At 43.9% G+C, this 72,089-nt stretch overlaps 1 long non-coding RNA gene across 1 annotated transcript; it reads right to left on the bottom strand.

Annotated features, from left to right (window-relative positions):
• Positions 1-11,891: 11,891 nt before the first annotated feature.
• LOC106580926 (uncharacterized) lies at positions 11,892-71,142 on the bottom strand. The gene is made up of 6 exons (XR_006760982.2): positions 70,678-71,142; positions 70,127-70,384; positions 54,376-54,453; positions 25,469-25,530; positions 13,590-13,659; positions 11,892-13,061 (listed from the first exon to the last, which is right to left on the bottom strand). It is a non-coding gene; the product is annotated as an uncharacterized LOC106580926 (long non-coding RNA).
• Positions 71,143-72,089: the final 947 nt, after the last annotated feature.

The following is a 72,089-nucleotide window of genomic DNA, read 5'->3' as shown; positions in this document are numbered from 1 at the left end:
TTCAACTAAAACAGTTGGTAAGGCTTTACATGAAGGTATCCTATTTAAAGGGTTTATAATTCGTTTATAGAATGCTCAGTTTGCCAGAGTGCTTCGGCTAGCACATCACTGCTTGTCTCAGCTATACCATAAATCACGATTATACAAGTTCAACCAAGTTATAATGGTTTATTACTGATTCATAAACTCTCTTTAAAGAATTCCTTCACCATTAATAAACTATGAATAAACTTTACAAAACCTTTATAAACTCTTCATAAATAAAGTGAGACCAATACTAGGGCACTTTTTAAAGAAAACCTGGGTAACAAGAGGAAACTTCCAAACTTGTTGAATTGAGCACTCCTTCGCTCCCCCCCCCCCCCTTGTTGAATTGAGCACTCCTTCGCTCCCCCCCCCCCTTGTTGAATTGAGCACTCCTTCGCTCCCCCCCCCCTTGTTGAATTGAGCACTCCTTCGCTCCCCCCCCCCTTGTTGAATTGAGCACTCCTTCGCTCCCCCCCCCCCTTGTTGAATTGAGCACTCCTTCGCTCCCCCCCCCCTTGTTGAATTGAGCACTCCTTCGCTCCCCCCCCCCTTGTTGAATTGAGCACTCCTTCGCTCCCCCCCCCCTTGTTGAATTGAGCACTCCTTCGCTCCCCCCCCCCTTGTTGAATTGAGCACTCCTTCGCTCCCCCCCCCCCTTGTTGAATTGAGCACTCCTTCGCTCCCCCCCCCTTGTTGAATTGAGCACTCCTTCGCTCCCCCCCCCCCTTGTTGAATTGAGCACTCCTTCGCTCCCCCCCCCTTGTTGAATTGAGCACTCCTTCGCTCCCCCCCCCCTTGTTGAATTGAGCACTCCTTCGCTCCCCCCCCCCCTTGTTGAATTGAGCACTCCTTCGCTCCCCCCCCCTTGTTGAATTGAGCACTCCTTCGCTCCCCCCCCCCTTGTTGAATTGAGCACTCCTTCGCTCCCCCCCCCTTGTTGAATTGAGCACTCCTTCGCTCCCCCCCCCCCTTGTTGAATTGAGCACTCCTTCGCTCCCCCCCCCCCTTGTTGAATTGAGCACTCCTTCGCTCCCCCCCCCCTTGTTGAATTGAGCACTCCTTCGCTCCCCCCCCCCCCTTGTTGAATTGAGCACTCCTTCGCTCCCCCCCCCCCCTTGTTGAATTGAGCACTCCTTCGCTCTACCCCCCACCTCTTGTTGAATTGAGCACTCCTTCGCCCCCCCCCCCCTTGTTGAATTGAGCACTCCTTCGCTCCCCCCCCCCCACCTCTTGTTGAATTGAGCACTCCTTCGCTCCCCCCCCCCCCCTTGTTGAAATGAGCACTCCTTCGCTCCCCCCCCCACCTCTTGTTGAATTGAGCACTCCTTCGCTCCCCCCCCCCCACCTCTTGTTGAATTGAGCACTCCTTCGCTCCCCCCCCCCCCCTTGTTGAATTGAGCACTCCTTCGCTCCCCCCCCCACCTCTTGTTGAATTGAGCACTCCTTCGCTCCCCCCCCCCCTCTCTCTTTCTCTCAACCCGACCTCTCAGTTTGAGGTTTGGAGATGCAGAGTCATCAGGTAGTTGGCTCCTTGCAGTAGGCTGAGAGTTGTGCATACCACAGGGAAAGCTAGGAGGCTGTACAGTTATCTCCCGGGGTGTAATTCTCAACTATACAACCTACTACCTCAGCCTGGGAGCAAGCAGTACCGCAGTCCTGGGGTCACTGGGTAGCAAGGGTCTTTGGGACAGCGATGACAGTGAGTTGCAAATTGTGTTTCCAATGGATCAGTGGGTTAGAGCATGGTGCTGCTGGCAATGCCAGGGCTGTGGGTTCCATTCACGCACAGATCACAATATCATGTACTAAATGTAGCCTACTGGGTCACTGTCAACTGCTGCTTTGGATAAAAGCATCTGCAAACGAATCTGCTAAATTGCCAATATTTAAATTGAGTAGAGGAGAGACATTCCACCATACCTAATAGCCTTTTAGTGCCTGGAACGGTATAGTATTGAAGAACGATCTTTAGATACTATCTGACATACCTGTCTCATTACAAAGACATTAAAAACTATGCAGTCCTATTGGTTAACACTAATATCCATGGATTCAAGAGTGCAACAGTGGGGTGAAGGTCAGCTGCATGGGCCACACAGACAGAGACCTATAGAATCAAGCTTGTGAGGTCAGTTAGCACAAGTTCGGATCTACGGGTTTGTGGCTGTGGGCAGGTTTCTTCCATCCGTACGTTGGGTTCATCTACTGTAAGGAGTCAAGAGTATACAATACCTAATAACATGATGAAACCCCTTATTATATATTCTCACAGATAAGCTTGATATGGTGACTAATTGTATCCACAAGGAGTAAATCTAATCATATACCTTGAGGCAATAAGAATAATAACACAAGTTAACAGATTCATCTATTAATGGCAAAAGGTGATATGCAAATTGTTTTATCATCCAGTTTTTTATGTATTTAATGCTGATCAGTGCTCAGTGTATTCCCCCAAAATATGACAGATTTTTTTTATTAACTACTTTTTAACATAATCTTGCAGCGGTGTCATGGAAATTACAATAAATTATATTTGCAGTTGTTAGGAATGAGTGCTGAACTGAAAAGATATATGCACAGGAATTGACAGTACCCTTTTCTGCTATGAATAGATTATCAAAGCACTCCAAACCACTAATTCAGAAATAGATACTTTACGCAAAATGAAAAACATGACCGTTGTTCTAACTCAATCCGATAAAACATAATTCAGTTTTCTTCTTCAACTGCAAGCACGCAGATCAGTATTATCCCTAAATCTGATCCCAGATAGCACTAAGGCTTACAGTCATTGATTGTAAATCTGTTTTTATCACCTGTTTGGAAAAGTCCAACTCCTCAAAAATCCACTCCCTCTTTGCTGTAAACTGTTTTACTAGTTTATATTTCTAGCCATATATTCTAATTGTCTGTTTTCATACAACACTAAAACCTGAAGAGAACATGTACATAAGATAACTACAACTCAGACTAATTGTTCAAACAAGTATTTGGGCATAGATGTACTCTCAAATAATTGTTCAGTACAGTATCTTCCCAGAAAATCATGTCTAATCTAGCAATCAAAGTAACTCAATTAAATTGTATTGACTGCAATAAAACATATAAAACAACAGAGTAACACATCTCTCGTGAGCACTGAAGATTTACTACAAATACATTGCTTTTACTCCAAACAATAAAATATCTAATCAAACTGGACACTCCCAATCTAATATAAGCTATAAAATCTGCAGATTTGAGTTGTCCCCATCCTACATGGGCAGAGAATGAATGTAGTAAATCAACTAATTTGTAAAGAAAAAATATATTTTTTAAAGTTTTACTTGACAAGTTGTTGTGATTGTGAACAAGGTTGTGTTTCATAATAATTTCCATCATTTGGAGATAATTAATGTTACCTTCCTCGGTGTATAGTTGTTAACGGAACTAAGTGGAGGAAGACAAAAGATTATTGCTGCAATCGAAAAACACCTTTAAAGAGGTACTGCTGTTTGTGTTTTATTAACATTATACTTCAAAAAGACGGCTAAACTGCAGGCATCTCCAATATCCATATTTATGATATTTCATTGCTTGTTTTTTCGATCTTGAGTCCCACAAACCAGTCTGCTGTTTATTTTACTGGCCTGCTCACAACAGTGAGAGCACATCCCCAGGAAAGAGTTATTCATTAAATCACACGAACACTACAAAGCTTAAGACTAAAATGCCTCACCCCAGGTGTATCAGTGTGTTGACCAATGTGTCTACCTCCTACACAAATCACATTGAAGAAATATACTGTAAGCGTTGCTAGTATTTAGTTAACAAACCGAAAGAAAAATTCTTCAAGTTGCAATGTGGATTGAATAGACTTCAATGGATCGAATGGAATTGCATGCTTCATGTCATTCTTTGATTTCTACCGTTCTGAGGTTGTTAAGATAATTCATCCACCTCTTCATAGATACAAACATAATATGTAAAATAATTGTGATTGATCAAAATGAAGATGTATGATAGATATTTTAGCAGATAACCCTGTATGGGTTACTGTGAAGTGACAAGTGGCCTAAAAAAGAAGAAAACATAATCAAATTGAACTTTCAGAGCCCAAAGTTGGTTTCCTCCTTGTTTCCCTCAACTTGAGTTGAAATCAACAGATTTGACTTTGAAGCTGCTGCCTAGTTCCTCAAATTATGTTAGTGGGGCTGTGCCAAGAAGTTAAAAGACACCTTGAGAATAGTGGGACAAAAGGGGCAGCGGGGGCCAACCACACCCTAGAAGCCCTAGCATCAGACCCAGTGGAGCAGAGCCCCTCGCCCCTGCATGGGGGTGGAGAGGTTAAATGCACCAGGGTGCTACCGTGAACACACTCTCAGAGAGACAGAACAGAGCACAGAGCCAGAGATCACTACAGCCACCACCACCGCCACCACCGTCGCTCAACAGCAAGCAAACACAACAACACGGAGAAAATCTGAAATGCAGGGAGATTAAAAGAGAGGTAGGTACGCGACATGTCATTAGTGCCTCGTAATGCCTAGAAATGCAAACAAAACGCACAGCCAGGAACTGTAGGTACAGGTAGGCCCTATCGCTGCACTGAAAAGTGTAAACAGCACACAAAGAGAAAGTTATATCGACGGTTGAAACTGAGGTTGGAGAAACTATTAGAGAGAGAGCTGGAAGACGAGGAAGAAGCACCAGCGAGCTTGAAAGCAGGTTAATAATGACTTACCGATTGTCTTTTTATTGTTTCCAAATGTTTTCTCTCTCTACTCAGGGTGCCTACAGCACTTGGCAGAAGGTCCACTGTGGCCCACAAGGAAACAAAACACAAACATGCAACTAACGAACCCATCAAAAAGGCAATAGAAAAGAGAGAAACAGTGAGACAAAGAAAAATAGGCAGAGAGAGAGGAAGGAAGAGGAAGGAAAGGAAAGCTGACAGAGAGAACTAAAAGACAAAAAAAATAATGAAATAGAAAGACAGATTTCCGTGTTTATAAGAGTTCGATTTTCATCATGATAATGAAACGACAAATAAGAAATAACTAATATTTTCAGGCAGTAAAACTTCTGTACTCTACTAACCGGGTGCCTGCTTAACGGCCAAATGACAGGCAACATCTGTTTGTAAGAAAGCCAAGATCGACTCTTAAAAAAATTGTCTTGATTCTCTCTCTTTCACTCTCTCTCTATCTCTCTCTCTCTCGCTCTCTATTGCTCTCTTTCACTGACTCACTCTGTTGAATAAAAGCGAAAGAAAGAAGAGACTGTGGAAATTCGGCGAAAGGGAAAATGGAGTTGTGCACCAGCCCCTTCACCCCTTTAACCTCGCCCCTTCCGTTAACGCTTCTCTTCCCCAGCTGGAGAGAGAGAGTCCAGGTACACCACAGTCCTCCTACTGCTAGCTCTCTCCTCCCCACACATACACCTCTGCCGTTCCCCACACCTCCCAACAAACACACACACAAGCATGGACACTCACACAACCACACAAGCATAAGCATACACACACACACACACACACACACACACACACACACACACGTGTGCACACACACTTCTTGGAAGACTTCCTTGCACCAAAAATAAATACCCAATCTGCAGCTTGCCTAGGCCCTGGACTTATAGAAAATAAGAAGTCATTTTGGGAGCTTGGCACACACTACCGATAGCTATTGACCATGACGTGAATAAATATAGCACTGAGCAATGCACACGCATATAAATCACTAGCGACAAACCCAAAATAAGCCGTCAGGAAAAACAATGATGGCATAAAGTATTAGTTGCTCTGTACTGTTATAGAGGGCGGGCTATCACTATCAGTGTTCAGACAACACACACACACACACACACACACACACACACACACACACACACACACACACACACACACACACACACACACACACACACACACACACACACACACACACACACACACACACAGCAGTTAAGTGACTGGGGTAACATTTAACTGCCGGTATAATGCTTGTTAACTTGTTATTAGCATGTATGAGACTTTAACATGTTATAACAGGCTTATAATGTCTGTCTATGTATCCACATTTCTACAATGGCTGGTATTTAGTGAGGATCATTATGAGATGATAATAAGACACTAAGGGGGTCATGTATGCTTATAACAAGTCTTATAATGCATTACAACCATTACAACCACATCGTCATTTGTTATACCTGTAGGCGTAAAATAAAGTGTTACCAACTGTGGGAACTGACTTCTCTGAATCCTAGTCTCCACTTCCCCTTCAATAACCTGAGGCTGACACCCTGACATGGGCATAACCCCGGGCTGTCAGATAGAGGGGATTCCTGGAGGGGATTCACACACAGCCAGCAAATAGAGCACAACAACCACATAGATCCACAAACGACTCATTCCTAATTCTATGACAACAACAGAACACACTGAAGGATACCCATTAAAAACAAACGTGAACCAACGACCAGCATTCACAGTGCTCTGCATGCTTAATTCTAATGAAGGGTGGGGGGAAACGTTGTTACATGTGCATTGAAATAAATAAGCGCTGAGTGCATGCAGCCTATGAGTGTTCATTTACTGTAAGAAGACACTGTGTCTCACCCTTTACAAATTTTCTCACTCTCCCTCTTCTCCCCCTCTCTCTCTCTGATATTCCACTCACGCACTACTGCGGCAGCCCTCCACCAATGCCTTGCATTAATCCACACCTCAGCCAGCCCAGTCGCTCAGTCTCTACTCTTCCACAACGCACAGCAGTGGCAAAAGTTTTCCAAGCCACAATCGCTCACCCCAGAGACGTGAATTAGCATGAGTTGGTATTGATTAGTATAGTCTAAAATTCTTCTCATGAGTTTATGATTGTTATCTGGGATTGTGATAAACGTCTGAGGAATGTGTCCGTCTGGCATTGGGACAGGACACCACTAAGAGGATCATCGGACCCCAGCCAAGCTGGAGAGGGCCATATGAGCCAATGTATGGAAGGATGCATAGGGATGAAGAGTGCTTTTGTTCTCCAGTGACACTGTGAGATCTGTTTCATCTACATCTACACGGCTGTCTGTCTGTCCAGCCCTGTGACACACAGGCCCAAAGAGCCAGAGGCAGACCCACACCCAAACCCATAAATCCAGAACCAGACCCAGGATCCCAACCTCCCTTCCCTCTCCTGCCTTTTCTACAGGGAGTCAGTCAGTCAGTCAGCTTTCCCTCCCTCCCTCCCTCCCTCCCTCCCTCCCTCCCTCCCTCCCTCCCTCCCTCCCTCCCTCCCTCCCTCCCTCCCTCCCTCCCTCCCTCCCTCACCTCATCTGTCTCCTTACCGCTCCCACTTTTCTCCCTCCCTTCCTCGTTCTTCCCCACCCCTCCCTCTCTCTCCGTGTCCCTGGATGACCTGGCCCAAATGAGCGTCAGTGCCCAGTGGGAGAGGGCACAGCTGGTGTTGCGAGCGATTGCCACCGCCGACAGTCTGTCCTTTCACAGCCCTCCCTCTCTACTTAGCAAGCCCGGCATTAGCTGTAGTTGCTAGTCAGGGGAGAGAGAAAAAAACACTCACTGGCAACAGATGTTGTCGGCCATATTAGCTAGCTGCTAGGACCTATATCTAGGAGGAGGATGAGGAGGAGGAAGAAGGGAGGGGGAGGAGGAGACAGACAGTAATGTAAAGTGTCAGTTCTGTCCAATCACAGATGAGGTGCTTGATAACATCAGGAAGTGGGTTGACTGCTATAGTAACCCCAATATGGATTGACAGGTACAGTAGCAGTGGGCAACTGTAATGACTTTCAGGTGTGTGTGTACAGCAACACAACATAAATGCATCATGCCAATAAAGTGAACCTGCACATGAGTCAAGGGCCAAAATAAATATTTGAAGATGGTGAACATAAGCGGATAGCAAATTCCATTTATACGTGGCAATCGTCATCAGCTGTCACAAATAGTGTCGGCAATATAATGTATTAGCAACAGTTATTTGGAAAATTGGAAAAAAGGCTTTAATTGTCACACCGAAACTGTCAATACCAAAACAAAGTTGTATTTTGTTGTGGTAGTGACACCATTTTGGTAATGACACAAACTGCTGTCCCACATATTGCATGACAGCCCCTGATTGACACATCAACATGATGAAGAGATGCGTGAATTTACATTGAAATCAAACAGACTAATTCCATTCCGTTTTTTCAGAGAAAGCATCCATGCTTTTGGCAAGAGAGAAGGAAAATTGGAAAGGAAATCAATACTGGCAGACAAGGGAGGTTCCTTTCTTTCCTTACTGAACATCAGATTTTGTAGAAAAATAAAAATTCAGTATGCCCTAAAGAAACGAAAAGACAAACAGTTCAAGCTGTTGGGATTAGAGCACCAGAACACACACAACGTCTTACTGTAGTCTTTTTATTTCTCTCTAATTCATTCTTCATCGCTCCTGCATAACAACCCTCTCTACCCCGAACAGGCTTGATTTTAACTATGCACAGCCCTTTTCCCACCTCCTCCCTTTTTCTCTCTGCCCTTCTTCATTCCTCTCTCTCTCTCTCTCTCTCTCTCTCTCTCTCTCTCTCTCTCATTTACAAATCCTCTTGTGAAGGACAGCCCAAGTGAGCTCCATGGCAACCTGGCGCGCTGCCATCTCATTACACTGCCAATTGATTTTGGTCTACCGCCACACTGCTGTCCCCTGCCAGCACACTTCCCATCATGCACCTGATAGCCACTGTCTGGGTGCTAAGCAGGTTTGAAGACAAGAGAACATGAGAAACCGGAGCTCAATCAAATGTGCAATCAGAAACGATATGCAGTTGGTTCCTGAGCCACGGCAAAGTAAATGGTAAAATATATGTTAGATGGTGTGCGATGGTACATTGTAATATCTTACAATGATAAATGATCCTGACTAAATAACAGCTGTTAGTGGATGTTACAAAGTAGAACCACATTGACAAAAAAATGCAGTATTTTAATGCCATGGAAAGATATGATATGCTACATTCCCATTATTTTACTGTACATTATGGAATTATTGTATCTGTCCATGAGAATAACTTGCTGCTTGGCACATTTTTCATGTAAAAACCCTCATTATGAGCCCTTACCCTATCAAGTATTTCTCTTTCATCCCTCCAAAAACCTTTCTAATCAAGCACTGAAATTCATACTTGTCTATAGCCGTGCCAGAAATTCCTCTTCGAGGTCTGAATAGCAAAAAGAGTTTGCAAGATGTGGCTACAGTATAGCACAAGTCCATCATTACAAGACGGGAGGCCTTTGACAAACCAAACAATGAGGGAAAAAAAGTAACACATGGAGAACTCGTTTCATAATGGACTTCACATGCTCCGGGGTTGTTTCGGAACACAAAGACAGCACACATCTGGCGCACACGGGACAGGGGGGAAGCCAGCAGGGAAGATAGGGAGAATGGGACCAAAGAGGTTCCAGCTGAGCTAGATTATCATTCTCAGGGCAGCCAGGTGGCTCTGCAGCCACCACACTGGAACTCAATACCACACAGGAGGGCCCTGGGCCCCAACCCCAGCCCCCAACTCCGGCCCCTGATCAACGGAGCATCTTCCAAAAAGTAGCCAATTAGGTAAAAATGTGAAATGCAGGAACCCATCAGTGTGTGTGCGCACATGTGTGCCTCTGTGTGTGTGCTTGACCAAATACAAATAACTGCCCTAGAAATTTCTAGAAATGCTGTGGTCCAAGCCTTTGAGGACAGCTTGCAGGTGGGGATTTATTGATCAAACTATACTTACCATAACTTCCAGTTGTCACATGTGCTCCCTCTCTGGCCTCTAGGTCACCAGGCTGCTCGTTATGGCGCACACCTGTCACAATCGTTACGCACACCTGCGCGTCATCAGACTCACCTGGACTCCATCACCTCCCTGATTACCTTCCCTACATATGCCACTCCCTTTGGTTCCTTCCCCAGGTGTTATTGTTTCTGTTCCTGTGTCATGTCTGTGCATTGTTCGTGTTTCTTATTTTGTATTATGTTGTTTTTTTATTTTAAACACTGACTTCCTGAACTTGCTTCCCGACTCTCAGCGCAAATTCGTTACACCAGTAGACTACGGAAGAGAAAATGATGAGTAAAAGTGTCAAATTCTGATTATTGGAAGTAGAGCCCGACCGATATCGGACGACATTGACCTTCACCAATATTATCGGTCGATATTGGCCTTTTACCGCTATATCGATAACTCCACTGTTATTCAGTGAATAGAATGAAAAAAGGGAATCTCATGCTGATCTGAATATTTGAGGCCATTCTCATGATGTGTCATTAATGTCACAATGTATGAAATCAACATTTGAAGCATAGTTAGTGGACAATTGCTCTTTTGGATGGCAACTAGTGAAAATTCAGTGTGGAAAAGGCCACTTTTTAATTTCCGTGCTGTAAAACAGTATATTGGCAAATATATCGGTACGTTTTGTCCCACCCAAAAATCGTCATTGGTATCAAACCAAAATGAACATATCGGTCGGGGTCTAATTGGAAGGCCTTATAGTTTGTCAGCAAGTACTAAACCCAAAGGAAACTGGCTCTAGCCATTTTGGTTCCCGAAAAATCACTACAGAGCTTTCAACTATTTCTTGGAGCACATACTGTAGATGTTGTTGAAGACAATTTAGATTGTCTATAGAAAACACCCATCCACTGCTATTCTCTCTTCCGGGATGCCTACAAGCCCCTTCCGGGATGCCTACAAGTAGGTTGAGAGTGCAGACAGGCAAGGCGAAACAGGAATGGCATGCACTGATGTGCAAAGGAAGTGGAACTCAGGTATCAGGAAGAATGTAGGGCTGAGGAAGGCGAAACATATTCATTTTAAACACCACCGACCCCACCACACATATCCAGGCCCATCAACGTCATCACAGAATGATTCCACAACCTCCCCCTGACTTTTTAGGAACCATGCAGAGTTCACAAGCCACATCAACTCCTCGGTAATGGCCCCACTATTTCAGCTCCAGACAAATGGTCTTCTTCAGCTAAGTTACAGAGCAGATGTAGACAGCAGCAGTAAGGCAGGCCCAAGCAAATATGATTCAGCCTACACGAACACACTGTGTCACACTGAACACAGCACAACACTAACCTGTAGGAAGTGCACAATGTTTTATGAGGCCTACATCAAATGATCCCCCGTACAAGCAGCTACATTGATGGAAGAAACCAAAATCCAAAGTGCTTCACAGCTACGGCATGATGCTAGGAAGCTGCATCTAACAGCCAGCACAGCGAAACGAGTCCCCAAACGAAACACCAGAGATCCCAAAATGAGCATTTGTACCCAACCTTCACTAGCAAAACAACAACAAAGCACGGCAAAGAAAATGAGGTCAATGTCATCACACTCCTGGAGAGCAGAGGGCATGTTGTGGAGAACAGAGGCCTGGTGGTGCACCCTGACCATCCTTGGTTGGGAGCCAGCCCAGATGGTATCCTTGATGCAACACAGCTCATTGAGATCAAGTGCCCCTTTAAGAGTTCCACGTCTCTGACAGAATTTCTGAGTCGGCCAAATGGTGACATCAAAAGCTTGGATGATGGACAGTATCTAATTCGTCTCAATGGAAAAGATGGATACTACCTTCAGGTGGGTAAAAATGTTTTCAAGAAAATTGATTATTAGCTGTATTATTACAAGTATTGAACATTGTATTGTAAACTCAAACTAATCAGAATATTGTGGCAATGTGCTTTCTTATTCCTTCTTTCAGAAACAAGTGACCATGATGTGCCTGAGCCTACAGAGCTGCAAGCTGGTCATCTGGACACCAAGCGAGCACATAGAAGTGGACATTCCATTTGATAAAGACTACACAGATGCACATGTGCAACAGCTGAAGAAGTTGTGTCTATTTGCTAGAAATTAGCTCTCCTCTCAGATTTACAAGAGCTGTACACATTTGAAGTATGTTGTCAATTTTAGGGAACAAACTATTAGGCACAGTTTGTGAGATAATCTTGTACACATTAAGACGCCTTATTGCTCCTTCCACATGAATACAGACATTAGCAATGCGTCGTGTGCGAGTGACCTGCTCATTTGTCAACTGGCATTGCTTGAGTGTAAATGCTGGTAAGACCAAGCGTACATTCCGTTCCTCTAGCAAGTCCCTAATTGTGAATCCACGGTCCCCCATCACCTCATCTCCAGCACGCAAATGGTCGAGAAACCATGAGTTCTGTGTTATGAACCTATCGCTACATTTCCCACCATAAGCCTCTGAAATGAACACAACCATTCCTGATGGACCAGTTGCTACTAGATATTTTACAGTATTACTGGCATAGTAGTGACTGTGAGATTCAGTTCTTGAGTCCAGATTTTTAGTCTTTTGCAAAATACTTTCTGTGCAGTCAATAAAACAATTTGTGTTTGAAAAAGTCTCCCGAAAAACCTGTGGCATAGTAGCCTTAATCGTCTCACGAGGCAGCCATGGAATGAGATCCTTGGTGTGCTCAGCAATCTATCCAGGATTTCAGTGTTTTACTGACCTGTCCGGGTGACCTTTTGAAGCGTCTTGCTATATCAGCTATAACAAAGTTCTGTATAAGTTTCATTAGTGTCAACAGAATTTGGCCTACAACCGGCATTGTTGATGATGTGGGGGCAAAACCTTGTAAGCAAGACACAAGAGTGTTGAATCCTTGTAGTGGAATTCCTGTGTACAGCAGACAGTCTGCATCATCTTTCAATGTAACATCTGTAGTGGAATCCCTGTGTGCAGCAGACAGTCTGCATCATCTTTCAATGTAACATCTACAACAGACAGTGACCTCTCAGGGGCTGGTGCAGTTATCATGCCGCATGTGATGATAGGTTCTTTGGAATAGGTGTGGTCCTCCATTGCTGGGTCTGACCACTGTGTTTGGGCATCATGGAAGGTCTTTGAAATAGGACCTGGCTCCTCAGAAACCTCCACCACACCAGGCTCATCTGCAGGTGATGATTAGTTGAATATGAATATAGATGATTAGTTCATGAGATGATCTGGTAAGGATCTGGAAAAGCAAATACACTGATTAGGGATACTTTTAAAAACATTTTAAACTCCCTGTGCCTTACTTATAGCATTTACCAGACTATTATCTACTGCACTCTAAACCCAGTGGGATACATAGACTAGGTTTAATATTTTCCAAATAAATATTCTGTGTCTATTAACTAGAACAGTTAATGAAATTAACACCTGCCAAATACAGGGTAAATGTTGGCTGTGGCAGGTAAACATTTCAGGTCACCTGCCACCATGGCAGATAGGTTATTCTTCTATTAATATTATTATAAATTAAGAATAATCATGGATTATGGTTCCACAATATGTGTCATATTTCTAATGTCAGGTAGCCTACCACTGACTCAGTGTTTACAATTATAAAGCGTTTAACATAGATTTAATGAGTGGCAGATTTAAAAAAAAAAGTGGCTGGTAGAAATTAAAGAGATTAATTAGACTCGAAGCTATCGTAGTCAGATTCTAGTAACAAAAACTGAAGACAAACACGCGATATCAAAACTAGTCAACATACCTGTTCTTGTGACATGTCTGTCAACCCTCCTGCTGAGGCGACGTCTCTTCTCTGGTGGCCTCTCATAACCCTGAAAGAGCGTTGGGTATGGGTTATCCTGCGTTGGCGTCTTATCAACAAAGCGAAACGAGCAAGCATCCAACTTTTTTTGGAGACAATTTCGATTCGTCATCATTTGGGAAGCGATGGAAACTGTACAATCTCTGACAGGAACATTCTGATATAGTTTTAGGTTTATGGTCGAAGCAATCCAATTAAAGCCAATCATGAAGTTTTGTCTGGTTGTATGTACAACCACGAACAACACATGTTGTCCCTGAGCTCCGTAACATTTCAACATCTAGCGAGTGAACATCTTATTATTGCTTATCCCAGTTGGCTAGCTTCTAAAACCAAAAATACCGTCGGCCAACTCAGTACTTCGCTACTTCCGCCGGAAGTGCCACCCATAATCGTTTCCCCAGTAACCTCCCGAAGAAACTTGTGGACAGGCAGAAACTCAAACAGGACGTACACGTGCTAAGATCTATCCAACGCTGGTCTATTCAATCGCAATCCATGCTTCAAGATTGTTTTGATCATGCGGACTGGGATATGTTCCGGGTAGCCTCGGATAATAACATTGATGTATACACGGACATGGTGACTGAGTTCATCAGGAAGTGTATAGGGGATGTTGTTCCCACTGTGACTATTAAAGGTTACCCAAACCAGAAACCGTGGATATATGTCAGCATTCGCGCTAAACTGAAAGTGCGAACCACCACATTTAATCATGTTAAGGTGACTGGGAATATGGTCGAATTACAAACAGTGTAGTTATTCCCTCCTTAAGGTAACTTCTTAGGGATAGCCCCCTTTTTTTACATTTTCGCCTAAAATGACAGGATATGCATATTCTTGGCACCATTTGAAAGGACACACTTTGAAGTTTGTGGAGATGTGAATTGAATGTAGGAGAATATAACACAATATATCTGGTAGAAGAAAATACATTTTTTTCTACCACCGTCTTTCAAATGCAACAGAAAGGTCCCAGTTCTAGCCATCACTCTGGTTGTAATTCCGATGGTGTCCACAAGATGGCAGCAGTGTATGTGCAACGTCTCAGATGGATACCTTGAAATATGAGCGAACTACATTACATTTAGTGTGAAGTCACCCAGGTACATTTGGGCAAATTGTGAAGGAAACATTTGCATTCATATTACATTTGTCTGCAGGAATATCGTCAAATCTGTATACTTGGACTTTGATTTAGCTTCCAGTATTAGTAGCCATATTATAAGTTTGCAAAACAATCAGTTTTCATAACTTCATAACTCTGAATATTCTTATCATTTTTGTCCATAAATGAAAAGGCATGCTGTCGCACAAGGTTAGCACAGCAACATTTTACGACAGGTACAGGGTTTCCGGATACTCCCATAAAGCCCAGCTCATTGGCTATCTATTTAGCTTTGTTTGACCCCACTTGGTACTTATTTGACAAAGTTAGAGTCGATCAAGTTAAGACCGCCCGCGTCTTCGGCGTGCCATGAAGGCGTCGCTCTCTGACCGAATTTGGTGTCCTATAGGATATACTACACCCCTAATGATATAGTGAAGTCTGGTTACGTTCTAGGATCTCTGAGGAATACATATGAATGTGATTTGACTGGTTGAAACAACGTTTAGGGTTAGATTTTCACCGATTCCTTTCTTTGCAAATTGAATGAGTGGAAATACAAAATCGATCGTGCATGCTATATGGACCTTTTTAGGATATGAAAAAGGATTTTATCTAACAAAACGATACTTCATGTTATCTCTGGAACCCTTTGGATGATAAATCAGAGCAAGATTTCAGAGGTGAATTTATCAAACCTATCGCGGTGAAAAAAACTGAAAAAAGACTGAAAAACAGCTTCCATCTCAAGGCCATCAGACTGTTAAATAGACATCACTAGCCGGCTACCAACCGGTTACCCAACCCTGCACCTTAGAGGCTGCTGCCCTGTATACATAGACATGGAATCACTGGTCACTTTAATAACTGAACACTAGTCACTTGAATAATGTTTACATACTGCTTTACTCATCTCATATGCATATATTGTATTCTATTCTACTGTATTTTAGCCAATGCCACTCCGACATTGCTCATCATAATATTTATATTTTTCTTAATTCCATTATTTTACTTTTAGATGTGTGTGTATTGTTGTGAATTGTTAAATATTACTACACTGTTGGAGCTAGGAACACAAACATTTCACTACAACCTCAATAACATCTGCTAAATATGTGTACGTGACCAATAACGTTTAATTTGATTTAGTATAGCAAGGATTTTACAGCTTACTAATAGTGCATCTCACCACACTGTTCTGTACAAGATAAAGTGAGGTTAGCATAGTAACAGTTAATTCAAATCGGTTGATAACTGATATTGATCTCAATGATCCAGTCTAGCAATGGTGTAAACAGAAGAATTCTGTTAATCTGGAAGGGGTATTTGACAGGGGGAGGGGGAGAAAGCTGGCATATATAAACCATTGATGAATCGATGAATGCTGCTTCGGAGCTGGAAAATGGTTGCTGGCACTAGGAGTCGTAGCTGGTTGCCAATGTGGGGCCCCCTTTAGCACATGTCTGAATGTACATGGGTTGTTTGAGGACACAGTAATTTATGCTACTCGATACTGACAAAAGACAGCCAGCAAGTGAGAGAGAGGGTGCCTGGCTCTGGGAAGAAGCATGCCAGGAATTTTAAGAGCTGAGACTGCTGGCTCAGTGCTGCCTCCAGATGTGGGAAGGGAGGCTAGCCTTTATGCTGGCTAGTTACCTGGAGAGGAGAGGCTTCCGTGCATGCTACTTAGCCTGTGCACTGAGGCAGGAGGCAGGGAGGAAGGAGAGATGGACTGTGTCTCAAATCACACCCTATTCCCCATGTAGTGTACTACTTCCTATTGCTTATAGTGCACTACTTTTGACCAGAGTCATTCATCTTCAGAGCCAAAAGTAGTTCACTGTATGGGTGTGGCTCTGAAAGTGGATAGTACTGTATGAGCAATAGGATGTGATTTGAGACAAAGCCATGGTCTCTCCCCCCACCTCTACTCTCCTTCACTTATGACAATGGCCAGGTCCTCTGTTGAGTCCATAGTTCATAGTCACGTTTTATTGACAACCATAAGCCTATAAACTAAGACTCTCCCAGACCGGTTTCAAACATGGACAACTTGCTAGCTAACATACTTATTTGCATTTTGTGTGGGTATCATCTCTACAAAATGAACAAAACCATTTTGGAACAATAGATACATAAATAAATATCCAAAGTATGAAGCCTGGTTTGATAAAATTCTATAAGACTATAGAGTTTTGTGAGCATTTTATTCGGTGTACAATATATTTTGATGGTACGTGTAATGTGTAATTTGAGACCCTCAGCCTGCTATGGCTGGGGCTAGGAGAGACATTACTGAGTAATGAATGTGTGATGTGAAGGTCTGCACCTGCTGTGGGGAGCCCACAACTTCTTATCTCTCCTCAATATCTGGAGTAGGCCCATAATACCTGTGAATCACTTCCAGCTCCACTAAGACAGCAGCAGCAGACAACAGTCGAGCTAGTTGGGATCCTAAGGTAGGCAGGGCTAGAGGCACCACTGGGATTTTCAAATAAACTTTACCATTAGGAACGATGCACACAAGCATGCATGCACACATGCACACACATGCACACACTGTGTAGAGCAGTGTGGCAACTAAATTGGGTAGGTCGGGCTTATAGTAGTGTCTGGAATGGAATTAATGGAACGGTATCAAACACATCAAACACATGATTTCTACGTGTTTTAATACCATTCCATTTATCCCATTCCAGCCATTATTATGAGCAGTCCTCCCCTCACCAACCTCCTGTGGGGTAGAGGAGAGGGTATCTGCCCAGAAGATCAGAGGCTGTCAGCTAGGTGCATCTCAATCACTATCTACAACTGCAGAGATACTGTGTGTCTGTATACTCTTAGAAAAAGGGTTCCAAAAAAATAAGGATTTTCCATGGAACCCAAAAGGGTTCTTCAAAGGGTTCTCCTATGGGGACAGCCGAAGAACTGTTTTAGGTTCTAGATACCACCTTTTGTTCTATGCAGTGAGTGTCGGGAATTGTAAATATTCACCCTGACTCTCTCCATCATACTGTAAGCTTGTACGACGGTCCAGATTTCTGTTGATATTGAGAGTCGAACTTGGGAGAGAGTTTGCTGGCTTCGCTTTCCTCAAAACACATGTTTCCCATTAATTGCCGAAGGGAACGTTTTCCAATTAGAAGAGCCTGGGGGATGCGTAAAATAGTGGAGGATTCCGCTAAAAAGACAAGGTCTCTAAATTGTATTCTATCACACATAAAATCAGAGCTCTGTTATCTTGATGCAAACTACAGTATGGTTTTAAAGACCTCCAACTCTCAACCTATAGACCCCATTTCTCCGAAAAAGAAAAGGTATTCTTTAAAACAATAGGGTTGGTAGGTATATGACAGCTTTGAAAAAATCCAAAACTGAATTGATGCTGAACATTGCATTCGTTGTGGTACTAGACCAGATGCTGCCCACATAGTAAGTTGTGAGGTTATGGGTTGATAATAATCACATGAAAATGTTCTGTGAGTTTTCCTGACAGATCTACAGTACACCGTATGATGACAGAGTGGTTCAAAAGACTAGCGACACTTAGACCTGAACCACAATACCCCTCACACTCTGTCTGTCTGTCTGTCTGTCTGTCTGTCTGTCTGTCTGTCTGTCTGTCTGTCTGTCTGTTTCTCTCTCTCTCTGTCTATCTGTCTCTCTCTCTCTCTGTATATCTGTCTGTCTGTCTCTCTCTCTCTGTCTCTGTCTATCTCTCTCTCTCACTCTGTCTATCTGTCTCTCTCGCTCTCTCTCTGTCTATCTGTCTCTCTCTCTCTCTCTCTCTCTCTCAATTTTTTCAATTCAATTTGCTTTATTGGCATGACGTAACAATGTACATATTGCCAAAGCTTACTTTGGATATTTACCATATTAAAATAATAAGAATCAAAATTGTCAACAGGACAACAGTAACAACAATAACCAAGGGTCAAAATAACCATACGTTGAACAATAACAATAAGCATAGAGGACATGTGCAGGTTGGTTGATCTGTCAGACACTGTCCCTCATCTTATGGTAGGCAGCAATGTAGTGTGCTGCCAACCCACAGCTCTCTGCATCCTCCCCCAACAGGACAGGTAGCCTATTCTCATCAAAGAGGTCTGTGAAACCTTGAATAAGGGTTTCAAATTTGGAGAAATGACTGTCTCTAATTGTTTTATATTTTTGACATTTTGTCAGGAAATGCAGCTCCGTCTCAGGTTCTGCTGTGGTGCAGTGGTTGCACAGCCTTTCCTCTACAGGGGAGCCAGGTTTTCCTGTGTCTACCCTCCTCAATGGCAAGGCTGTGCTCACTGAGCCTGTACTTTGTCAAGGTTTTTCTAAGGTTTTGATCAGTAACCATGGTCAAATATTTAGCCACGGTGTAATGTCAATTTAGGGCCAGATAGCACTGCATTTTGCTTTGTGTTTGTGCTTGTGTTTCCCAATAAGAAATGTAGTTTTGTGTTTGACTGTGTTGTAATTTGTTTTATTCTGATTGATTGGATGTTCTGGTCCTGAGGCTTCAGTGTGTTAGCAGAACAGGTTTGTGAACTCAGCCCCAGGACCAGCTGGATGAGGGGACTCTTTTCTTTGCTCAGCTCTTGGTATTGCAAGGCTTGGTAATGATATGAGAGGGGGTCACTGTATTTTAGATGTTTCCAAAACTTAATTGCTTGTAAAGGCACGGGGACGAAGACCAAACAAACATGTACACAAAACACAGGGTTGAAACCCAAAACAAAAGAGTGAGGAGTACCTTGAATAAATACAGAAACGCATAATGATCATCACACGGGACGAGACCCGTAATCATCTGCACAATCCACAATGGCACAAATGCCAAAACACACAGCACAGGTACTCACACGCACCAACGGACATAGTAACAATAATCGACAGCACCATGGTGAACAATGGGCACATACTGTATATACAAATACAATCAGTGGGAATAGGGGCCAGGTGTGCGCAATGAAAGTTCTAGAGGGATCCGTGACAACCCTACACCTCGCTGCCATAAAGTGAAATTGGTTCAATGACACATTCAATTCGTTTTAGCCAAATTTTAATAGGTATTTCAATTTGATTTAGTTTTTTAATGGCGTAGAATGCCCTGCGTGCTTTCTATCTCAGTTCATTCACAGCATCATTAAGGTGTCCAGTTGAGCTTATTTTTTTTAAAACCTAAGTAATTGTAGTGTGTGCAGTACTCTATATATTTTGTACCAATTGAGAACTTTGGTCTAATTCCCTGATCTCTCTCTCTCTCTCTCTCTCTCTCTCTCTCTCTCTCTCTCTCTCTCTCTCTCTCTCTCTCTCTCTCTCTGCTTTATTGGCATGGGAAACATATATTAACATTGCCAAAGCAAGTGAAGTAGATAATATACAAAAGTGAAATAAACAATTAAAATGAACAGTAAACATTACACTCACAGAAGTTCCAAAAGAATAATAGATTACAAATGTCATATTATGTATATATACAGTGTTGTAACGATGTGCAAATGGTTAAAGTACAAAAGGGAAAATAAATAAACATAAATATGCGTTGTATTTACAATGGTGTTTGTTCTTCACTGGTTGTCCTTTTCTTGTGGCAGGTCACACATCTTGCTGCTGTGATGGCACACTGTGGTATTTCACCAAGTACAGTGGGGGAAAAAAGTATTTGATCCCCTGCTGATTTTGTATGTTTGCCCACTTACAAAGAAATGATCAGTCTATAATTTTAATAGTAGGTTTATTTGAACAGTGAGAGACAGAATAACAAGAAAAAAATCCAGAAAAACGCATGTCAAAAATGTTATAAAATGATTTGCATTTTAATGAGGGAAATAAGTATTTGACCCCTCTGCAAAACATGACTTAGTACTTGGTGGCAAAACCCTTGTTGGCAATCACAGAGGTCAGACGTTTCTTGTAGTTGGCCACCAGGTTTGCACACATCTCAGGAGGGATTTTGTCCCAGTCCTCTTTGCAGACTGGCTAGGCCACTCCAGGACCTTAGTGTGCTTCTTCTTGAGCCACTCCTTTGTTGCCTTGGCCATGTGTTTTGGGTCATTGTCATGCTGGAATACCCATCCACGACCCATTTTCAATGCCTTGGCTGAGGGAAGGAGGTTTTCACCCAAGATTTGACGGTACATGGCCCCGTCCATCGTCCCTTTGATGCGGTGAAGTGGTCCTGTCCCCTTAGCAGAAAAACACCCCCAAAGCATAATGTTTCCACCTCCATGTTTGACGGTGGAGATGGTGTTCTTGGAGTCATAGGCATCATTCCTCCTCCTCCAAACATGGCGAGTTGAGTTGATGTCAAAGAACTCCATTTTGGTCTCATCTGACCACTACTCTTTCACCAGTTGTCCTCTGAGTCATTCAGATGTTCATTGGCAGACTTCAGACGGGTCTGTATATGTATTCTTGAGCAGGGGGACCTTGCGGGCGCTGCAGGATTTCAGTCCTTCACGGCGTAGTGTGTTACCAATTGTTTTCTTGGTGACTATGGTCTCGGCTGCCTTGAGATCATTGACAAGATCCTCCCGTGTAGTTCTGGGCTGATTCCTCACCGTTCTCATGATCACTGCAACTCCACGAGGTGAGATCTTGCATGGAGCCCCAGGCTGAGGGAGATTGACAGTTCTTTTGTGTTTCTTCCATTTGCGAATAATCGCACCAAATGTTGTCACCTTCTCACCAAGCTGCTTGTTGATGGTCTTGTAGCCCATTCCAGTCTTGTGTAGGTCTACAATCTTGTACCTGACATCCTTGGAGAGCTGTTTGGTCTTGGCCATGGTGGAGAGTTTGGAATCTGATTGATTGATTGCATCTGTGGACAGGTGTCTTTTTTACAGGTAACAACACTCCCTTTAAGAGTGTGCTCCTAATCTCAGCTCGTTACCTGTATAAAAGACACCTGGGAGCCAGAAATCTTTCTGATTGAGAGGGGGTCAAATACTTATTTCCCTCATTAAAATGCAAATCATTTTATAACATTTTTGACATGCGTTTTTCTGGATATTTTTGTTGTTATTCTGTCTCTCACTGTTCAAATAAACCTACTATTAAAAGTATAGACTGATCCTTTCTTTGTCAGTGGGCAAATGTACAAAATCAGCAGGGGATCAAATACTTTTTCCCCCACTGTAGATATAGGAGTTTATGAAAATCGGGTTTGTTTTCGAATTCATTGTGGATCTGTGTAATCTGAGGGAATGTGTCTCTAATATGGTCATACATTTGGCAGGAGGTTAGGAAGTGCAGCTCAGTTTCCACCTCATTTTGTGGGCAGTATGCACATAGCCTGTCTTCTGCCTACAGTGGCCTTTCTCAATAGCCGGCTAAGCTTTCCTTAAGTCTGGGTCAGTCACAGTAGTCAGGTATTCTGCCACTGTGTACTCTCTAGTACACAGTGGGGCCAAATAGCAGTCTAGTTTGCGAACCCCAGACCTCACAACCATAAAGGGCAATGGGTTCTATAACTGATTAAAGTAATTTTTGCCAGATCCTAATTGGTATGTCGAATTTTATGTTCCTTTGATGGCATAGAAGGCCCTTCTTGCCTTGTCTCTCAGATCGTTCACAGCTTTGTGGAAGTTACCTGTAGTGCTGATGTTTAGGCCAAGGTATGTATGTGTGCTCTAGGGCAATGGTGTCTAGATGGAATTTGTATGTGTGGTCCTGGCGACTGGACCTTTTCTGGAACACCATTATTTTGGTCTTACTGAGATTTACTGTCAGGGCCCAGGTCTGGCAGAATCTGTGCAGAACATCTAGGTGCTGCAGTAGGCCCTCCTTGGTTGGTGACAGAAGCACTAGATCATCAGCAAACAGTAGACATTTGACTTCAGATTCTAGTAGGGTGAGGCCGGGTGCTGCAGACTGTTCTAGTGCCCTCGCCAATTCGTTGATACATATGTTGAAGAGGGTGGGGCTTAAGCTGTATCCCTGTCTCACACCACGGCCTTGTGGGAAGAAATGTGTGTTTTTTGGCGATTTTAACCGCACACTTGTTGTTTGTGTTCATGGATTTTATAATGTCGTATGTTATTCCCCCAACACCCCTTTCCATCAATTTGTATAACAGACCCTCATGCCAAATTGAGTCGAAGGCTTTTTTTTTTTATCAACAATGCACGAGAAGACTTTGCCTTTGTTTTGGTTTGTTTGTTTGTCAATTAGAGTGTGCAGGGTGAATACGTGGTCTGTTGTATGATCATTTGGTAAAAAGCCAATTTGACATTTGCTCAGTACATTGTTTTCACTGAGGAAATGTACGAGTCTGTTGTTAATAAATAATGCAGAGGATTTTCCCAGGGTTGCTGTTGACGCATATCCCACGGTAGTTATTGGGGTCAAATTTGTCTCTACTTTGTGGATTGGGGTGATCAGTCCTTGGTTCCAAATATTGGGGAAGATGCCAGAGCTAAGGATGATGTCGAAGAGTTTTAATATAGCCAATTGGAATTTGTTGTCAGTATATTTTATAATTTCATTGAGGATACCATCAACACCACAGGCCTTTTTGGGTTGGAGGGTTTTTATTTTGTCCTGTAGTTCATTCAAGGTAATTGGAGACTCCAGTGGGTTCTGGTAGTCTTTAATACTTGATTCTAAGATTTGTATTTGATCATGTATATGTTTTTACTGTTTGTTCTTTGTTAAACAGCCAAAAAGATTGGAAAAGTGGTTTACCCATACATCTCCATTTTGTACAGATAATTCTTTGTGTTGTTGTTTGTTTAGTGTTTTCCAATTTTCCCAGAAGTGGTTAGAGTCTATGGATTATTCAATTACATTGAGCTGATTTCTGATGTGCTGTTCCTTCTTTTTCCGTAGTGTATTTCTGTATAGTTTTAGTGATTCACCGTCATGAAGCCATAGAATCAGGTTTCTTGGGTCTCTATGTTTTTGGTTGGACAGGTTTCTCAATTTCTTTCTTAGGTTTTTGCATTCTTCCTCAAACCATTTGTCATTGTTGTTTATTTATATATATATCTCTCTCTCTCTCTCTCTCTCTCTCTCTCTCTCTCTCTCTCTCTCTCTCTCTCTCTCTCCTCTCTCTCCTCTCTCTCTCCTCTCTCTCCTCTCTCTCTCTCTCTCTCTCTCTCTCTCTCTCTCTCTCTCTCCAGACTGGTGACACTTTGACCAGAACCCAAATACCCCTCTCTCTTTTTCTCTCCCTCCCATTCTCTGTGTCTCTCCATCGTGCCAGGCCCCTGCTGGACTGGCTTTGTTTCTTAATAGGGGCTAATACTCAACCCTGGCTCCTTCCGTGGGGACGGGCCCTATGAATACCCCCAGTGTGTGCCTGCTCCCTCTCTCTGTTCCTGCTCATTCTCTCAGGGAATGCCAATGCCATGAGGTAAGGAGCCTTTGTACCTCCCAGACCAGAGCAACACACACACACACTCACATGCACATGCAAACACACAAACACACACACACACACACACACTGTTCACATGGTGCCAACGGCCCTCAGAAGGAACTATTGTAAACTCACTCACACTTTCAAGCAGTACTGAATGTCCTGCAGAAAGTGTTTAAGCAGGGGTAGAACTTAGGAAGCGCATTAATTTAAAAAAAATCCCAACGTGCTCATTGTCCGAATCAATGAAGATATCGAAGGTCGGATTCCCTCCCAGGCTGATGGGGAAAAAAGGAAGGATGATTCCGTAAGAGCTGTAATACTTTGTAAGACATCAAACTATATCAAATTTGACATCATTGCGCTTAAACGTCGATAACCTTTTGGCTTTCGCATACTGTGTTAAGAGCTCTCATGGTTTCGAGGTGTCCTCAATCCCACAATACCTCTTCATGGGCTCTGAACAGCCACAGACCACACAGTGAGTGAGTTTATTAAAATGGCCCCTGAGAGGGGTGAAGGGGGCAGTGTGTACCCCTGAGAGGGCATCCAAGGCGGTCATTGTGTTCACTGGTATAGGTACTATGTTGGAGGAGCATCATCTCAGGCTAAACCAGGCCAGGCCAGACCAGGCCAATCTAAACAGGCTGCTAACAGAATGCTGAGCCAGACATGTCTTTGTGCTGTGACTTCCTCTCTCGCAGGAGGGCTTCACATACCCCCCCTCTCTCTGTCTCTCTCTCTCTCTCTCTCTTTGTCACTCTCTCTCTCTCAGCTCTTCTCTTCTTTGGAGGTGGAATCTTTCCCAAGGTCAGTACCAGTGCTTTCAAAGGATGAGAGAGAGAAAGAGAGAGAAAGACAGAGAGAGAGAGAGAAAGAGGGTTGTGTCCTCAATTCACATACAACAGGACTAGAGACCTCCTTGTGGACAAGGCATTGGAAGGGTTTGAGAAGGGTTTTGGACTGGAAACTTAGGTTTTGTGGTTCAATGGAACTGAACAGAGGGACGAATGACTTTCAGCTCTTCTGTAATGTTTGGTCATGCTAAACAGGTGACCCACATCTGATTGGAATACAGTAATTCCCTTTACCTAGTCATTTCAATTGCTGACATATAGTATTTCTGAGAAAACCTCACATAACTTTACAATACATTATATGTACAGTCGGAAAGCACATAAGGCAGAATAATACTGAGTATGAATCAAAGTAGGGAAAACATAGTCACAGAGCGTTTCAGAGTAGGCCTGGGTATCATGATCCTAGCCATATTATCATATACTGGAACAAAATGATGACATCCTCTCAAAGGGAATTCAAACAGTGGGATTAGAGAGAACATGCACTGACCTGCCTCCACTCGTCTCTCTCTCTCAGTCTCTCCTCAGTCCACAGCCTCTAGAGTACAGCATCTGCAAATGGCAACAAAGGTCTGGTCAGATCAGATGAAACAGGCCAAAGTACAGAATTAAATAGAACATTGTCTCTATAGTATATTGGCCAAAGCATATGGGAAAAATATAAATAAAAAACATGGAAAATCTTCCAGGAAATAATGTACGGTACCATATCATCATATCAACCCATGTGACCCTACAGCGCTGTGTATACCATTAGTGATGGACCATGTGACCTTGCTGCGGCGGTATAGCTGAGCAGGTTGTTGATTCGTTGGGCTAATGGAGGGGAATACAGTATATTGAGAATAACACTTCCCACTGCTCATTTGCATGAATGCAAATTAATAGCATATCGAAAACTACAAGCAAAGAATTCAAGTAACACTACGTCCATGTAATACCACAAGACACAGGATATTTCAGGACTTTTCCCGAAATGACAGCGAAATGACAAACTCCCACTTAGTCTTTAAAATGCACTTGATGCCATGACACTAGGAGAGCCTTCGACAGTCAATTGAGCAGCACTAGTATCTCAATCAAAAGCTCTTAACAGACTCCCTTAACAGACTTGCGTTGACTCTTTCTTTTGACGTAGGCTACTTCACATACTCAGCCTGTGACCTCTGCACATAATAAAACCCAACTAATTATCCTCAATGCATGAAGTACCAAGAGAGCATCGTCTGTTCCAGGTTGGCTAGGCTCTGGGCTCTACAAATAATCCTGTGAGGTCTGCTAAACTCTGGGTTCTACACATATTCCTGAGGTTGGCTAGGCTCTAGGTTCTACACATAATCCTGTGACAGCATGGCGGGAAGACATCAAAAGAAGAACCAAAGTAGAGACAAGGAAAAAGATTGTACCCCAGGGAAATGTCAGCATGGATGGTATCATAAATGGTACCTCTCTGATGACCCGAATGAATGGTATAGGACTATGTTCACTATTGTTGGTGTTCATCTCTGGCATTGTCTCCAACCTTGGCTGGTAGCTCTCCTAGCTCCCTAGCAGTTTGGTTGTTGGCATATTCTTATTTACTGCTTATTGTTGTGTTATTATGTATTTATGTAGGTACGGTCAAATAAAGTGTTACCTAATGTAGGCTTTTAATGGCCGCCTAAAATATAGCTGTCTCAGGAGTGACACACAGAGAAGGTTAGGACATGGTCTATCTAAGTACACCGCAACATGTTCAGTCCCAACCCAGATGGAAATCGGGGTCAGTGGTGTTTATGAGAAAGGGACTGTGACCGCTTGATGTACAAAGAGTTCTGAAGAGAAAAAGACACAAAATTACACTGGTGTTTCTTAAACATATTGTTCCTGTTTTAACCTCCAATAATGTGTTTGATCTATTTTGGGAAAAGCGTTAAAAGCAACATTTGCTGACTCCGACAAGAGTTGAGTGGAGGAGGCCATCACAGCCCCCTGTCTCATTAAAGACAATGACCTTGATCAGCGTGATGGGACAGCTTGGCTCCAGATGAGAGGACAGCTATTTCCATCCACTCCATTTATTTGTGTGTTGGTATTAAGATACCTAACGCAGGCAGAAGGCAGCAGGCAGCACCGTGCTGATAAAGCATAAAAAGCCACTGTTTTCCCCTGGAGAGACAGCAATGGGACAAGTGGATATGTGCCAGTGACTGACTGTTCAACTGACGCCCTGGCTCGCTGGGCGCCCGCACTCACTGCTGCGACTGACTGACTGGTTGGAGCTTGGCTGGATGACTGACTGACTGGTTGGATGACTGGCTGTCTGGTTGGATGACTGACTGACTGACTGGCTGCCGACTATTCCACTGATTGACTGACTGACTGACTGACTGACTGGCTGGCTGGCTGGCTGGCTGACTTACTGGCTGACCAGAGAGCTCCACTCAGCGCCATCTCCCTGCCTGCGGGGATAGACTGCTTGCGCAAGTCTAAGAGAATGCAGATCTGATAGCCCCCCTGACAAACTCACTGAGATTTTACTATGGATGGACAATGTCAGAGATACGGTATGGTATAACAGGGTCATTGTCACATATACAGCTGTAGTACATGGTATTATGTTTCTATGATAAACATGTCTGTTATATCTAGCTTCCATAGAAGAGGGAAGAGAAGCTAGCATGTAACGCTGCATTCAAATGTTACTCTGAATCTTATTTTCTAGTAGGCAAAGTCATAAATTGCTTGGTCGGTCTAATGAGATAGTTAGCCATTACAATATTATCAGAAGCTGAGCAAACTAATGTTGCCAATAACAAATTAGCTTGCTAACATTGACAATATAGTTAAACGAGCTACATAGCTACATTATTATGTTGTAAACAGCTTTGTTCCATCATCTTTTATAATCTTTCATAGAAAATGTGAATAATCAGAGCGTTTACGTAATTCCGACTTGGAGGGTCGTTCAAACAGCCGAAAATAAAAGTTTCAGATTATTCTGACACGACTTAAATGCATCACAACCACTTGCAATAAACTCACCAACAATATTTTCAGTGATACTTGCTAAAATGGTTGGAATTCATGATGATGTAAAAAACTACGATATGGAAAGCTATGGAACAGCAGCACACATGAAACTGATCATCTTTGTGCCCTCCATGTGATGGCCAATGAAAAACATAGTGGGCAATAACAAACACACAACCATGAAAAGAATCCAGTAGCACATTCCAAACAGTAACCGACAGATCTCATAGAACTCTGCACAGGCCAACCCAATATCCCCCTAGAGCTACACTTCAACAAGAATGAAAATATATGGAAAATGGGTTGCACATTTCTTGTTAGGGATTTTATGTCTAAAAATCACATATTTGGTTAAGCGGGATTGTCACTCTAGTGCAGACACCCACTGTAAATTCCAAACGGAGACAAATACTTTCTGCTCTGTTGCTTCTCTTAATTACTGGTTATACAGTACTTCTCAATCCGAATGTGGAGTGGTCAGCGTCAAACTGAGCATGATAGCAAAGCAATAATTGGTTATTCATTTTGAATCCCGATGGCCAAGGCTGAGTGGGTGCAAGCACGATCGGAATGAAAATTCATTTTCACAGAAAATATGTGGCTTCACAAAGAAATACCGCATCAATTCAGCAATGTCACATGGTAAAAGCTGGCACTATGATGCGCAGTCTCCATCTTTTTGGCCAAATGACACAAATCCTCAAGGACAGCTAGAGCCCACTAATAATAACAATCATGAAAATGGCCAGTTTCTGAATCTCAGAAAATAGCAGTGCTTAGTCAGTGAGATTCCATAATGTTTCCATAATCTGCATTTAATCACATTTAGAAACTTTTCAGAGGAGTTACATATTAATGGCAGATTTATTTGTGCAAGAGATTAACCAAGGGGAGCAGTGGTCCTGGAGAAATGTTTGTTCCTTTAGTTTTTGGGGAGTTTCAAGTCTTTTTTTGAAGTTTCAAGTCAGCTAGAGAAGGCAAGAGCAAGCATTTCAATAACTCAATTTCTTCTTTATTTTGATATGACTTGTTTAATAATTCAATACTTGTCACAGATACCGAGTAACATCTGCTATGACCTCAAATCAAAATCAAATCAAATCAAATGTATTGGTCACATACACATATTTAGCAGATGTTATTGCGGTGTAGCGAAATGCTTGTGTTCCTACCTCCAACAGAGCAGAAATATCTAACAATTCACAACAATACACACATCTAAAAGTAAAATAAATATATAAATATTAAGACGAGCAATGTCGGAGTGGCATTGACTAAATACAGTAGAATAGAATACAGTATATACATATGATATGAGTAAAGCGGTATGTAAACATTATTAAAGTGACCTTGTTTAAAATATCTGATTATGATCAACTAAACTGTGACAACTTTATTTGAAATAAGCACTAAAGATATGTCTAGAGAGAAGGACTGTCATGGCAAAATCTTTCAGCGCTGACATACTGTAGTGTTTGCGTGCAGCGATGTTTAACATTGACAGACATCTTAACTGCTGTTGGCTGTACTATAAATATACAGCTGTAGTACATGGTATTATGTTTCTATGATAAACATGTCTGTTATATCTAGCTTAGCTGCAGAAGAACGCACATCTGCACAGTTTCACATACTTTGGTTTCACACTTTCTCATTTAATGACATGTGCCACTCATCCTGACAACCCATTCATCCGTAAAGCAGCACACTGTCGTAAACCATAACAACGTACAGTACGACGTACAGTACATCGTACCATACATGACATTTCCCCCCCTTCCAAAACCAGGAACTGGTACTGTACCATATATAAAAATGTCCATAGGGCAAGAACCTAGAGTGATACCTGTAAGAACTAGCCCGAACTAGCCAGTTCAGTCCATTAACCTGGAGGTTGACTAAGACACCTAACGGAGCTTAAGAATGAGAGGAGGTTAAGTAGTCCCCCAGATGATCAGGGAGAGTTCGTGCCCGCATACGCCGTTCTTCAGCCGCCACCGCTTGTGGCTCTGGCCCTTGGGGAGCCCACAGAGGCTGGGGCTCGGGTGGTAGCAGTGGAGAATGTCCATCAGGTTGCGTCCAGAATGAGGCCATTTTGTTGCACTGCTGATGCCGTCGGGCTTGGACCAAGTCTGGCTTCTTCACCCTGTGTGGCTTGTTGAAACGCTGTTTCATTTGGTGCCTGGTCACTGCCTGCTTTTCTTGGGTGTGCCTAGTCGCTGGTGCTGCTACTCTCTGTGCTACTCTCTGAGTCTGTCCAGTGGCAGTTCCATCTCACGACCTAGCATGAGAGATGCCGGGGAGACCTGTGTTTTGTGTGTTTGCTTGCTCTGTAGTGCATTAGCATTTGGTTCAAGGCAGTTTGGAACGTGCACCTCTGGACCTCTGATGCCGTTCTTCAGCGTTCCAACAGGTTGTAGTAGGCCTCACGGATGTGTTTGATTCCCTTGTTGCTGAGATAGGAGGAGAACTCGACAGAGGTTAGCTGGGGCCCATTGTCCGTGGTGAAGATGAGGGGTAGGCCCCACCTCGTGAACAGGCTATTTAGGATGTCCACGATGGCCTGTGCTGTGACAGTTCCGACAGGAACCACTTCTGGCCACTTAGAGTGGTCATACGCCACCACTAGGAAGCGCTGAGGGTGAGGGACTGCGTGCCCATGGATCTCGCCACAGATATCCAGCTTGATGTGATCCCAGGGGCGGGATGGGCTTCAATGTCGTGGTCGATGTCTGGCCACCACACAAGGTCTTAGCTGCTTGACCTTCACTATGCCCAAGTGAGCTTTGTGCGCCATGGATAGAACACACCCACACAGGCCACTCGGGACCACAGTAAAAAAACCTTCGAGAGACACAGACTTCTTCCCAGCAAGTAAGTTTGTGATGCACCCTGGCGAAAGGCGCCAGCTCTTCCATTACACGTGGCACTGTGGTCTGAGAGTAGTGGGGCAGAAACCGGAGGCAGTAGGCTGTCATGCCCAAGAACGAGGCCACATGAGAGGCTGAGGTCGGTGGACGGCTTTAATGTTCGACATGATTGGGGCAATGCCTTTGGCCGATAGGCGGAACCCCACAAATTTGACGGCTGGAGCTGCAAAGGTGCACTTTCCACCATTCAGGGTCAGGTTGTTCCTTAGAGCACTGAATACTCTGTGGAGTCGATGGTTATAGATGCGGAGGTCAGGGCTGTGGACCACGATGTCGTTCAGATAGACTGCCACCATGGGTATTCCAGCGAGGATGGTGCTCATCACCTTCTGGAAGCAGCTGGGGGAAGAGCTAAGTCTAAAAGGAATGTGTGTGTATCTGAACACAACAGCATGTGTAACAAAGGCCGTGAGGTCTCTGCTGGCTGGGTGGAGAGGCACCTGAAGATAACCCTGACGCAGGTCGAGCTTTGTGAAGACCCTGGAGCCATGAAATTGTGCGGTCAGTTCCTCAGCTGTAGGCAAGGGGTACTTATTCGGGACAACAGCCTTGTTCACAGAACAGAGATCCACATAGGTCAGGATTCCACCAGACTTTTTGGTTGCAATGACCAAGTTTGAAATCCAGGGGGCAGCGTTGACTGGCTCAATGACGCCTGCCTCCAACTGTGATTGTAGATCTTTTGTGACATCATCACGCAGTGCAAAGGGAATGCGCCGCAGGGGCTGCAAGACTGGGGTCACGCCCAGGTTCACACGGGGCCTGTGAGTAAAAGCAGTGAGGCAGCCCAGTCCATCAAACAGAGCTGGCCAGTTATGTTGCCATGTGCCGGTAACTTGGTGGATAGCTGACCCACTGTCATCTCTCAGTGTGAACCCCAAGCCTGTGAAGAGGTCGAGGCCCAGGAGGTTGGCACCCTGCTTCGAAGGCAGCTGCTTGGCGCCGTAGTGCACTGGGACCTGGAGGGTGCCTGCAATGTCTATCTTGGATCTACCATACCCACACAGGGCAGTGGAGGGCTGTTGGAGTGGTAGGTGACTGAAAAACTTGTAGTAAGTGGCAAGGTTGAGCAACAACATCGCAGTGCCAGTATCCAGTAGCAAAGGCAAACCCACCTCACCCAGCTGCACAGTGCATGTCTTGAATGACACATGGTTGGTGGAGACGGTTCAGATTTCAGTGTGTTCATATTGAGAGTGAGACGAAAATAAGGGCCTGTTCTGAGTGGAGCTAGTAGCTGGGGCAGAACGACACACTTTTGCAAAGTGATTAGATTTTGAACAGTTCTTGCATATTTTCCCATGGGCTGGGCAGTTTGAAGCCCTTGAATTGTGAGAGCGAGCACCACAGTTGCCACAACTACTTCTGTTTGTTTGTCTGTGTCCATGCAGCTATCGACGTGGGAGGGCGTGCGCAGCTTGTGATCGCTGTAGTGCGCCTGGTCGGGCTGAAGCTGCTGTGTGAGAATGGCTGGGGGCCGAGTGTATGCTGCAGAGCTGCATAGTAGAGCATTCCAAAGCCGCTTCAACCTGGAGTGCTATTTTAATAGCTCCGTCAAGTTGTAAATTATTCGATCCCAAAAGCGGTTTCTCCCTTGTCTTTTCACATAACGTCCCCTCTATCAGCTGATCCCTGATGATCTCATCCTGAAGTGTCCCATAGTTACAAGAGCTAGCCAAATCCCTCAGACTAGCCACCTAGCTTTGAATGGTCTCTACCGGCCGTTGTTGTCTTTTCCATGGCCAGTAGCATTAGAGGAGCACTTGCTCTTTCCCGGCAAAGTGGTTCCATAGGAGGCTGACTGCAGCGGTCACATGTGCCACTCATTCTCACAACACATTCATCCATAAAGCAGCATACTGTCGTAAACCATAACAACGTATAGTACGACCATAAATAACAATGCCCACCCAAGCCTAGTCATTCGCTGTTTCTCTTTACTTGAGTAATCTTCATGTGTCAGACTAACCTAATTTAAAATATTTCAATTTGAAGTATTATATGATACCCTTGCAAGTCTGAAAAACACTGATGAAAACATTGTCCAAGTGGATGGCTATTGTCCATGTGAGGCAGTTGGACAGAGTCTAAAAGTGCCGTTGATCAGCCAGACTAAAACGCTAGCTGTGTTGCTAGCTGATCTTCAGTTTTTCTTGACACTGAGCCATGAGAGGGCGTTGGTGTTGGGGACAGTTGAGAAGCCGTCACATTACTTGCTGCAGAGAGAGAGGAGTGGTGGCGGCAGGACCAGATGGCTAGCTCTCTGGACTCAATGTACCATCCCTCTGATAAACCCAGACAGAGCCGTTACACTTTCCAAAAGAGAGATGAAAGGAAATACAGGGAGGGAGGGAGGGGAAAAAAACAAAGGCTCGCCTTTCACAAATCTTTAATTACCCAACTGTCGACTGCTTTTCAGATTGCTGCTTTTTAAAACACCCCCTTCCCCAAAGAACGAACACACACACACACACACACACACACACACACACACACACACACACACACACACACACACACAGCGACCCCCCGCCAGAGGATCCCTATACGACAGTCTTGCTCTGCTGATGAGAGGGAATCAAAACTATTAAAAAAGGAGGAAAAAACACATAAAAGATATGCAAATACAACTGTCTGGGGGCGACGTCGAGCATTAACCAGCGTTGAGGTTCTACTATTTTTAGCTGGCGTCTCTTTGCAGACTCTGAAAGATGTGTGATGACTTCCTTAAGCGCAGGATTTTATGTGCTACAGACACAGCTTGGCTGTGCAGATATGTCGGGAGAAATATCCCCCTTAATTGAGACACTTCACAAATGAAGCTGTCAAACCCAGTACAAGCAGAATACAGTGAGAGTTGAAACTGGATTTCGAGGAAAGAGCTACGTTGGAGTCTTCACTCTTCACACATAAAAAAGTAGAGTGTATAAAGTGACTAGCGAGGTTTGGAGCTGATCTTATGGAGACGGTTAGGCAGTAGCGCAAAGATTCTCTCCCTTTCACTAATATAACCACTGGCAAGTGTACAGTGCATTCAGGAAGTATTCAGACCCCTTATCCTTTTCCACCTTTTGTTACTTTACAGCCTTATTCTAAAATTGATTAAATAAAAAAATATCCTCATCAAGCTAAACACAATACCCCATAATGACGAAGTGAAAACAGGTTTTTAGACATTTGTGCAAATGTATTAAAAATAAAAAACTGAAATACCTTATTTAGATAAGTATTTAGACCCTTTACTATGAGACTTTGAGTTCAGCTACATCCTGTTTCTACAACTTGTTTGGAGTCCACCTGTGTTAAATTCAATTGATTGGACATGATTTGGAAAGGCACACACTTGTCAATATTTATAAAAGGTCCCACATTTGACAGTGCACAGATATGGGGAAGGGTACCAAAACATTTCTGCAGCATTGAAGGTTCCCAAGAAAACAGTGGCCTCCATTATTTGTAAATGGAAGAAGTTTGGAACCACCAAGACTCTTCCTAGAGCTGGCCGCCCGGCCAAACTGAGCAATCGGGGGAGAAGAGCCTTGGTCAGGGAAGTGACCAAGAACCCGATGGTCACTCTAACAAAGCTCCAGAGTTCCTCTGTGGAGATTGGAGAACCTTCCAGAAGGACAACCATCTCTGCAGCACTCCACCAATCAGGCCTTTATGGTAGAGTGGCCAGACGGAAGCCACTCCTCAGTAAAAGGCACAAAACAGTCCGCTTAGTTTGCCAAAAGGCACCTAAAGGACTCTCAGACCATGAGAAACAAGATTCTCTGGTCTGAAGAAACCAAGATTGAACTCTTTGGCCTGAATGCCAAGCGTCACATCTGGAGGAAACCTGGCACCATCCCTACGGTGAAGCATGGTGGTGGCAGCATCATGTTGTGGTGATGTTTTTCAGAGGCAGGGACTGGGAGACTAGTCAGGATTGAGAAAAAGATGAACGGAGCAAAGTACAGAGAGATCCTTGATGAAAACATGCTCCAGAGCGCTCAGGACCTCAGGACCTTCACCTTCCAACAGGTCAAGAAGCCTGAGCACAACGCAGGAGAGACTTTGGGACAAGTCCCTGAATGTCCTTGAGTGGCTCAGCCAGAGCTCGGAACCCGATCGAACATCTCTGGAGAGACCTGAAAAAAAACTGTGCAGCTCCCCATCCAACCTGACAGAGCTTGGGAGGATCTGCAGAGAAGAATGGAAGAAACTGCCCAAATACAGGTGGGCTAAGTTTGTAGGGTCATACCCAAGAGGACTCGAGGCTGTAATCGCTGCCAAAGGTGCTTCAACTAAGTACTGAATTAAGGGTCTGAATAATTATGTAAATATGATATTTTTGTAAAAAAATTATACATTAGCAAAAATTTCTAAAAACCTATTTTGTCTTCATGGGGTATTTTGTGTAGATTGTTGAGGGGAAAAAAACGATGTAATCCATTTTAGCATAAGGCTGTAATGTAACAAAATGTGGAAAATGGTAAGAGGTCTGAATAACTTCCGAATGCACTGTATGTGGCCCATATCAAAGCAATAGAACAGGGTGTTAATTATGCTACTCCAAGTGTATGTGCCACATAATTAAAGCACTGCCCTCCAAGGCCCAGCCATGGCTGCATCCCTGCCCAGTCATGTGAAATCCATAGATTAGGGCCTAATCAATTTATTTCAATTGTCTTATTTCATTATATGAACTGTAACTCAGTAAAAACGTTGAAATTGTTGCATGTTGCGTCTATATTTTTGTTCAATATGTTTGAGTTGAGGTGGACTCTGTCTGATTGAAACTGCTGTAAAAGGTCTAAAGCCAGTACAGTTCTACCAATGTAGCAACCTTTTTCTCTTCGGTCATTGTTTACATGAAGTGAGTCAATCCCTGAAAACAGCCGACTAGCTCAAAGTGTGATTCTCCTTTTTAAATACAACACAAACAAACAGAGGGCCTAAAATAGGAGCTATGGTTCCATTCAGTGCAATACATCATAAAACATGGTGTGTGTGTGTGTGTGTGTGTGTGTGTGTGTGTGTGTGTGTGTGTGTGTGTGTGTGTGTGTGCACATACACACACACACCTTCAAAAACTGGAGCCCCAGCAGCAACAGTTCTTGAGGGAGATACTGAGCATCAGATGGGAGGATCGACGGACCAACGTCAGCGTCCTGACCCAGGCAAACATTCCCAGCAAAGAATCCCAAATCATTGTGTACGGGCAACTGGAAAAGGGGAAATGGATGCAAAGGGGGACAAAAGAAAAGGTACAAAGACACCCGGAAAAGCAATACATAACGCAACAAACTGGCAACTCCACACCACAAATAGAGCCACCTGGTGACTTCAGGTCGTTGTCTGCGCAAGTACGGACATCTAATTAGTATAATACAAAAATCCCCATCAAAATCTGTCTGTTTAACCATCAAACTACCGAATGGGGTCATTTTGATCATGACTTTGTTGATCAACTTGTTCTTAATAAATCAAAATAATTGTTTCCTGTTTCTGTAACAATCTGGACTTTGGGGGAATTCCTATATACTCTTCAATATTCTATATGTGCAACTTGGCAACTTGTTATGGTATTTAGGTCGCTATAACATTTGGTTTGAAGTGACTGAGGATTTGGGCATGCTTTTTGAAGCATCCTGGCTCTACCACTCCCATTGTTTCACTAGCAGCGATGCTAATGCTGGCTGTGGGGTAAGTAAATAAACAAAACTAAGGCATATGTTTTGTCATTGTCTCTCAGGATCAATGGATAAATCAAATTAAGTATATTTCAAATGTTGATGTACTGCCCCTTTAAATGGCAGTTTAAGACCAACCAGTCAAGAAACTCCCCTCATCTCCAAACTCACTTGCAACGTCAGTGGACAGGTCTGAGGCTCCAGAATCGGCCTGCTCAGCCACAGCCGGACCCACAACAATCAAGCCACCAAAAAAAACAGTGAGGAAGAGATCATCCTTGAGGGATTACGTGTGAGCATGCGTGTTTTGTGCGGGTGTACATGTGTGAGCATGTTTGTGTTTTCATGCATGCATGTGTGTGTGTACAGTATGTGCATGCATTTGTATGTGCATGTGTGTGGTATTTACAGTAGAACATAATTGGTGCGGGGCAGCGGCAGATGAGGGGAAGGCCAGTGGGTCTGACAAAAAGCAGTGCAGCCAGGCAGAGGCTGTGCTAAGGCCTGGTGGGTATGAGTGGTGTGCAGGGGGACAGACAGAGAAAACTGAGCAACTCTCACTGGGAAACAATATGCAGTTTCATCTGGGGAAGACATTTTGCAGCTTTTTCTCTCTCTCTCTCTCTCTCCCTCTCTCTCTCTCTCTCTCTCTCAGAGCCAGAGAGCCGACAGCACAAAGAGCTCCATTGTTCCTTCTGCAGCAACCTCACCGCTCCCAACTAGAGGAGCAGGGTCAAGGCACAGGACCTGCCAGGGGCTGTTAGAACCTGCTCCCACTGTGTGCGTGCGTGTGTGCGTGCGTGCGTGCGTGTGTGTGTGTATCGCTTTTCTTCAATATAATGTTTCATGCTAGTTCTTGGTCAGGATTACCGTACAGTTAAATCTGTTTTTTTTTCTGTACTGTATAAATGAAAGCGAGTTCTAACACTGTACCTACCACACACTGTATGTGGTTCTAATGTTTCATACAGGGATGCGTTTCAGTGGGTTGTGTCAGTATCAGATCATGAACAGTTAGGACAGATATGCCTCCCTCTGTCCGTCTATTGCTCTCTCACCCTGTTTCACCCTCCATCACCGTCTCTCTCTAACACACACTTACAGTACTCGAGCACGCACACACACAGCTACAGGACATAATGGAAAATCCTTTTATAAAGAAGTGCGGGTCACATCCTTAGAGGATCCAGCAGATTTCTAGTTCATAATACTCTGGCAGGCAGGGTCTGTGGAGAGAGGAGGGGAAGAGAGGTAGAGAGGAGGGAAAGGGAGGAGAAGGGAGGGGAGGTGAGGTCAGGAAAGGGAGGGAGGGTAGGCTAACGACTAATTGAATAGATAAGATCAAAGGCTGGATGAGAGAATTCTTCAAACTCAAAGGGCTATGAGAAAATTAAGAGACATGGAGGGCCGTGACTAATCAGCAGTTGGAAAATCCTAATGCTCCACTACCGGGTACGACAGTAATCAACCGTAAATTGTAGCGAGACAAATGCTTGCATCATTCAGTGAAGTCGAATTCCATTTTCAGAGAGGTGAAAACTAGTATGAGTGTAATAATGAAGGTGATTTGGTGAGCCACGGTAGTGTGATAAGTAACTGAGACTAAGTCTGAGACTTGTGTTCACACCCCGAACTAATGCCTAGGCTTGAGCTCAGCGAGCTAACAGAGTCTAATAATGAAAAAAAACTATTCTTCAGTACATACAGAGGAAATCAAGATTACTGCTATCAATCATGGGTAGATGATTCTGTTTCATCAACGTGCTAGTTAAGCAGAAGTGAAGTAGTTAGCTGTGTGCGCTAGGAACGGTGCGGTAGTGTTTAGCATGTTAGTTAACACCCGGTAGTGTGTCCTCACCAACCAAGACCATGGTTTTGGTAGGGTAATGGTTAGCATGCTAGCTTCAGGAGCTCAAAGTGTTGTTGTTGTTGGGGATTGAATCCCGGGTCGGACTTAAGCGCTTATCAGATTCCAAAAATGTGTACGTGTCTGCACAGCAGTGTTCTAGAATATTGGACCATTGGCTTTCATACTTTTCGAAGCAATTTCTCCAGGGCAGTGTAGCTATGTTACAATGGGCGACAGACTATCGGTCTCTGCGTCTTTGGACTCTAAATTACAGTTTAAAGGGATGGCCTACGTCAGGGATTCTCACTGGTGTTTTGCAGGTACTATTTATTGAAGCTGCCAGTTGAGGACTTGTGAGGCGTCTGTTTCTCAAACTAGACACTCTAATGTACTTGTCCTCTTGCTCAGTTGTGCACCGGGGCCTCCCACTCCTCTTTCTATTCTGGTCAGAGCCAGTTTGCGCTGTTCTGCGAAGGGAGTAGTACACAGCGTTGTACGAGATCTTCAGTTTCTTGCATGGAATAACCTTCATTTCCCAGAACAATAATAGACTGATGAGTTTCAGAAGAAAGGTCTTTGTTTCTAGCAATTTTGAGCCTGCAATTGAACCCTCAAATGCTGATGCTCCAGATACTCAACCAGTCTAAAGAAGGCTAGTTTTATTGCTTCTTTAATCAGAACAACAGTTTTCAGCTGTGCTAACATAATTGCAAAAGGGTTTTCTAATGATCAATTAGCCTTTTAAAATGATCAACTTGGATTACCTAACACAACGTGCCACTGGAACACAGGAATGATGGTTGCTGATAATGGGCCTCTGTACACATATGTAGATGTTCCATAAGCTACAATAGTAATTTACAACATTAACAATGTCTACACTGTATTTCTGATCAATTCGATGTTATTTTAAAGGTGCAAAAAAAATTGCTTTTCTTTCAAAAACAAGGACATTTCTAAGTGACTACAAACTTCTGAACGGTAGTGTACAGTACGAGTCAAAATTTTGGACACACCTACTTATTCCAGGGTATTTTTTTACTTTTACTATTTTCTACATAGAATAATAGTGAAGACATCAAAACTATGAAATAACACATATGGAATCATGTAGTAACCAAAAAAAGTGTTAAACAAATCAAAGTAGGTTTTATATTTGAGATTCTTCAAAGTAGTTGTAACGGCTGTCTGTGGAAGTAGACCAAGGTGCAGCGGAGTTAGTGTTCATCTTCAGGAATTTTAATAAACGTAAGAACACTATACAACAAAACAAGAAAACCGACAGCCAAACAGTCCTGTCAGGTGCAAAACACTAAACAGAAACAATCCCCCACAAAACCCAAAGGAAAAACAGGTTCCTTATGTGTGACTCCCAATCAGCAACAATGAACTACAGCTGTGCCTGATTGGGAGCCACACACGGCCCAAAACAAAGAAATAAAAAACATAGAAAAATGAACATAGAACGCCCACCCAATGTAACACCCTGGCCTAACCAAAAATAAAAAACAAAAACCCCTCTCTATGGCCAGGGCGTTACAGTAGTCGCCTTTTGCCTTCATGACAGCTTTGCACATTCTTGGCATTCTCTCAACCAGCTTCATGAGGTAGTCACCTGGAACGGATTTCAATTAACAGGTGAGCCTTCTTAAAAGTTAATTTGAGGAATTCATTTTCTATCTTAATGCGTTTGAGCCAATCAGTTGTGTTGTGACATGGTAGGGGTGGTATACATAAGATCGCTGTATTTGGTAAAAGACCAAGTCCATATTATGGCAAGAACAGTTCAAATAAGCAAAGAGAAACAACATTCCATCATTACTTTAACACATGAAGATCAGTCAATCCGAAAAATTTCAAGAACTTTGAGAGTTTCTTCAATTGCAGCCGCAAAAACCATCAAGTGCTATGATGAAACTGGCTCTCATGAGGACTGCCACAGGAAAGGAAGACCCAGAGTTACCTCTGCTGCAGAGGATAAGTTCGTTAGAGTTACCAGCCTCAGAAATTGCAGACCAAATAAATGCTTCACAGAGTTCAAGTAACAGACACATTTCAACATCAACTGTTCAGACTGCGTGAATCAGGCCTTCATGGTTGAATTGCTGCAAATAAACTACTACTAAAGGACACCAATAAGAAGAAGAGACTTGCTTGGGCCAAGAAACACAAGCAATGGACATTAGACCGGTGGAAATCAGTCCTTTTGGAGTCCAAATTCTAGATTTTTGGTTCGAACTGCAGTGTCTTTGTGAGAAGCAAAGTTGGTCAACGGATGATCTCCTCGTGTGTGGGTCCCACCGTGAAGCATGGAGGAGGAGGTATGATGGGGTGGGAGTGCTTTGCTGGTGACACTGTCTGTGATTTATTTAGAATTCAAGGCACACCTGCATGGCTACCACAGCAATACGCCATCATTTCTTTTTCAACAGGAAAATGACCCAACAAACCTTTAGGCTGTGTAAGAGCTATTTGACCAAGAAGGAGAGTGATGGAGTGCTGCATCAGATAACCTGGCCTCCACAATCACCCGACGTCAACCCTAATGAGATGGTTTGGGATGAGTTGGACCGCAGAGTGATGGAAAAACAGCCAACAAGTGCCCAGAATGTGTGGGAGCTCCTTCAAGACTGTTGGAAAAGCATTCCAGGTGAAGCTGGTTGAGAGAATGCCACGAGTGTGCAAAGCTTTCATCAAGGCAAAGGGTGGCTACTTTGAAGAATCTAAAATCTAAAATATATTTTCATTTGTTTAACACTTTTATGGTTACTACATGATTTCATATGTGTTATTTCATAGTTTTGATGTCTTGACTATTATTCTGCAATGTAGAAAATAGTACAAATAAAGAAAAACCCTTGAATGAGTAGGTGTGTCCAAACCTATATACAGTTGAAGTCGGAAGTTTACATACAACTTAGCCAAATACATTTAAACTCACTTTTTCCTGACATTTAATCCTAGTAAAAAGAAGACTGTGAAGAATGTGAAATGTCAAATTAATAGTTTTAACTTTTATTTCTTTCATCACATTCCCAGTGGGTCAGAAGTTTACATACACTCAATTTGTATTTGGTAGCATTGCCTTTAAATTGTTTAACTTTCGGGTCAAACGTTTTGGGTAGCCTTCCACAAGCTTCACACAATAAGTTAGGTGAATTTTGACCCATTCCTCCTGACAGAGCTGGTGTAACTGAGTCAGGTTTGTAGGCATCCTTGCTCGCACACACTTTTTCAGTTTCAGGACTTTGTTGTCCATAAGCCATTTTGCCAAAACTTTGTATGCTTGGGGTCATTGTCCATTTGGAAGACCCATTTGCGACCAAGTTTTAACTTTCTGACTGATGTCTTGAGATGTTGCTTCAATATATCCACATAATTTTCCTGCCTCATGATGCCATCTATTTTGTGAAGTGCACGAGTCCCTCCTGCAGCAAAGCACCCCCACAACATGATGCTGCCACCCGGGGTGCTTCACGGTTGGGATCGTGTTCTTCGGCTTGCAAGCCTCCCCCTTTTTCCTCCAAACATAACGATGGTCATTATGGCCAAACAGTTCTATTTTTATTTCATCAGACTAGAGGACGTTTCTCCAAAAAGTATGATCTTTGTCCCCATGTGCAGTTGCAAACCGTAGTCTGGTTTTTTTATGGCGGTTTTGGAGCAGTGGCTTCTTCCTTGCTGAGCGGCCTTTCAGGAAATGTCGATATAGGACTCGTTTTACTGTGGATATAGATACTTTTGTACCCGTTTCCTCCAGCATCTTCACAAGGTCCTTTGCTGTTGTTCTGTGATTAAGTTGCACTTTTCGCACCAACGTACGTTCATCTCTAGGAGACAGAACGCGTCTCCTTCCTGAGCGGTATGATGGCTGCGTGGTCCCATGGCGTTTATACTTGCGTACTATTGTTTGTACAGATGAACGTGGTACTTTCAGGCATTTGGAAATTGCTCCCAAGGATGAACCACAATTTTTTTCTGAGATATTGGCTAATTTCTTTTGATTTTCCCATGATGTCAAGCAAAGAGGCACTGAGTTTGAAGGTAGGCCTTGAAACATCCACAGGTACACCTCCAATTGACTCAAAGTATGTCAATTAGCCTATCAGAAGCTTCTAAAGCCATGACATCATTTTCTGGAATTTTCCAAGCTGTTTAAAGCCACAGTCAATTTAGTGTATGTAAACTTCTGACCCACTGGAATTGTGAAACAGTGAATTATAAGTTAAATAATCTGTCTGTAAACAATTGTTGGAAAAATGACTTGTGTCATGCACAAAGTAGATGTCCTAACCGACTTGCCAAAACTACAGTTTGTTAACAAGAAGTTTGTGGAGTGGTTGAAAAACGAGTTTTAATGACTCCAACCTAAGTGTATGTAAACTTCCGACTTCAACTGTATATATAAAATTACAATTACATTTCTTTTGTATGAATATTACTAACAACAACAGATTAAACAGATTTTGGCCAAGGGATCCAAGGAATGCGTTTAGAGGTTGTAATACAATACAATGTAATGATATTAAAGGAGCTATATGTAATTGTTTTGTATTGTAATTTCAGAAAATGCCCTTAATGTACTGTATACAGTAATAGTGGAATGATAGTGTTTCACAATATTTCCTCCCCCCAAAATGTATGAAACACTATCATTCCAGTACTACTGTAAATACATTAAGGAACTCTGCTGAAATTACAATGCAAAAATATGACATATAGCTCCTTTAATCTACAATTGATGTGTTTAACCATGGGCAACATTGGCCTGGAAGGCTCACAGGGATATTGGTATCCCCAGTACTCCACCAATAATCAATTGTTCAACTCAATACTTCTTATATTCCCCTTAAAACGTTGATTTAATTTTTTTTTAAAATAAATGCAATGTTATTGAAGCTTTAAAACTGCATTTATTTTGCTCTGCCTCATGGCAAAATGTGTAGAATTGCAGGATATTAGCTTAAAAGCTGTAACAACAAAAAGTCTCTCTGCCCCATGACAAAATTAGTAGAATTGCAGAAAATTTGCTTGAAAACTACAACATTTCTCTCTGATGCCAAAGGAAGGGCCTTTAACATGTTCCTTCCCAGGGCCAAAGACTTGGTTTGTCCGGCCATGCACTGCCAAAGTCATAGTATAACTCCTTGTATGCTATTTATATCCCACTTGAGCTGTGTTCTGATTATGAGGGGTCGCTGATGAATTTGTTATCACAAAAGGGGTCCCCGGCCCCAAAAAGTTTCAGAACCCTGGTCTACCTAACATTACACTACCAGTGTCTACAATGTTTCAGGTCATGGTCTCTACTATTCCTTTCCCTACCTTTGGTAGGTAATGTACACGCTAGACATGCCGCACATTCAAGCAATCTACTGAAATCAATTCAAATTTGATTTGTCACATGCGCCGAATACAACAGGTGTAGACCTTAAGGTGAAATGCTTACTTACAAGCCTTTAACCAACAATGCAGTTTTAATAAAAATAAGTGTTAAGACATTATTTAGCAAATAAACTGAAGTAAACAATCAATAAAAATAAAGAAAATAGAAAAAATTATAATAATTAAAGAGCAACAATTAAATAACAGTAATGAGGCTATATACAGGGGGTACCGGTACAGAGTCAATGTGTGGGGGGCACAGGTTAGTCAAGGTAATTGAGGTAATATGTACATGTAGGTAGAGGTAAAGTGACTATGCATAGATAATAAGTAGCAGCAGCTATGCCATTATTAGCTGAATTAATAATGTTTCCCTGACCTCAGCATACCAAGTTGTTTGCCACATAAACCAATAAAACAATGACTGTATTGGGTATTAGAATTTAGAGTAGAAATGACAACCGCATCCTCTGTCAAAAAACAAAACTGCAGACAATCTTGTTTTAAGAGGCAATGGAAGTCCACCAGCTCTTACTGGTTAATGACAGATGATCAGATCCTCTGACAGCCCTCACACAGGCAGGCGCTTGAACACACACACACACACACACACACACACACACACACACACACACACACACACACACGCACACGCACACGCACACGCACACACGCACACATGCACACGCACACGGAAATGCACTGGTGGCAAGTCAGCAGCTGTTCCCATAGTAAAATCATTCATCTGAAACATGCTCAGAACTGCTCTGTTTCAGTTCAGTTGTATGTTAACCCCAATAAGACGACGAGCTCTAATCATAGTTGTTTCTTTGTTTAATTATCTATTGTTGCAGCCTAGATATCGCTGCTTTGTAGAGGTTCGCCGTCATATCAGCCGTAACTATCCACAACAGTTATGCATGAAGCGTTTGGTTGCTTAACTTCTCTCATTACTAGGTTTCAATAACCATTTTTTCACTTTGACAGGTTCATTAAAGCCTCTCGAAAATATTCAAATATTCAAACGTGCCATCGTACATTTAATCTCCAAACAACCGCAGAGCCATGTCTCCCTGTAACCAGCTCATCTCTGTCACCATTTCAAAGGCTCTCTCTCAATCCCTTTCTCTCTTCCTCTCTCTTTTCATTCTCTCCCCTTCTCTCTCTCATTCCCTCACTCTCTTTCTCCCCCCACTCCCCCCTCTCTTTTTCTCTCTCTTTCTCTCTCCCACTCTTTCCCCCCTCTCTCTGCCACAAAACACAGACAGCTCTTATTGCCTGATAGTCTGTCTCGAACCACGCCAATATTCCCTGACTCATGTGTGGGCATTGGCAGGCACTGGCTCAGCTAATGGCAGGTGAGGCAGTAGCGCTGTGCTGTGCTGTTTTGTGTCACTTAATCAATGCCCTGCAGAGGGGAGAAGTGCCAGACAGCTCAGCACTGGCAGCTCCCTCGGCGTTGGGCACGGCAAACCTTCTGGAGCCAGCAGAGCTGGGGAGGGCATGGCATTGCTGCACACAAACACACACACACACACACACACACACACACACACACACACACACACGCACACACGCACACACACACACGCATACCCAACCCCTTCCTCTTCAAAACACCCTGCCCCCACCCCGAAACCCCACATCAGCTCTAGTGGTGTGTTGTCGGGTACAGACAGTTTATGCCAGGCTGGTCTGACGTACCCTACACCCCACGTCGCCCATCCTGGCTTGGATCAGGGACAACATCCAAGATTCTGTCTCTCTCTCTCCCTCTCTCTCTCACGCTCTCTCTCTGTCTCTCTATTTCTAGCAGCTGCGGTAGCTATGAGCTGCAGTAGACAGAGGCTCCAGGCCCCAGACTGAAAAACCCTCAGCTTAAAGCTTTCAGCATTATCTCTGTAACCCCAAAGCAATTTGCTAGAGGAACTTGGCCTTTTCTGCTGTCCTCAAAATGTATTCCTGGCATCGGGTCCTTATCCCACTTCTCTCTCTTTCTACGACGTGCTGCTGGGCTTTAACCTTGCAATGACTCCTCCTCCTCTGCACCAGGTTAATGCCTGGGATTGTTTGCCACGCTCACTCAGTCAAATCCTTTCAAGCTTTCATCTGCTCATTACATTGTTCATTTACAAAGAATTGTAATGGATGTCTGTGGTTGCAAGTGTTGTAGACGACATGTACTTGAGGCTGTTTTTTTGCCAAAAACAATAAACAGACTGCAATTGAAATGATAAAAATGAAAGGTATAGGAGTGGTCCATTTGCTGCTGTCATGGGCAGCAGGCAGACTCTGCTGGGGTTAGTATTATGTGTGTTGGTACAGGGATTTTGTTGGGCGATTAAGCCTGGCTCGCAGTTGGTGTTCCAATTCATCCCAAAGGTGTTTGATGGGGTTGAGGTCAGGGCTCTGTGCAGGCCAGTCAAGTTCTTCCACACCGAACTCAACAAACCATTTCTTTATGGACCTCACTTTGTGCACTGGGGCATTGTCATGCTGAAACAGGAAAGGGTCTTCCCCAAATTGTTGCCACAAAGTAGGAAGCACAGAATCATCTAGAATGTCATTGTATGCTGTAGCGTTAAGATTTTCCTTCAGGGGGCATATTATTGTGACCCTGGTGGCACAAAATAATCAAAGGTCTGACTGCACAGAGATGCTTGGGGAAATGGTCACAATGGGGGACCAGTGTGTTTCAGGGGAAGGGAGTGTATCTGATCTTTCATCAACTAGGACTTGACATTGGTTAATCAAATATCCCCATTTTTGAAAATGTTGCTAAATCTTGCATGCTTTCTCAAACAGCTGAAACTGTATATGCATTTGTAAATCAAATCCTTTCTTGAGTTGGTCTCTGGGATGTAACAACCGTTGGGCATCTGAGCTGATTGTAAGGAAAAGGGTTGAGTGTGTAAGAGTATGTGTGTGTATTCCACATCTGTTGCTAGGGAGTAATGATGTTAGGGACAATATAGGATGACAAAAATGTAATGCAATGGCAATCCTGGTTATCGGTAACAATCCTTTGCATGATCTATCAACATTATTACGCATATTAATTGTTAATGATGGGGATTAAGTTACGCAATATTTTTGAATATATATCGTTTTTTAATATCTATACAGTGCCTTGCGAAAGTATTCGGCTCCCTTGAACTTTGACCTTTTGCCACACTTCAGGCTTCAAACAGAAAGATATAAAACTGTAATTTTTTGTGAAGAATCAACAAGTGGGACACAATTATGAAGTGGAACAAAATGTATTGGATATTTCAAACTTTTTTAACAAATAAAAAACTGAAAAATTGGGCGTGCAAAATTATTCAGCCCCTTTACTTTCAGTGCAGCAAACTCTCTCCAGAAGTTCAGTGAGGATCTCTGAATGATCCAATGTTGACCTAAATGACTAATGATGATAAATAGAATCCACCTGTGTGTAATCAAGTCTCCGTATAAATGCACCTGCTCTGTGATAGTCTCAGAGGTCCGTTTAAAGCGCAGAGAGCATCATGAAGAACAAGGAACACACCAGGCAGGTCCGAGATACTGTTGTGGAGAAGTTTAAAGCCGGATTTGGATACAAAAAGATTTCCCAAGCTTTAAACATCCCAAGGAGCACTGTGCAAGCAATAATATTGAACTGGAAGGAGTATCAGACCACTGAAAATCTACGAAGACCCGGCCGTCCCTCTAAACTTTCAGCTCATACAAGGAGAAGACTGATCAGAGATGCAGCCAAGAGGCCCATGATCACTCTGGATGAACTGCAGAGATCTGCAGCTGAGGTGGGAGACTCTGTCCATAGGACAACAATCAGTCGTATACTGCACAAATCTGGCCTTTATGGAAGAGTGGCAAGAAGAAAGCCATTTCTTAAAGATATCCATAAAAAGTGTCGTTTAAAGTTTGCCACTAGCCACCTGGGAGACACACCAAACATGTGGAAGAAGGTGCTCTGGTCAGATGAAACCAAAATCGAACTTTTTGGCAACAATGCAAAACGTTATGTTTGGCGTAAAAGCAACACAGCTCATCACCCTGAACGCACCATCCCCACTGTCAAACATGGTGGTGGCAGCATCATGGTTTGGGCCTGCTTTTCTTCAGTATGGGCAGGGAAGATGGTTAAAATTGATGGGAAGATGGATGGAGCCAAATACAGGACCATTCTGGACGAAAACCTGATGACTGGGACGGAGATTTGTCTTCCAACAAGACAATGATCCAAAACATAAAGCAAAATCTACAATGGAATGGCTCACAAATAAACATATCCAGGTGTTAGAATGGCCAAGTCAAAGTCCAGACCTGAATCAAATCGAGAATCTGTGGAAAGAACTGAAAACTGCTCTTCACAAACGCTCTCCATCCAACCTCACTGAGCTCGAGCTGTTTTGCAAGGAGGAATGGGCAAAAATTTCAGTCTCTCGATGTGCAAAACTGATAGAGACATACCCCAAGCGACTTACAGCTGTAATCGCAGCAAAAGGTGGCGCTACAAAGTATTAACTTAAGGGGGCTGAATAATTTTGCACGCCCAATTTTTCCGTTTTTTATTTGTTAAAAAAGTTTGAAATATCCAATAAATTTCGTTCCACTTCATGATTGTGTCCCACTTGTTGTTGATTCTTCACAAAAAAATACAGTTTTATATCTTTATGTTTGAAGCCTGAAATGTGGCAAAAGGTCGAAAAGTTCAAGGGGGCCGAATACTTTCGCAAGGCACTGTATATAAAGAAAACTGAGGTGAGAGCATTGGAAATGCTTTTGGCGGTTGATCTGCTTCTGTTCTGTGGGTGGCATCGTGTTTTCAAAGAATGGGTTCTGGCCTCTCGGGGGGCCTAGGGATCCGGGGGGGATGTGGGTGGCCTGCCGGTCACTGGGATGACAACCCAACTTGGGATGGGGAGGGGCTTTAGCGGGTGGAATATTGGAGAACAATTGGAGGGTTACATAGTAGCAATAAAAATATCATGGTACAGCTATATGGACACGCAATCATTATGGTACTTTTCAACGGTAAATTTACAAACATATATTATGATAAATAGATCTGAAACTTGTATCTCATTATGGTAATTGGTGAAATAAATATAGCCAGTTATAATTGTAATGGCTTAGCAGATAATAAGAAAAGACAAGCAATATTTACCTGGCTTTAAGAGAAAGAATATAATATATTTTGTTTACAGGAAACTCATTCAACTCATTAAGTTATGTGGAAAAAGGACTGGGGGGGGGTGAAATATACTTCTCCCATGGACAAAGAAATTCAAAAAGGGTGATGATATTAATTAACAGTCATTTTGATCGGAATGTGCACATTGTCCAAACTGATCTGTCATTGGACCAGATATGTCTCATTAACCTTTATGGACCAAATAATGATGATCCACGTTTCTTTGAAAATACAGTACCAGTCAATATTTTGACACACCTACTCATTCAAGGGTTTTTCTTTATTTGACTATTTTTTACATATGAAATAACACATATGGAATCATGTAGTAACCAAAAAAGTGTTAATATATTTTATATTTGAGATTCTTCAAAGCAGCCACCCTTTGTCTTGATGACAGCTTTGCACACATTTTGGCACAATCCCTACAGTGAAGCATGGTGGTGGCAGCATCATGCTGTGGGGATGTTTTTCAGCGGCAGGGACTGGGAGACTAGTCAGGATTGAGGGAAAGATGAATGGAGCAAAGTACAGAGAGATCCTTGATGAAAACATGCTTCAGAGCGCTCAGGACTGGCGCAGGGCGAAGGTTTGGGGCGAAGATTTAGCTTCCAACAGGACAACAACCCTAAGCACACAGCCAAGACAACGCAGGAGTGGCTTTGGGACAAGTCTCTGAATGTCCTTGAGTGGCGCAGCCAGAGCACGGACTTGAACCCGATCAAACATGTCTGGAGACCTGAAAAAGCTGTGCATTGTTACTCCCCATCCAACCTGACAAGAGCTTGAGAGGATCTGCAGAGAAGAATGGGAGAAACTCCCCAAATACAGCTGTGCCAAGCTTGTAGCGTCATACCCAAGAAGACTCGAGGCTGTAATCACTGCCAACGGTGCTTTAACAGAGTACTGAGTACATTTCGTTTTTTAAATGATTTTTGTTTAAAAAGAATCACCTTTATTTAACCAGGAAAGAATTTTTTACAATGACGGTGTCACGGTTGTTGTCGGTAGAAATGGACCAATACGCAGCAGGTACGTGAATGCTCATCTTGATTTTTAATTATTTTCAAAACGAACATACAAAAAACGAACACTCGACAAATAAACAGTCTGGTAAGGCACAAGGCTATACACAGAATAATCACCCACAAATCACACATACAAACACACCCTAATATATGGAACTCTCAATCAAAGGCAGATAGACAACACCTGCCTTCAACTGAGAGTCCCAACCCCAATCAACCAAACATAGAAACACACAACCTAGACTAACCATAGAATTACTAAACATAAACCAAAACCCGGAATTACTAAATTAAACACCCTTTACACAAACACACCACCCCGAACCACAGAAAACAAATACCCCCTGCCACGCCCTGACCAAACTACAAAACAATTAACCTTATATACTGGCCAGGACGTGACAGTACCCCCCCCTTAAAGGTGCTACCCCAGAAGCACCTTAACAAAAAATAACCCCAAGCAACACCAACAAAAAGTCCCCTTTTCTAAAGGGAGGGAAGGGAGGGTGGCTGCCGTCAACGACGGCACTGTGCTACACCCCCCCTCCCCAACCCACCTATTTCTGGAGGTGGCTCTGGCTCCGGCCGTTCCAGGCTGTCGGGCCACTCTGGCTTCGCCGGGGGGCAGTCGGGGCAGTCTGGCAATTCGGGAGAGTCTGGGCAGTCTGGCAATTCGGGACAGTCTGGGCAGTCTGGCAATTCGGGACAGTCTGGGCAGTCTGGCAATTCGGGACAGTCTGGGCAGTCTGGCAATTCGGGACAGTCTGGGCAGTCTGGCAATTCGGGACAGTCTGGGCAGTCTGGCAATTCGGGACAGTCTGGGCAGTCTGGCAATTCGGGACAGTCTGGGCAGTCTGGCAATTCGGGACAGTCTGGGCAGTCTGGCAATTCGGGACAGTTCAGGGCAGTCTGGCCACTCCGGCAGTTCAGGGCAGTCTGGCCACTCCGGCAGTTCAGGGCAGTCTGGCCACTCCGGCAGTTCAGGGCAGTCTGGCCACTCCGGCAGTTCAGGGCAGTCTGGCCACTCCGGCAGTTCAGGGCAGTCTGGCCACTCCGGCAGTTCAGGGCAGTCTGGCCACTCCGGCAGTTCAGGGCAGTCTGGCCACTCCGGCAGTTCAGGGCAGTCTGGCCACTCCGGCAGTTCAGGGCAGTCTGGCCACTCCGGCAGTTCAGCGCAGTCTGGCCACTCCGGCAGTTCAGCGCAGTCTGGCCACTCCGGCAGTTCAGCGCAGTCTGGCCACTCCGGCAGTTCAGCGCAGTCTGGCCACTCCGGCAGTTCAGCGCAGTCTGGCCACTCCGGCAGTTCAGCGCAGTCTGGCCACTCCGGCAGTTCAGCGCAGTCTGACCTCTCTGGCGACTGTTGACTGGCGGGCAGCTCTGACGACTGTTGACTGGCGGGCAGCTCTGACGACTGTTGACTGGCGGGCAGCTCTGACGACTGTTGACTGGCGGGCAGCTCTGACGATGACTGTTGACTGGCGGGCAGCTCTGACGATGACTGTTGACTGGCGGGCAGCTCTGACGATGACTGTTGACTGGCGGGCAGCTCTGACGATGACTGTTGACTGGCGGGCAGCTCTGACGATGACTGTTGACTGGCGGGCAGCTCTGACGATGACTGTTGACTGGCGGGCAGCTCTGACGATGACTGTTGACTGGCGGGCAGCTCTGACGATGACTGTTGACTGGCGGGCAGCTCTGACGATGACTGTTGACTGGCGGGCAGCTCTGACGATGACTGTTGACTGGCGGGCAGCTCTGACGATGACTGTTGACTGGCGGGCAGCTCTGACGATGACTGTTGACTGGCGGGCAGCTCTGATGATGACTGTTGACTGGCGGGCAGCTCTGATGATGACTGTTGACTGGCGGGCAGCTCTGATGATGACTGTTGACTGGCGGGCAGCTCTGATGAAGACTGTTGACTGGCGAGGCTGGGTTGACGCACTTGTAGTCTGGTGCGTGGTGCTGGTACTGGGCTTACCAGATTATGTACACGCACCTCCAGGCTAGTGCGGGGAGCGGGAACAGGACGAGTCGGACTGGGTTGACGCACTTCCGGGTCCGCACGAGAGACAGGAGCTGGAAACCCAGGGCTATGGAGGCGCACAGCCGGTCTAGATCTTACCTCCTGCACAACCCGCCTTGGCTGGATGGAACTAGTAGCCCTGTACGAGCGGGGTGCTCGTACAGGGCAGACTGGGCTGTGCAGGGGCCTGATGGTAGCCGTGCGTAGAGCGGGAGTTGGGTAGCCTGGTCCTCGGAGGCGTACCGGCGACCAGATGCGCTGCGCAGGCATCCTCCTACCAGGCTGGATGCCCGCTCTAGCACGGCACCTGCGAGGGGCTGGAATAACGCGCACCGGACTGTGCGTGCGTATGGGTGAGATAGTGCGCTCCTCAGCGAAACATAGCGCTCTCCACCCCATACGCTCCTCCATATAACCACGAGTAGCTGGCTTCCGGCTCTTCTTACGCCTAGCCAAACTACCCGTGTGCCCCCCCCCAAAATTTTCTTGGGGGTGCCTCTCGTGCTTCTCCTTCTGCGCGTACTTGGCCTCGTACCACCGCCTCTCTGCCTTGGCTGCCTCAATTTCCCACTGCGGGTGTCGATAATCCCCAGCCTGATGCCAGGGTCCGGCCCCGTCCAGAACTTCCTCCCAAGTCCACTTCTCCCGCCAGTCCAACTCGAACTCCGTCTGCTCCTTCCTCTGCTGCTTGGTCCTTTGGTGGTGGGTGATTCTATCACAGGTGTTGTCGGTGAATGAGGACCAAAACGCAGCAGGTACGTGAATGCTCATCTTGATTTTTAATTATTTTCAAAACGAACATACAAAAAACGAACACTCGACAAATAAACAGTCTGGTAAGGCACAAGGCTATACACAGAATAATCACCCACAAATCACACATACAAACACACCCTAATATATGGAACTCTCAATCAAAGGCAGATAGACAACACCTGCCTTCAACTGAGAGTCCCAACCCCAATCAACCAAACATAGAAACACACAACCTAGACTAACCATAGAATTACTAAACATAAACCAAAACCCGGAATTACTAAATTAAACACCCTTTACACAAACACACCACCCCGAACCACAGAAAACAAATACCCCCTGCCACGCCCTGACCAAACTACAAAACAATTAACCTTATATACTGGCCAGGACGTGACAGACGGCCTACACCGGCCAAACCCGGATGATACTGGGCCGTCCTATGGGACTCCCAATCACGGACGGTTGGGATCTGAATACTTATGTAAATGCATCTGTTGGCAGGTCAGCTGATGTATGTATAGGCTAATGACCATAGAGAGGGAAAAGCTGCAGTCGCTGAACAGAGCTGAGGGAGGAGGCCCAGACCCTTCACTGTGTTTGTTTACCATCTCCTCCATCTCAGTAGACCATTCAAGGTACATTCCAGCAGGGTGGCTAGCTCCAAGAACTGCTCCAATACAGATACTACAGGTAAAAGTAGTCGTGGTAAAAGTAGCTGGATCATTCCACCAATTCAGTGCCTTTTGAGTAGTGTAACTTGGTCAAAAGCAACTTTTGATTTCACCAAATTTTAACATTCTGTCATAAAGAGCACCTTCAACGTAATAAAAACACGTTTTCCCATCTCGAGAGGTTAATTGAAATAAAGTAACAGGTTTGATGATTTCATCTTAAATCAGCCAAAAATCCCCTTTTTGACAGGGGGAATGGAAGTTGTTGTTTGCAACAGGGAGTAGCAATTGAATGCAAACTTCACAAAAAAATCGCAATTGTTAAAACATTTTTAGCCTGTCTATCTATGGGTAACAGGGTTGAGGTGCTATGCTTGACCCGCTCGGTTTTTGACCACAAAACACCAGATAATGGTCAAAAAAAGTAGAACCAGCTCACCTGCTTTCACACTATGATTTAACTATTTGAATGTTTCTTTTGAAAAAACATTTAAAATGAATAGTTTCAACATATTAAAAAGAGAGTTCAGTTCACTAACACGGTTGACCTTAAAATGAGAGACAGATGTAAATGGATCACTAATCACATGAAATCAATAATACTCTTCTGAAATTACTTTGTCAAAGCAACAAAAAAACTGGGTTTTACAATGATGGTGAAATCTTTAAGAAATGTTGGGGTTAAGTGGGTTATGTTAATGATAAGTGCAGAATTCTTTAATTATATATTTTTTTAAATCAGATTAATTGAATTTTCCAGTGCACTTAATATAGCAGGCTTTTAAATTCAATATTGGTGCACAATTTCTACTTAAAATATCAAAGGGATGCAAAAGGCCCTCTTTTCGTGGAACGACCCAGCTGAGAATACTCTACTCACAGTCCAGAAGTGGAGCTAATGATCATGCGAGGCTGCTCTCTTCCTCTCATTGGCTTCTATGGATACTGTCTCTGGTTCCTGAAAAACATGAAAAACTCCAATATCTTATCATCATGCCACTATGTTGACATACACTGAGTATACAAAACATTAGGAACACCTGATCTTTACACTTCAATCTGTGTAGATGAAAGGGAGGAGACAGGTTAAAGAAGGATTTTCAAGCCTTGAGACAATTGAAACATATATTGTGTATGTGTGCCATTCAGAGAGGGAATGGGCAAGACAAAAAGAGTTAAGTGCCTTTGAAGGGGGTATGGACAGTAGGTGCCAGGCGTAAAGGTTTGTGTCAAGAACTGCAACACTGCTGATTTTTCAAGGTCAACATTTTCACGTATGTATCAAGAATGGTCCACCACCCAAAGGACACCAGCCAACTTGACACAACTGTGGGAAGCATTGGAGTCATCACCTTGTAGAGTCCATGCCCTGACATATTGAGGCTGTTCTGAGGGCAAAAGGGGGTGTAACTCAATATTAGGAAGGTGTTCCTAATTTTTGGTATACTCAGTGTATATGGCATGAAGGATCTAAGATAGATGAGCAGTATCTGATGCTTCACTAGTATCAGTCAATGTGCAGAACTGCTGAATCACATGCAGAGAGATGGTGGTTTACACAGCACACTAATTTCAATAGAGGGAAAAACAGATGCTGGTTTAAAAAATGATCTTCACATTGACTGAGAGTGAACAATAATCATTGTTGTAAATGATTGTTGCATGACACACTAGATTCTCGACTACATTAGGCAGCCATGATGCAGAATAGAGTGGAAACAAGTAGTGTTTTACGGCCATTATCTTTATTGTAACAATTACAACCCAAATAAAAATGCAATTCCGCTCATTCCTGGCATGTCGCATAATGCCTGTAAAATCTGGGAATCTTTCAAAGGGGAAATTCTCATTTTGAACGTTTTTTTTTCTTTGCATTTCTCAAGACGAGTGGTCTATTCTGGGCACCGATTCAAAAAACACAGGGAAAAAAAACCTCTCTCTCCAAATTAGCCGGCGGTTGCTTTTATTGGAGTGGATTCTGTTCTAATTTTAAAGCCTTTTGTAATAAAAGGTCTTAATTATGACCTTGCATTCCAAGTAGCGGTGGTGTAACCAGAGAGCTATTACAGTGAGCCTCCTTCTGGGCACCCATTAGCCAATAGCCATGCACTACACCGCTAGTCTTCCACTAGACAGCCTCTCTGCTTTACTGGTAGCCTCTGCGTGTTCCCTCCCAGCCTACCTGGTAACACAGGTCATCAAAGGAGCAGTTAATGCCATGTACTTTGAGTTAATGTCTATAGTGGTGTTGTGTAATTATGTGCGCCCTGGTCATGACTCAGACACGGATTGACTGTCAATGGTAGAACGCTCCTCTGCCTGGTGTAGAAGACACAGCCGTTGGTGTAAGATGTAAGGTAATAGGAAATGGTTATGAACACCAGAGCAGGTAATGACGTTATTCTGACTGTAGGGTAAACAGGGAATGTGTGTGTTTTGTAGGTTCCCACTGGTATCACAGCTTGTCAACCTAAGTGTATCCTAAACGACACCCTATTCCCTATATTGCAATGCTTTTGACCAGAGCCCTAAAATAAGTATGCTACAGTATATAGGCTAGGGAATAGGGTTCCATTTCAGACACAACCCCTGTCCCATGTTGTGGGTGGGGTGGACTGAGGGACAGGATGGCGGGACTGAGGGTTAGGATGGCTCCAGTCTGATGCTGGGGTGTACTGCAGTCATCAGGGGAGCTTTGAGAGATGTCAGTATGAGAGAAGCTTTCTTTGTGTGTCCTCAAATAACCCAATGTCCCACCCTCCTCTCTGCCTCTCTTTCGCCACTGCACACCACCCTCCCTCCCTCTTGTCCTATCTTCCTTACCTTTCCTCGTTCCCGACTCCTCGTATCGTTCCATTTCGTTCTCCCTCCTTTCTCTTTGTCACTCTGTCTGTCGTCCGCCCGCCTCTCTCAACCTCTTGCCAACCTTCCATCCCTGTTTCTCCTCAGCATCTCTTCTATTAAAGATTTCTGCGCCACCCCCCACTCGTCTATCACTCTATCCCAGGAGTGTCAAAGATAGCGACGGGGTCCAATCCAGCCCAAGTTGGTTAGATATATATTGTACAGTATATCATTTTTGGGGGGGGGGGGAAACAAACTCAATATATTTTTTAATGACTCAAACCAAATGAAAACTGTGTAGAAAAGATAATGGACCTAAATTCATAGTTTCTCGACTGTGTCCAAATCACTAATAATCACTGAAATGAAAGCTAGTCAGGGAGCATCAAAAATTCCCCAAAAACGATGTATAGAGGACTATTTTTTGCAAACGTTGACGGCAAGGAAATATAACACATTTTCAGTGGGGCCCTCCGGACCTCGTTGAAGACTGAAGGCGGCCCGCGGTGAAAAATTAGTTCCACACCCCTGCTCTATTCCATCTATCTATCATCATATATTTTACAGGATACCCACCCAGAGCACAAAGACAGAAAGCTATGGCTAGCCTGTAGCTATCTTCAGGTTAGTACCTTCCTTTCCGCTCTCTCTGCTACAGTATTCAGATTCATCAGATCCTTTAAAATATCCTAATAGATATATTTTCATTCTAAAATATATTTGATCCAGGGCCTCCGGAGTGACTGCATCGCAGTGCTAGAGGTGTCACTACAGACCCTGGTTCGATCCCAGGCTGTGTCGCGCACAATTAGCCCAGCATTAGGGGAAGGTTTGGCTGGCTGGGATATCCTTGTCCCATTGCGCTCTAGCGACTCATGTGGCGGGCCTGGTACATGCACGCTGACTACAGTCGCCAGCTGTACAGTGTTTCCTCCGACACATTGGTGCGGCTGGCTTCCGGGTCAAGAAGCAGTGTGGCTTGGCGGGTTCGTGTTTCGGAGGACGCAAGGCTCTCGACCTTCGCCTCTCCCAAGTCCATACGGGAGTTGCAGCGATGGGAGGAGACTGTAACTTCCAAAATTGGGGCGAAAAAGGGGTACAAAAATATATCTATTTGATCTATAATAAGATAGCGGCTAATGCAGACATACCTGTACCCCAACCCCACCATCTATCTCTCTCTCATGCTCTCTCTCTTCCTGATGGAGGGAGGGTGGGGTAATCCACACTGGTTGCCATGACACCAGACAGCCCTTGCTCAGTGAAGGGTCGAAGCTTCCTCTCTGCTCTATTTCTCCTGAGCCTTCCACAGAGGAGTGAGTAAGTGAGTGAGAGAGTGAATGAGTGTGTGTGTGTCTGTTTGTCTATGTTAGTGTGTGTGAGTGTGTGTATATAGCTCCATTCTTGTATATTTTATTCCTCTTGTGTTACTATTTTTCTTTTCTTATAATTGTTTTACTCTGTATTGTTGGAAAGGGCTCATAAGCAAGCATTTCACAGTAAAGTCTACACTATTCGGCGCATGTACAATATTGTACCATTATTATTTTAAAACTTCTCAATCAAACTCTGATTTTGCCTTTGCTTATATCTGTATTCCATTTATTTTTATCATAAAAAAACTCCCTAGTCCGTGCCAATAACAAGCATACCCATAACATGATGCCACCATTCTTGAAAATATGAAGAGTGGTACTCAGTGATGTGTTGTGTTGGATTTGCCCCAAACATAACGCTTTGCATTCAAGACAAAAAGTACATTTATTTTCCACATTTTTGCAGTATTACTTAAGTGCCTTGTTGCAAACAGGATGCATGTTTTGGAATATTTTATTATGTACAGGCATCCTTCGTTTCACTCTGTCTTTTAGGTTAGTACTGTGTAGTAACTACAATGATTTCTCATATCATTAAACTCTGTAACTGTTTTAAAATCATCATTGGCCTCATGGTGATATCCCTGAGCAGTTTCCTTCCTCTCCAGCAACTGAGTTTGGAAGGACGTCTGTATCTTTGTAAGGACTGGGTGTATTGACCACTATTTTTGAACATGGAATGATTCCTTGCAACTTATTATGTGTGGGGGCGGCAGGTAACCTAGTGGTTAGAGCGTTGGGCCAGTAACCGAAAGGTTGCTGGATTGAATCCCCGAGCTGACAAGGTAAAAATCTGTCGTTCTGCCCCTGAACAAGGCAGTTAACCCAGTGTTCCCCAGTAGGCAGTCATTGTAAATAAGAATTTGTTCTTAACTGACTTTCCTAGTTAAATAAAGGTAAAATTGAAAAAATACGATTTGTTAAGCACATTTTTACTCCTGAACTTATTTTGGCTTGCCATAACAAAGGAGTTGAATACTTATTGACTCAAGACATTTCAGCTTTACATTTTTTATTAATAAAATAAAATGTCTACAAACAAAATTCCACTTTCACATTATGTGGTATTGTGTGTAGATCAGTGAGGCAGTAACACAACAAAATGTGGAAAAAGTTAAGGGGTGTGAATACTTCTTGAAGTAACTGTAAGTCGTTCACAAGGGGGGGAATTCCGACCCGAGTTAAGTGCACGCAAATGGAATGTAATTCCCTTTTTATGTACTTTTCTCTCTAGCATATTCTGACCTTGAACTTAAGCACGAGAATAGCATGCTATTCACCCACTATTCATTTGGGGTGAAGATCCCCCCCCCCCCCCCCCCCAAAATATGACTGTGAAATATATTTTCAATAAGAACAAATATCATTTTAACAGCTATTTGAAGCTGGTGGACCAAAAATGAAAGTTACTTTTGGTTTTGGTCCACCAGCTTCAAACAGCTGTAAAATCTATATTTTCTGTTATTGAAAAGATATTTCACAGAGATTTAGATGATACAATGATTCCCTACACTAAACTGAAATTGAGCGAACAGTGTAGAATTTTTGCAATCAGGAAATGAATGATTTCCACTAGACAGATGCTGCTCCGGCGGGAGAAATCCATACGCGAATGAATATCACAGCCAGCCACAACACTGGCACATAAGTAATACTGTAAAATATATAATTCCACTACTAGCGTGTCACGCCCTGACCATAGAGATCCTTATTATTCTTTATGTTTGGTTAGGTCAGGGTGTGACTCGGGTGAGGAAGTTTATGTTTTTTGTTTCTTTGTTTTTGGGCCGAGTGTGGTTCCCAATCAGAAGCAGCTGTCTATTGTCGTTGTCTCTGATTGGGAATCATACTTAGGCAGCCTGTTTGTGGGAGGTTATTTTCTGTTTAGCGTCTATGCCTGACGGAACTGTTCGCTTTCGTTTTATTACTTTTGGTTATTCTTGTTTGAGTGTTTCTTGAAATAAATGATCATGAACACTTACCACGCTGCGCTTTGGTCCACTTCTCCTTCTTACGATGAGCGTTACAGAACCTCCCACCAAAAACGGACCAAGTAGCGTGGCCAGGAGGAGTGGACATGGGAGGACATCCTGGACGGCAAAGGATCCTGGACGTGGGAGGAGATCCGAGGGTGGAAGGGGGGGGGGGGCACACAGGGAGATTGGCGGAGTCAGAGTCTAGACCTGAGCCAACTCCCCGTGCTTACCGTGGGGAGCGTGTGACCAGTCAGGCACCGTGTTATGCGGTGATGCGCACTATATCTCCAGCGCGCATTCATAGCCCGGTGCGTTCTGTGCCTGCGCCCCGCATTTTCCGTGCTAGAGTGGGCATTCAGACAGGATGGATTGTGCCGGCTCAGCGCTCCTGGTCTCCAGTACGCCTCCTCGGTCCAGGATATCCTGCGCCAGCTCTACGCACTGTGTCGCCAGTGCGCCTTCACAGCCCAGTTCGTCCTGTGCCAGCGGCCCGCACTTGCCGGGCTAAAGTGAGCATCCAGCCAGGACGGGTTGTGCCAGCCCTACGCTCCAGACCTCCAGTGCGCCTCCACGGCCCAGTATATCCTGTGCCAGCTCCGCGCATCCGGTCTCCAGTGCGTCTCTCCAGCCTGGTACGCCCTGTGCCTGCTCCACGCACCTGGCCTCCAGTGCGTCTCCCCAGTCCGGTGAGACCTGTTCCGGCTCCACGTACGAAGCCTCCAGTGATGATCCATGGTCCGAAGCCTCCAGTGATGATCCATGGCATGAAGCCTCCAGTGATGATCCATGGCCCGGAGCCTGTAGTGATGATCCATGGCACGAAGCCGCCAGTGATGATCTATGGCCCGGAGCCTGTAGTGATGATCCATGGCACGAAGCCTCCAGTGATAGTCGATGGCGCGAAGCCTCCAGTGATGATCCATGGCGCGGAGCCTCCAGTGATAATCCATGGCACAAAGCCTCCAGTGATGATCCATGGCCCGGAACCTCCATTGATGATCCATGGCACGAAGCCTCCAGTGATGATCCATGGCGCGGAGCCTGTAGTGATGATCCATGGCACGGAGCCTGCAGCGACGGTCCCCGGTCCGGAGCCTGCAGCGACGAACCCCGGTCCGGAGCCTCCAGAGACGGTCCCCAGTCCGGAGCCTCCAGCGACGGTCCCCAGTCCAGAGTCTCCAGCGACGGTCCCCAGTCCAGAGTCTCCAGCGACGGTCCCCAGTCCAGAGTCTCCAGCGACGGTCCCCAGTCCAGAGTCTCCAGCGACAGTCCAGAGTCTCCAGCGACGGTCGGCAGTCCAGAGTCTCCAGCGACGGTCGGCAGTCCAGAGCCTCCAGCGACAGTCCAGAGCCTCCAGCGGCGGTCGGCAGTCCAGAGCCTCCAGCGGCGGTCGGCAGTCCAGAGCCTCCAGCGGCGGTCGGCAGTCCAGAGCCTCCAGCGGCGGTCGGCAGTCCAGAGCCTCCAGCGGCGGTCGGCAGTCCAGAGCCTCCAGCGGCGGTCGGCAGTCCAGAGCCTCCAGCGGCGGTCGGCAGTCCAGAGCCTCCAGCGGCGGTCGGCAGTCCAGAGCCTCCAGCGACGGTCGGCAGTCCAGAGCCTCCAGCGACGGTCGGCAGTCCAGAGCCTCCAGCGGGGATTCCCAGTCCAGAGCCTCCGGCGACGATCTACGGTCCGTTTCCTCCGGCAACGATCCAGGGTCCGGAGCCTCCAGCAACGATCCATGGTCCGGTTCCCCCGAAAGTGGGGGGAGCCCCAAGCGGAGGGGATCTGCGTCCCGCACCGGAGCCTCCACCAAGAGGAGATGCCCACCCGGACCCTCCCCTATAGGTTCAGGTTTGCGGCCGGGGTCTGCACCTTTGGGGGGGGGGGGGGGGGGTACTGTCACACCCTGACCGTAGAGATCCTTATTATTCTCTATGTTTGGTTAGGTCAGGGTGTGACTCGGGTGGGGAAGTCTATGTTTTTTGTTTCTTAGTTTTTGGGCCGAGTGTGGTTCCCAATCAGAGGCAGCTGTCTATCGTTGTCTCTGATTGGGAATCATACTTAGGCAGCTTGTTTTCGACCTGTGTTTGTGGGAGGTTATTTTCTGTTTAGCATCTATGCCTGACGGAACTGTTCGCTTTCGTTTTGTTACTTTTGGTTATTCTTGTTTGAGTGTTTCTTGAAATAAATTATCATGAACACTTACCACGCTGCGCTTTGGTCCACTTCTCCTTCTTACGACAAGCGTTACATAGCGCCAGATATAAAATGAAACTTTTCTGAAATTACAAAGTAAAAATAAAACCTATGTAGGACCTTCAATTGATCCCTAATATTCTGGACTGTTCTCTCCATATATTCTATTCACTCTAATTAAAAGGTACACCAAATTGAAATGGATGGATTTAGATAAATGTAATAAAAACCCCATTGAATGAAAACTCCACAAGAAAATCTGTTGGCCAGCAAATGGGAGGGTTTTCAGCAGTTGAATTAAATGTATTCTTTGCTCGCAAGCAAACCATGCATGGAAAGCCTGTCATGCACCTGCATAAGGTAAGTCTGAATACCAACAATTTAGAAGTGTGTAGGAAATCCATACGTAGGAAAGGCATCTGAATTGGGCTCAATGTAAATAATAATACACTTAATGTGTCATGCATCAGATGCAGCATGCAACAAAAATGTAGCATAAATAAAGTGCAACGCTATCTTACTTAAACACCATGTAATAAGCCTCTCTTGAAATATTGTGTGTAATCATGCTCATCCCATTTACAGTAATGTAGACAACATGCTAAACAGTAAGGGGCCGATTCCAACTCAGGAAATGTACGCCTTTTCTAGGCACGCCTTTCCTAGGCATTTCTCAGACTAATAACTTATGCAGGTGCGTAATGAGCTTTGCAGGTGTGGTTCCCTTACGCACTGAATACATTTAATTAAACTGCTGAAAACTCTCCCACTTACTGACCAACAGATTTTCTCATGGAGTTTTTTAGTACATTTATCTTAGGCCATCCCTTTAAATGTCAACAGACTAGAATACATAGAGAGAACCGGTTCAGAATATAGGGATCAATGAAAGAATGCCATCTATGCATCTTTGTCTTCGTTTCAGCACTAACTGGTAGATTTAAAAATACTCTAATCTTAAAAGTTAAAAGCTGTGTCTATGTCCTATTTTGTTGGCCTAGTCTTGTTAAATGTTTCTAGAACGTATAGTTTTTCATGAAATATTGGAAGGTGGAAAAAAGTGTACAATAGGTGTTGAACAATAGTCCTATTAATCTACCCTAATACTCACGAATCATGGAACTGTGTGACAAAGGTCCAGTCGTCATGAACCATGCGCCAGGCTCCAGGTTTAACCTGCTACTTGTGGTCTGAGTTCCATAATGATTCATAGAGGCTGCATGTCCCATTAGCCTAATATGATCCAGTAATGTTAGTGACCCTCAGGAACAACTACACAGACGTGACAGGAAAGAAAGATCAACAGAATGGAATGATGCAAAATGTAGACTACAAATTGAAGAAAACTAACACCTAAGTGACAGTTATAAATGTATGTGGGTATAACTGACAGTGGCTCCCGATAGTGACTAATATTTAACATGGTACAAATTGTAAAATAAAACTGAGAAAAGCCCGGGTATATAATTAAAACTTTCTAAAGCGGATAAATCAACTCAGCAGGTTCAGCCCCACAGAAGCCTATAGCTTGGGTTTCCAAATTTCATCCACGCAAATTATGATGGCACACAGTTACAATTCTGAATAATGGCACAGCTATTTATAGCCTACTTCACTGTGGAAAAGAGGCCACAATACATTTAATGTTAATATCATTTCCAGTTTGCTTCGATATGACTGGTTTCACATTCGTCTCATGGGATCATAAGAAAAAATAATCTAAAACAATTTCTATGTGTATTTACAATTCCCTTCTCCAAACGGATTACTAATTAATCTAGCTCTTATCAATAGCTCTTATCAATGTATAAATTACAGTGCGTGGAGAATGCTGTTATTTCTATAGGAGAAATTAAGTCGATGCTTTTTGACTTTGAACCGGCAGGTTTGCTCGACCTTGCGAGTAAAGGTGGTGGAATTATTCAAGAACGGAGTCAAGGTCAGAAGATTGTGTATCTGTAGACACACCTCCACCACACCTTCATTTCTTACATCTCCAAGCCGAATGAATAGCGGGTGAATAGCATGCTATTCTCATGCTTAAGTTCAAGGTCAGAATAAACACAGAGAGAAAAGTGCATCAAAAGGGAATTATGTTCAATTTCTGTACGCTTAACTATGAGTGCAGAACAACTTGTATCTAGGCTGTTTACAGTATCTCTTCCTCCCCTCACTCTCTCTTTCTCTCTCTCTCTTCCCCCACCTCAATCTCTCTCTTTCTCTCTGCCCACCCACTCCCCCACCACTTCTCTCTCTCTGAGTCCTCCACTGACTCCTAGCTAATAAAACCGTCCACTCTAGCTAGCTTCCCATTCATCCCAAGGCTCCAAACCTGATGAATAATTTAGCAGTCTATATTTCCAGCCATCTGGTTCTCTTTGCCTGGCCATCAGTCCTCCTCCTAGTCTACGGACACTGGCTGCCTGCATAGGCTTCAAACATACACATACCTATTCACACCCATAGACATATGTATTACATAGGCACATTCATATACATTGGCATACATATTCATACTCAGTGTTTATATACATAATTGACTTTAAATGGTGTGCTTCTCATTCTCATAGCCACAATACAAGGAATCCAGGTGTTAAAGGTTTGAGGAGGAAGATAGCCACAGATCATTATAATGATAAAGCCATGACAGCCATGTCATGAATATTTATGAAGGTATATTTGTATGAATTTATTATAATTCTGTGAAGTAGCTGACTTTTACTCAACATGCAACAAAAGTGCAACTTAAGGGAAATGTACGACAAATGCAGCAATCATAATTTTCCCTCTGTAACAACAATCAAAAGGAATCGCCGTCATATGAACACCACCTTAAAGCTAAAACGACTTGAACGAACACTTTCACCAGTCCGAACGCCACTTTCTGATCATGAACCTGCTGCACTAGCCAACACCCACCAGCAGAGGACAGAGTAACCCCTCTGTCCCCTTTAACAAATGATTCTCCAGAGGACCATACCAGGTTCAACACTATACAATAAAACAGGGTTAGGGTTCTGATCAGTGAGGTTCACGACGACATCAACAATCCTAATCTAAAAACATAATTACATACAATTTGATATTGACACAGCACATGGTTATGAGCAACTAAAACTGGCGGACATCTTGAAATGACTGTTTAGATGGGGTTGCTGTGCTGTGCTTATTGAAATAGATAATGTGAGAAAAATCAGATGATGGGAAAAGCTGGGAATCCTTCCCTCCTTCCCTCCATCCCTCTCTCTACTGAACACTGTCCTTTTCTCTGTTAAATTACAGCTCACAGAGATCAAGCCCCTGGTGGAGCGCCAACACAACCAGCCTCTTTGTTCAGGTGAAATTCTTCCCTGGTGTCTCCGGCTCCCAAACTCCCGAGCTGCGTTTACTCAGCTTAAAGAAATGAGACGAGTCTTGTAGCTAGCTGCTTGGCGCCCACCCTCTTCTCCAGCCATCTCCATAGACAGAGGATGCATCCCAAGTGGCACCCTATGTCCTATATAGTGCATTAAAACGAAAATTAGATACCGTTTTGGAAGCAACCATAGACAGAGATGAGCATTTAAAGATGCACATGTAACAGCCAAGATAATCCAGTCATTCTTCGGGTGCAGGCCTACCCTGTAAACAGGATTTATATGGTGCCGGCATAACGTAGACATACCTGCGGTAATGATATTAGGAATCATAAAAGGCATTCTAGAATTGTAACATATGTCTCTGTAGTGTCATAAAACGAAATACCAGGGTAAATTAGGTTCATAAAATGAAAGCTCCAGTGAAATGTTGATGTGTATGAAATGACAGCACTGGATAAGCCACCGTGCCATGACAGTACCTAAGGAAACCACAGTGAAAACACTTTTGGTTCAGTGAAAAAACCCATATTTGTCTATTGTATGAGAGGTAGCCCAGCAGAATGAATGTGTGGCTCACTGTGCTCCCTGCCCTGACAGCTTGCCCACCCATCCCAGACACATTAAATATCAGCCCTCCAGCATCGACAGTGTGTGTGTGTGTGTGTGTGTGTGTGTGTGTGTGTGTGTGTGTGTGGTGTGTATGTGTACATGCATATATCTGTGTGTACACACGTGTGCGAGCGTGCATATGTGCACATTTGGTCTGTGTATATGTACAGTATGTGTGTAGGGGTGGCTTGCTGTATCTGCTAAACATGACTGAGCCCAGTCTGGCTGGCCCAGAAAGAGAGAGGAGGTCAAACATTCATGTTACACTGCCTTTACACACACTGACAGATGCTGTCGGCTTTGATCTAACTTTAGCTGATCCACTCCTGTCTGTCAGTTCGCTGGTGGTGACTGCATGGTCAGGAAGCAGCTTAAAGTTTCTGCTTGTCCTGCACCACAGAAAGATAAGCTATGCAATCTAACACTATGGGGAGAGGTCCAAATCACAGGCAAATACAAACACCAGTAAGGCAGTAACCCTTTGCTTTTCAATGCTTTACAGCTGCCTTTCAGTGCACAACCAATCGCCCAGGCAGGGACACTACCTGCGTCTCCGTGCCATATAACATATTTCCAGGAACTGCAAGCTACTGTGGTGTGTGTGGCTCTGTGTGAATGTAATAAGGAGTTGTTAGGAGTGACAGTTAAAGGGGAGGGGGGGGAAGAGGGCATTGGGGGGGGGGGGGGGGGTTGCAGTGTGCCAGGCACTGCACACAATGGGGTTCGCCCGCCACGGAGAGAGCGAGAGAGAGAGAGCAGGAAGGAATCTGGCCGCTCTGTTTCTCTCTCCCTCATTCCCTCTCTCTCTGTCTCTTACTGGCTCAAATAGGAGAGGAGCGGCGAGGGGAGAGGAGAGAGAGGAGCGGGGCTAGGCGAGGGGAGAGGGGCTGGCTGCACTCGGAGCACTGCACGGCTAGGCTGAACCGAGTGAACTGCACCAGAGTGTTTGCTGTGAGGTCAGAGAGTCCAACATTCCTCTGGAGCTGTGTGTTTACACTGCTTGGGAGAGAGAGAAAGAGAGAGAGAGAGAGAGCGAGAGAGAGCGAGCGAGCGAGAGAGAGAGAGAGAGCGAGAGAGAGGGGGGGGGGGGCAGGGGGGAATGAGGGGGCTTACAAAACGGGAACAAATCAACGTCTCATCTCTCTTTGTGCCATACAGTCTCGTCCTGCTCTGCTCTACTCTAACGCTGAACCAACGCAACACTACCTATTACTTCAACTGGGTTTTTGAATCATCACAAACTTTACATTATCTGTGAAGAAAAGCAACAGGCTGACAGAGTGTTTATTATTTAAAGCCTGGGATCAAGTACAGATTTTTGAACGTTTGCAAGATGTGTGGTTTATTTAACGTTAATAATTTATGTGTTGAAAAGTTGGGGGAAAACTGAAAGGAGCAGATTTAGGTCTGGTAATCAAACGCATATTTCTCTGTGTCTCTAGAAACAGACATGGAAAGGGAACTCCAACAATGGTAAATTCTGCAGAGTGAATTTATAATTTTTTTTAAATGTAAAACTCACAAAGTGAGATTCTACATAAAATTAGCTTGGCTTAACAATTGTGAAACCCCGGAGCCTATGGTAAAACTAGAAACTACTGATATTGCTATTTATATTTATTTGATTCTGTTTATTTTACATTTACCATAGTATAAAAAATATACATATTTTCCATCAAACATTCTTCAGTACAATTTAATTCCAAATCACAAACAATGTAATGCTATTTGTTAGTAAATCATTGTACAAATCAAACCAATTATCTGGTAAAAAAAATTCCATAAGGATTTCCTTCTTAATAGCTTAATTTCTAATGAAGAGACATAGTACAGTAAGTAGTTCCTATGGAATAATCTCAACTTTAAAAACTAAAACCACTTTTGTCTTTACAAAATCCTTGCATCATTATTATAGAAATAGAATGTGTTAAGTATAAATTCTAGATCGTGATCTTAAATAAACATGATTGGCTCATGCAACAAAATTGCAATTTTCACTATTAGCTACTACATGATCTTGGCTTAATACTAGGCAGACATATGCCATTCACAATTCATGTACATTGCTCATACTTATTTAAGAAAGGTTATTTAAGAAATGCATAAAAAAAACAGCTTGGCCAAAGATACAGTTGTTTTATGATAGAGCCCCTCTACCATTAAATCAACCAGGCCTCTCTCAGATCTGGGCCTGTATTCAAAAAGCATTTAATAAATAAAATGACATGGACAGGGAGGAGCTGATCCTAGACCAGCACTCTTAAACAGAGAAGCTTTGTGAAAGTGAGTACTGGTCTGCTGTACTGGGACTCAGAGCAGGGACAATCAGAAGTGCAGTTCATCGGAGAGATTTTCATTCACTGAATAAAGATATCCTTTCCCCCTCTCCTGGACAGTCAGACATACTACACTCTATTCACAGCACACTTCTGCACTGCAGATTCCACAACGCTGAGCGCTAACACTTTAGGTAAGAACATTTGGCAACTGAATGAATCTGTCCACTTTTATAAATAACATGTAATATTATCTCTTGGTTAAAGTATTCTCACAATCTCAGAGGCTATAATGAAGAAAGTATACAATTTACTGACTATACACTATAGAATTCTAAAGGGGTGATTTCTACAGTAATCCTACAAAATTCAGCGAGCTAAAAGAATACGCTAATGTAAAGATTTTTGTCTATTTAATTGTACTTTTCAATTTGTAAAGTACAAAAGTTTCTCTCTCTCTCTCTCTCTCGCTCTCTCTGTCTCTCTCTAGTCTCCTTTAGTTTTCTGTCAAACACTTTTTTTGTGGCTAAATAATCACACCATTTCTCAACAAAAGAAATGGAAAATGTATTTGCCAGTGTTTTAGTAGTATATATAACAGGGGTCCCCTCAGAACCAAAGAGTTCAGACTGCTCTCTTTAGGAAGCCTCAGCAATCGTGATAACAAATCACATTCAATCTACATAAAACAAGAAATCATTTTCCAAATGATTGATTCCAGAAATAGTCTCTGATTCATCTGCCGTGCCATTATGTGCAACCATGATCAGGCTTCTTGACTTATACTATAATGATTTAGAATTACCATTTGAATTGCACGTGTTGGTTGCCTTTCAGGAAATCGTCACATCTGGCATCTGCTAGAATGTAATTTCAGAAAATCAAACCAGAGTGTTAGACTATTGTCTGGCATTCAAGACTGTTTAATCAATTTCAGACTGCTGCATATCAACACCAGTTGGTAGGAGCTCAAGTACGCACCCTGACAAAAACAAATCTAATACTGAACTACAGGGGAGGAATATGCCAAAATCCTGATAATTATTTAATCAATTTTAAATCTGCTGACTAAGACGATAGGGTGAGTTACAAAGTTGCTTAGATGGTCTATTTTACATTTCTGAAGCTGAAATATAGGAGATTGAAAAGACATTATACTAGCTTCAGATGACAGCTGTAATGCCACAGTATCGTTTCATTATTGTGGAAGTAGAACTTAAAAACGTTTTTCTTTTAAAGCACAGTCAAAATTGAGAAACACAAACAACAGCAGCTTATCAAGAACAAACAGGCACCAGACTATCCAAATGAACTGAACCATCAAATTCTCTGACTTTTTACCATCTTTCAATTTCATCAGTAAAACAAACGTGTATTATTTGTTGAAACATGTCATTCAATTCAGAACAATTTGAGTCAGTACCAAAACCTTCGGCTCTGTAAATCTATCAGTAAAGTATTTGAGCTCTGTCCTTCAAGTTATGAATGTCTACAGCAATAAAATCAAGTCACAGACAGAGTCAGGAAATGATAGGAGGAAGTGCTTCCAAAGGTTGAGCTATCCTTCATAGTTGTGTATTCTTTGGTAAAAGTCCTGACGTACAATAACAATATAAAAGATCCAAACATTTCACATCGTGCATTTGTGTGTGACTGGTGGTTGTGTGGATACATTTACCAACGGCCTCAATTTTGTCTTGCTCTTCAAGCAAACAGAAAATGCTCACTGATTTACTAAACAGAAGCATGCACTCTTTAGTCCCACGACCCCTATAGGTGAACAGCTCTAACACTACATTTTAACACTCAATTTAAGGGAAACATGCACTTAAAAAGCACTTAGTAACAACTGACAGATAAGAGATAATTAAAAACTATCTTTACCCAATGGAGAGCTGGAAAAGGGGGATGAGCGAGAGACAGAATGAAGAGGTATATGACAAGGTGGAGGTTTTGGCAGTTCAGCTACCGGTTAAGGGGATAGTGGACAACGGGAGAGAGAGAGGGAGAACTCACTCTGGCCAGACCTCCATTCCTCAGCTCCCCAGGGGGTACAGCCACAGTTCCAGCCCCAGCAGCCAGCCCTGCCACAGGGGAACGTAGCCAGACACCCACCCAGGACACCAGTCCCCCAAACAAACCGCTCCGGGAGGGAACCACCGCAAAGGGAAAGGCGGCAGGAGTTTTCCAATGCAGCTGGGCACCGGGCAGCTGCCAAATCGCCGCCACGCTTCTCTTCTTCTTTTCTCTCTCTGTCAATCCCTCGCTCCAGAGCTGAGAGAGGCCCAGGATTGGGAGAGCGGAGGGAGAGAGAGAGAAGGAGAGAGGGAGAGTCAGCCACACAGACACAATAGATAGCCGTGGCTTTGACAATGCCTTCCCCAAACGCCAGAACATTTGCTCCCTCTCCATGACACCCGCATTCAGCCAGACAGACTACGCTGGACACAAACAAAGACAAGTGCAAAGAAGGACGGAAAGAATGGAGAGAGCAAGCAGGGGATAGCGGAGGAAAAAAAAAGGGGGTTAGGATGAATGGTAGGGTAAGATCGGTGAACTGCGCTCACCTTTCGTCCGACTCTTTGTTGTGTGTGTGTTTCATAAATTTTCCGCATTTTTGCATAGTAATCCATCACAAAGTTTGGGACAGAGTACTGCGACCGTAATGCGTTGAGTACTGTTTTGTATTTTCATATTCAGCCTTGCGCACTTTTCAGAATATGGGAAGTGTTTTTTCCCCTGCATGCGGTCATTGTCCAGTCCTAGTTGGAGATTACACAGAAAAGGAAAGGAATGTGAGATAGTCAGCTCAGCTGTTGATGTTTTGCTGTTGTTTGCCCTGAATCCTTCCGCTTCTCTACACAGTTGCGGCATAAGGACTTTCTTGTCCCCCTCCCTCTCTTTCCACTCACAAGTATAACAGTAAGTATAAGTAGTGTGTGTGTGTGCGTGTGTGCGTGCGCGTACGTGCGTCAGTGTGTGCGTGCGTCTGTGTGTGCGTGCGTCTGTGTGTGTGTTTGTGGAGGGGGGGGGGGGGGGGGGTGATTGCGTGTCTGAGTGTGTGTACGTACATGCGCCTGTGTGCGTCTGCTCACGCATACATCCAGTGTGTTTTAATAAGGCACTAGGTCAGATGTGAAGACCTGTCTTCAGCAGCTCATTAAACTTCTCACACCAATCATTCAACAGGAGCCTATAGGACATGGGAAACACAGGAGAACAAAGGTATCGTGCACCCAATAGCACCTCCGCAACGCTACCCCGACAGAACAGACCCACTTTCCTGTTTCTTAAACAATCGCAGCTTGGCTGTGCACTATGGGCAGTAACAATTCCCTTAGTAAGAGTGTAACAGACAGTTCTGCCCACTCCACAATATATTGTAGCTACAGGGGCTGTGCATACAGGTGTAGGATCTTAACTTGATCACCTTATTGCAGGAGAACGTTCCTGCAATGCAGGAAATGTAAAACCTGTAGTGTATTTTAGGTTTAAAATGGCTTCTGAAGTTTGTAATTTCAGACTTGATTTTCCCTTACGAAAAATTCATCAACCCCTACAAAAATGTCCATTAATTATAATTCCCATAATAATTCCCATTGCCTGTAGCTGCAGGAATATTTTCCTGATGTAGCAAACTGGCTCAAGTTAAGATCCTACATCTGTAGTTTCATATAGACAGCCCCAGCCGAGAAAAAAGCTTGTTTTTAACGGTTCAGCAGAGAGAGGAAGCCAGGAGGAAACGTGCAACAAAGCAGGCAGAGGATGAACTTTTCTAGTGAACTTGGTAAGGCAAATACTGTATGTGGCAATGGAGGAGAGACTATGGAGTCTTGGCATTTACTGTCTCTCAAAGACTGGGATGTAGGATTTGATTAGAAAACTATAATACATACAAATACACAGTAGCCAATTGAAAACGACCTACCTGATCATCATGTTCAACCTGTGATCCCAAACAGACCAATACAATATTTAT

The sequence above is a fragment of the Salmo salar genome, chromosome 20, assembly GCF_965601325.2.
Source record: "Salmo salar chromosome 20, fSalSal1, whole genome shotgun sequence".
In the NCBI taxonomy this organism is placed as follows: domain Eukaryota; kingdom Metazoa; phylum Chordata; class Actinopteri; order Salmoniformes; family Salmonidae; genus Salmo; species Salmo salar.
Note: the sequence above shows the minus strand (reverse complement) of the source record. Positions and strands in the feature narration are given on the sequence as shown.